At 42.6% G+C, this 72,089-nt stretch overlaps 3 protein-coding genes across 3 annotated transcripts in view; 2 read left to right on the forward strand and 1 right to left on the reverse strand.

Annotated features, from left to right (window-relative positions):
- The window catches only part of TMEM169 (transmembrane protein 169), a 4,399-nt gene extending 2,976 nt beyond the window's left edge, over nucleotides 1–1,423 (reverse strand). Inside the window, exon 1 of the mRNA XM_027122035.1 lies at nucleotides 594–1,423. Coding sequence (XP_026977836.1) covers nucleotides 594–864 — 271 coding nt within the window. The 5' untranslated portion in view covers nucleotides 865–1,423. The remainder of the gene's footprint in view (nucleotides 1–593) is intronic.
- Nucleotides 1,424–11,699: 10,276 nt separating this feature from the next.
- Nucleotides 11,700–41,105, forward strand: PECR (peroxisomal trans-2-enoyl-CoA reductase; the record flags this gene model as incomplete). Its single annotated transcript, XM_027115787.1, is given in 8 exon segments — nucleotides 11,700–11,799; nucleotides 19,157–19,290; nucleotides 21,392–21,675; nucleotides 28,758–28,854; nucleotides 31,323–31,364; nucleotides 31,366–31,423; nucleotides 38,087–38,245; nucleotides 40,914–41,105. Coding segments are annotated over 8 exon segments (960 nt in total), but the record flags the coding sequence as incomplete, so codon positions are not given.
- Nucleotides 41,106–63,276: 22,171 nt separating this feature from the next.
- MREG (melanoregulin) overlaps nucleotides 63,277–72,089 on the forward strand; it is a 65,942-nt gene continuing 57,129 nt past the window's right edge. Inside the window, exon 1 of the mRNA XM_027122048.1 lies at nucleotides 63,277–63,761. Within this exon, the coding sequence (XP_026977849.1) occupies nucleotides 63,664–63,761 (98 nt within the window). The 5' untranslated portion in view covers nucleotides 63,277–63,663. The remainder of the gene's footprint in view (nucleotides 63,762–72,089) is intronic.

A 72,089-nucleotide genomic window follows, 5' to 3' on the forward strand; every position in this document is an offset into this window, starting at 1 on the left:
ACAAACATTCTTATACATGCTTCCTTACGCACATGGGCATGAGGTAGATACTGAGAATTTCTTGGACATAGGCTATGCATATTTTGAATTTTAAATTTAATAGATATTGACAAATTTCCCTGAAGCGGATTCCTCTTCCACATGAGGTATTCGAGAATATATCCATTTCCACACATTGATGTTATCATGTTTTACCCAATTTTTGGCCATCCTACATGTGAAGGATTACTATAACTCGTTGTTATAATTCGCATTTTCCTGATTATTATGAAAGTCAAATATTAGTTTCTTTATCTTACATGTATTAAATAGTTAGCATGGTTGTCTTGTATTACTATTTTTTGTGTATAAATCGGTCTCTTCCATTACACAAGGAGTTCCAAAAGGGCAGAGATCTCTTCTGTATCACCTAGAAGAGAACATAATAAATGCTCAACAAATACTATCGATTTGTTGAATGAAGACTGCAACACTGCGAGAAGAAATGTATCAATAAGAAGTACGTCAGTGAGCAAATGCCTGTCTGTCTTCTGGAGGATCCTCATTTGGTTTCCTTCCTGTGGCTTTAAGTAGGTGGCCCCAGAGAGACTTACCATCATCCACAGGATAGTCTAGGAAATCATCTCCCTCCTCCTCTTTAGGCTGATCTCCACCTTCTAATTCCCCAGGCTCCTCATCCAGTTTCTCACTCTCTGACCGGTAGATGATAATAGATTCTGGGCGGGACTCTTTCTTCTTCTTTTTCCTGCGACCCAGTGTGGATTCCCCATCAAGGGCCAGGGCAGCTGCCATGGCTTTCCTCAGAGAGCCCTGGTGGGGGCTTGGGAGCTGGCCCTGGCCTTCCACTGGTGCTGGCTCTTCCATCCTAGTCTTCAAATCTAGCTATTCCTTGTAAAGAGTCCAATTTGCTTGAGCAAACTCACGATCCACACATCACAGAGCTTCTTCCAGGATGGGGCTATGCAAAGACGTTCCAACGATGAGTTGCACTTGAAAGAGAGGAAAGCAAAATCATCAACAGGGAATGAACAGGGTGAGACGGAGAGGGGTTTAGGAAGTGGTCCTCAACTGGGCAGGAGCCTTTGCCCCCTTTATTTCTCATAAAAGTTTATTTGGGGAGTGCTATGGAAATACTTTTACAGGAATGAATCATTGTTAATAAAATATTATTTGTGTTGCCATATTTTGTGTTGCATATATTGTGTAAAACTCATCAATCTAGCTGGGGGATGCCAAGTATAAGGAAGTTGGGTGAGGAAGCCTTACAGACAGATTAAGGACCATTCTTCCTCTCACCATAGATGGGGATTGCTATGGCGGGCACCAGCACTCCAGGCTTCTGGCTATTGGGTCAGCCATTACAACTATACTCAAATGGTTGAACGCAACTTTGAACAAGCCATCCAACAATGGCACAACTCCACTAACCATGCCTTCTCTGATATTCTATAAAGACACTTGTCTCCTGGTTTCTTGTTGGCCTAAGATCCCAGAATGTCTGGGATCTGTACTATCACCTTCTGGGAGACCAGTGGAAAGAATGCACACTTTTCACGCAACACTTTTCTCCTCTTTTGTTCTCCAGGTAAAAAGAGGTGGGAGAGAAGAGAGTCTATACAACATCTTTTAAGGAAGAAGCTGATCGGTCTGTGTTTTTGGTACATGGAGCCATTAAGAGGAACGGAATGTTTTGAGTGCTATTGCTAAAGAGGTGCCACTTAGCAAATACCCACCAGTCGCATTTAAACAGGTAGCTGCGGGACTTCCCTGGTGGTGTAGTGGTTAAGAATGTGCCTGCCAGTGCAGGGGACGTGGGTTTGATTCCTGGTCTGGGAAGATCCCACATGCCACGGAGCAACTAAGCCCGTGCACCACAACTACTGAAGCCTGTGAGCCTAGAGCCTGTGCTCCACAACATGAGAAGCCACCGCAATGAGAAGCCTACGCACTGCAGCAAAGAGTAGCCCCCACTTGCCGCAACTAGTGAAAGCCCACGCATAGCAACGAAGATCCAACACAGCCAAAAAAACAGGTAGCTGCTTGTCTGCTTCTTTTAAAAAAATGTTATTATATTATGGAACGTTTCAAACATGTAAAATGAGAACATTTTTATTAGGGAAAGTGGCAAACATTTATAAAAGCAAAGAGAATAATTCGAATGAATCGTTACTGTACCTCTCACCCAATTTCAACAATAATCAAAATATTAGTAGCCAATTTTGTTTTATCTCCTCATATTATTTAAAAGCAAATGTCAGGGCTTCCCTGGTGGCGCAGTGGTTGAGAGTCCCCTACAGGTTCGTGCCCAGGTTCGGGAAGATCCCACATGCCGCGGAGCGGCTGGGCCCGTGAGCCATGGCTGCTGAGCCTGCGTGTCCGGAGCCTGTGTTCCGCAACGGGAGAGGCCACAAGTGAGAGGCCCGCGTACCACAAAAAAAAAAAAAAAAAAAAAAAAAAGCAAATGTCAGATATCATTTCATTTCATCTGTATCTCTTTCAGCATGTACCTCCTACATATAAGAACTCTCTTTTTAAAAAAAGATTATCACCATACCATTATCGCACCTAATTATTTAAACGATTCTTTAATATCATTAAATATCTGGTCAGTTCAAATTTCCCTGTTTAAAACTTTAAATTCTATTTTCTTGAATTAGGATTCAAATAAGATCTATGCAATGGAAACAGATCGCACACCTCTGTCTATAGCAGCGCTGTCCAATAGAACTTTCTGCCATTGCACCTGAAATGAGTCTAGTGCAACTGAGGAAATGATTTTTATTTTTATTATTATTATTTTTTTGGACACGCTGAGCAGTTTGTTGGATCTCAGTTCCCCGACCAGGGATTGAACCTGGGCCCTCGGCAGTGAAAGTATGGAGTCCTAACCACTGGACCTCCAGGGAATTCCCCAGGAAATGCATCTTAAATTTTATTGAATTCTAACCAATTTAAATTTAAATAGCCACATGTGGCTACTGGCTACTATATTGGACAGAACAGGTCCATATGTTCCCCAACCAATTTTTTTTTCCTTTTCCTTTCTATTTATTTGTTAAAGAAAGGTCATTTACCTTGCAGATTCTCATAGCCTAGATCTTGAGGATTGCAACCCCCATAGTATGTTCCTCTGAACCACATATTTCCTATAAATTGGTAGCTAAATAAAGAGGCTTACTCAGATTTGGGTTAGAATTTTTTTTGGTTAGTTGGTTGTTTTGGCAAGATGTTATAGATGGTGTTTTGTATTTCCATCAGAAGGTAGCTAATATCTGCTTGACTCCGTGAAATTAGTAGCCATTGACAACCAGCGGCCAGACCCATTCGTTCATTAGGTGTTACAAAAATGATGACATTCTATTTCTCTCATTTCTTCTTTATTTATTAGCCAGAATACTCTCATGGGCCATTTTTTTTTTTTAAATTATTTATTTATTTATGGCTGTGTTGGGTCTTCGTTGACGCCCACAGTCTTTCTCTAGTTGCAGAGAGTGGGGGCTACTCTTCACTGCAGTGCGTGGGCTTCTCATTGCAGTGGCTTCTCTTGTTGCGGAGCACGGGCTCTAGGCGCGCACGTTCAGTAGTTGTGGCGCACGGGATTAGTTGCTTCGCGGCATGTGGGATCTTCCCGGACCAGGGATCGAACCCATGTCCCCTGCATTGGCAGGCAGATTCTTATCCAGTGCGCTACCAGGGAAGTCCCTCATATGCTTTTAACAAACCCAGTTTTAAACTTAGTGGAGGAGGCAAGTGGCGCCATTGTTATATAACATTATTGTCAATTATACTGTTAAATACCTTTCTTTAATGAGAACAGTGGCAGCTTCTACTGATATGAACAGTTTCTGAATTATTTACCAAACAAATGTCCTTATTTCCAAATAACTGTATTTATAATTGAGAATTGTAGTAGACTGTAAGTAGACTCTACTCACAGTTCTGTTGCCCCAGGCACCTGGAGACTGTTTAGTCTCAGTAACTCCAGGGTGCCAGCTTTTTGTTACTTTTGTTCCCAATTCTCAAATCTTCATTTTGTTTCAGTGCTCTCTGAGTACTTCCTTTCTTTCAAGGCCACATGCACACTCTTTCGTGTCTCTGTATCCCAAACAATAAAACTTCTCCTCTTATTTGTATTAAATGGCCCCAACGTTTAGTGGACTGGCCCAGTCAGGGCAGGGTGGGGAATGAGGATTATGAAACAGACAAAAATCTAACTAGGCGCTAAATGCCACTCAATTTGAAGCAAATTCCATGTCTTAATATGATGCACCTTCTGTATTACCAGGTACCAAGACTGACTCTATCACATTTCTTTAAATGCCAAAACTCCCCAAAGTCTGAGCAACCTTCTCAGCAGGTAGCTCTCCTCCATTGTCCAAGTATCACCTAAATACTTCTCCTTCATCCTTTAATTGTTAATTTTCTTTCCTGTTTCCCCACTGGATGGAAGGTGGGTACTGGGTCTTATCACCTTTGTATCTTGGGCACATAGCCCAGTGACTGAAACAAATGAGGTGCTCAGCGACAGAATTGAAAACGCCCACAGGTGGAATTAAGGTTTCACTAAATCTTCACAGCCTGACTTTGCCTGTTTGAACAAAATAAGTACCATTACCTTCACATTCTTATGCATGGAGCTTGTTGGACTATGAAATTCATTTGGTGACGTCTCTAAGAGCACATGATGTTCTAAAAATGGGAAGATCCAGAATACAGGAGCTTTCTGTGATAAAGTAGGTTCTAATGTCCTCACTTGACATTATTAAGCTCTTCCATGTTAAATAAAGAAGTGAGAGAACTGGATTTAAGCCTAACTTGCACAATTCCTAACAGAACAAGCACTATTTTGCAGTGAGGACATCTGGACTTAATAATAGTAATACCTAGGGCTTCCCTGGTGGCGCAGTGGTTGAGAGTCCGCCTGCTGATGCAGGGGACACGGGTTCGTGCCCCGGTCCGGGAGGATCCCACGTGCTGCGGAGCGGCTGGGCCCGTGAGCCATGGCTGCTGGGCCTGCGCGTCTGGAGCCTGTGCTCCGCAGCGGGAGAGGCCACAACAGTGAGAGGCCCACGTACCGCAAAAAAAAAAAAATAAAAAAAATAGTAATACCTAAAACTTACTGGATGTTGACTGTGTGCTAGGTGCTGTTCTAAGTGCTTTTCAATAATCATTATTGTGTAATTCTCACAGCAAACCAAGGAAGGAGGTACTATTATTATCCCCATGCAGAGGAGTAATTTGCTCAAGGTTACATAGTAATGGTGCTGTGACTCACACTCAGCTTTGCTAATTTCAGAGCCCATGTTTTATTTACCATGCTTTGCTGCCTGCCAACATTTACCCCAGATTTTATACTTAAACCTCTAGGGCTGTCTTTGATGAATCCATCTCCTATATTAAGGATATATTCCTATGTCCCTATTACTAATCAGTCTCTAAGTCCTGCCACTCATTCCTATGGAATCTCTTTGGTAATGTGTTCATTTCAACTTCTACTACCACCATATGCTAGAATACAGCCCCTACACTACTTCCTCCACGTAAGTTCCTCTGCCTTCCATTTCAGAATTCTTCCTCTACCGTTTTAAACGGTGATTAATGACACAAGATATTTTTATTTTGTCCAGTAATCATCACTATCTTGCCATTTCTGACTAAAATATATCTCAAGGGTCTGCCTGGTGTTTGAGGCTCTCCATAGTCATGCTCCATCCTAGGGTTCCACAGCAGTTTTCCCATTCCCCATAATATGACTAGTTGACACATTTACTTATGTCGGTTCCTTCACCTTCTTCACTCTTCTCCACCTCTTTCAAGCCTGGCTCAAGAGACTCACTCACTCATGTTCCCTTCTGTGACCACCCCAGCCTACATGTCTCTCCCCGACCCCAATCCTGTTGTTGTAGGAGGGAGGTGAGAATGACATGAGTGTTCGAGCGTCCAATGCCTGGTATGAGTTGATGCTTCATAGATGTTAGTTTCCAATCCCTTTCTTCTGCCTTCTCCTACTCTGTATTCCAGTAGTATTTGTCATCTGTACCACACTCTCTTAGTGCTTAATTATGCAGCATTTCATATCATCTTGAACCGATTATGAATGGCTTCATGATTTTTCATTCATCTCCCCACTGAAGATTATAAAATTTTAGAAGTCAGGAACTGTCTTACACTTCTTTACCTCTAATGGGAAGACCCCAGGGCTGGACATGTAGCAGATACTCAGTACGTACTTGTTGACCCGGTAAGGCAAAGGGGAAGGGAAAATGCCTATTTGTAAATATGATGTGAACAAGGGTTAAGAGAGGAAGGCTTAATTATTTTCCTCATTTCTGTACACTTTATTATGCTGTTAGCATTTGAGCTGAGAAGCAGGTTTTGAACATTTCTCCTTTCTTTTACATATCATAAGAGAGAGGGTAGGAAGAAAATTTCTCTAGTTTCCAAGGTTTTAGTCAATAGAATTAAGAGAAGACACAGAACTCTGCTCTTTTTCCTGGAAGGTAGGCTTCGCCCATCCTCCACCTCCACCCCCAGTCCAAAGATTATTAACGAATGTGATACTGCAGACTGTTAACCTCAATCCACCATTAGCTCTGACTCCTCAGTCATTCTGGGGGGGAAAAATAGGTTTTAAAGTATATACTCAGACTCTGGAACTTACGCATAAAATAACTGGTTTTAAGCCACCCTTGAAGAAAACTCTCCAGATAATTCTTAAATGCATCCACCACTTTTCGCCATCTTCATTGCTACCACTCTGGTCTAAGAGGCCATCATCTCTTACTAAGGTTCTAAAAATGCTCCATATCTTCTGGCTTCTACTCTTGCTGTCTTCAAATCAATTCTCCACTTAGCAGTTAGAAAGATCTTTTGAAAACATACATAAAATCAGGCCGTTTTCTGCTTAAAATCCTCCAGTGACTTCCCATTGGTATAAAATGAAATCCAAACTTTTCATGTGGCCTAAGGACTTGTGTGATCTGGCCTCTCCCTGTCCTGCCATCCTAGGCTATACCATCTCCCTCATGTATAACTCCAATGCTTCAATCACACTAGCTGCCTATGTACTCCTCTAGAGTTTTATTAAAAGAAAACCAACAGCTCTTAAGCAGTCAGTGAACACCCCCAAACTCACAACACCACAAAATGAACTTACCTACCCAGGTGTAGTGCCTTGGTAGAGCTGAGTCATCAGCAGAAAGTCTGGTCATTACGCTCATCCTGTCACTTGGTCACTAACTCCCACTCCCACCTCCACAGTGGTGGCTCACTTTTGCTTCAGGGACCTCTCATCATCAGGCATGATTTCCCTGGAGTCTGTTCATGATTCTCTGTTCCTAGGTGGTCACTGAAGCACACCTGATCCAGGGCCTTCTCCAAACCCACCCAGATACTCAGCAGAACTTGTGGGCTTGGTAGGTGGAGAAGCCAGGGAGTTTTGAAGCCTCTGCTCTTAGATTAATTGCAGGGAAGCAAGTAACATATATGGATGAAGTGTGGCTGGAAAAAGCTAATAAATGGCAATGACACCAAGCCTTAGCAACTGGACACAGGGAATGGTGGGGGCTGTGGTAAACATAAAGCTCACTCAGGTCTCATCTGAAATAGCAAGTTACTGTTCTCTTCTCTTCTTCCCACCAAGCCAACTGCTTTCATAGAGAAATTCAGGTCCATTTGGTATGGGTTGCCTGAAATTTCATGAGAAAGTTCCTGATTTTAATTACTGCAATTAGTCCAAATTTAAATAAATTACCACGTGGACAAACAACCAAAACAAATCACAGATAGGCTGCCATTCTGCTGTCTCTGGCTTATAATGCTTCCAAATTAGGGTGCCCTGCTCCACTGGTTTAACTAAGTACAATTAGGAATTGACTTTTCACACCTTCACTGCTATTAACACATCTTCCTCTTCCAAGGCACCTGAACCGGGGCTAAGTGGGTAAAGTATCATCATTTTCAAGTTCATTTACGACTACTACAGTGAGCTGTGCCTTGCTCCAGCCCTGCTGTTCTTGCAGTTCTTTTCTGACTTGTGTATCTGTCACTCAGAGGGCTACATATCACCTGTCTGGGGTGGCCAAACTCCCCCGTTAGCATCTTGGTTTGCCACCATTAGAGGTGCTAGGCCAACCAGGAAATAAAATGTTTGCCATTTTACCACTGAAAATTACTATTAGCCACTCCCAGAGAGACCGTCTCACCAATGTAAAGATGAAAGGAAATTTGGTTCAGACCAGTATCGAGTGATTGGAACGATGATGGGACGGCAGCTTAGAAGTCGCAGCTTCCAGCCCGTTGCTGTGGTTGACTGTGAGCACAGTCAGGCTGCAGCCTTTTCCTCTGTGGTCCTGTGAGCAGCATTTCTCTTGTCTCCTGGTCCTGAAAGGCTCCCACACTGAGGCTGGTTCATCATCTCAGGAGCATCTGACTGTCTACAGAGGAAATATTTCCCAATAGTGAAGGTAGCTGGGTATAAGGAGCTTGAGCAGTTTTAGTGTAAGGGCGGTTAGATCTGATCTTTATTGTCTGATCTTTTGTTTATTTATTGTCCTACCTCTCATGGCACACATACTCCTTCCACCCCCAACTACCAACATGTGTACATCCCAGAACATAAACTCTACCAAGGCAGGGACACCTAACCGTCTTGTCCACTGTACCGTAACCCCCATGTCTAGAATAGACACGTGCTCAATAAATACTGGCTGAATATTGTGAACTGGTTAAGAATCTTACTTATATAAGTTGGCTCAGGCAACTTTACATCAAGGCAGGCGGGGCTAGATACGCCTCACTGATATTCCTTCAGCACCGAGATTCTGTCTCAATGTTGAGAATCCCACAGGCCCCTGTCAGTCTGAGCCAGCAGCTGCTTCGTGAAGGGGAGAAAATGAAGTTACTAGGCAGATGGGGTGGGGGAGGGGTGGAAGATGGGTGAGAAGCAAGAGCATCTCAGAAGATGAATGGAGGGAGTGCTAAGGGGTATGACAGAGTGGGAATGTGGCAAGATCATAGCCATGGTGATGCCTTTTTCCCCAGGACAAAGGGGGCAGGGATGCAGAGTGCCAGGTAGCATTTGATTTGGCCAAAGGGACAGTCATTGCAGCAGGGCACGGATGCCCTGAGAAGAGAGGGCTCAACCAAGAGTGAGAGCTAAAATCTGGAAACAAAGAGCCTTCGAAAGGCGGAACTACTCCTGTGCCTCCAGGCCTTTCGGGGTTAGCAGACATTCAAACCCTGACTGAGGTCAGAGGCAGGGGCAGAGAGGACACGCCTTTTTCTTTTTAACAAAACATCTCTTGAAGAGACTCCATATCTCCCTTAATCACAGGCTGTCTTTGGATTGTGAAAATGAGCTTTCTGACTGCTCATAGCTTCCCTGAGGCTGAGGAATGGCTCCTTGCCATCCTCAGCAAGCAAAACTGGCTTGAAGCCAGTCCAGTCACCTTTTCACTGGAGGACTGCAGAATCCCTCTCTGAAGCCACTCAGCCACCACACAGAGGCTGCAGTACAGCTGGGCCCATGTTGACCCGCCCTGGCAGAGTTCCATAAATCCCCAAGTCCAGACCAGGTCACAAATCACATTTAATTAGATCTTCAATAAAAGTACCTTTGAAAGAAATTTAAATTGTTCCTTCCTCCCAAGAAAGAAAGCCTGGAATTTTTCGGAATAAGAAACCTCTTAGAACTGAGTTAGTAGAAGTGACTCCTTGATAAACTATCCAGCAAATGAGAAATGGAAGAGATAGCTTCCCTTCTTTAAGCAGTGTTGATTGGAATCTGTCAGCAACAAAGACAGAGGGGGAGTTGTTTCTCAGAGGAGGTCAGAGGAGGGCAGGGGGATGGAGGAACAGGGAGGAAGTGATGTTTGATTCCACTCTCAACCAGATCCATTTCCAATTCACTCTAACTCAGTGGTGGACCCAACAAAAGAATGATGGCATTTGTTTGTTTTTACATTATTTTAATACCTTGCTGGGGAAAATACAGTACTCTTGTTAGGGGAACCACTGACTGAAACCACCCACCCTGGCCAGGCCCAAGAGTAACCACTTGCATGAGTTATCTTAAACAGGAGGTCCTGGTAAGGAACGCGGAACTAACAAGCTGCCGCCAACTGGAAGAATTCAGGAAAGGTCAAAACGAGAGAGGAGACATCAGTCCACATGTCCTACCAACCTCCCAGATTCCTTCTCGCTGGAATCCATCTTGGCTGAGTGATGTGGAAGCCACCAGGAAGGACCCTGAGTCAGAATGATTGGCCAGGGACAACCTGGAAACTAACCCCATCACCGTAAAACCCTGAGACTGCGAGCCACGTGGTAGAGCAGTCCTCCTGGATTCCCTTACCCTACTGGTCTCCGCCCGGGCGCCCCTTCCCGATAAAATCTCTTGCTTTGTCAGCACATGTGTCTCCTCCAACAATTCTTTTCCAAGTGTTAGACAAGAGCCCACTTTCAGGCCCTGGAAAGGGTCCCCCTTCCTGCAACACTCTGACAACAGACTTAGAAACATGATCCTGCCTGGATTGTTAAGACTACAGTACCTGACATATTCCCTAGATTTGTCAAGTTCTCAGGCAAAGTCTCCCCAGGCTAGTCCAGGTGTAATCCCACTCTGGTGGGTTGACAGCAGGAAGCAAGATGGACAATTTGAATAATAAATCACTGTTAATGGGCAGCAAAACACGGATGAGAAATTTCCCCCATCCTCAGGAGGCTCGCTCCCCTGCATGAGGAATGAACTAGAGGGTAGGATCTCAAACACACACCTACATATGCATTCTTGCAGGAAGCATACACCCTTCGAGGAAAGATCTTTTGGACTCGTCAATTTATGCAGCCCAGCAGAAATGTATCAAATCTCAAATCTGGTAAAGTTTCCTTCTTCCCTTCATTCCTCAGTGAGGAGAGGGAGATGAGGTGGAGGTGGGCTTGAGTTTTTTCTAAAAATCATTTATTATCTTGGTTCTCTGGATAACTACAATTGTATTTCCCCCCTCCCCCCCTCATTCCCATCCCTTCCGGAGGATGAAGCCGGATTTCTCCGCCCTCAGCTAAGGTTGCCCCTTTCCTTCCCAGCCAGCTGCACACAGCAGCTGGAGCCAGAGCATCGCTGGACTTCCAATGCGGGCGGGCGCAGCAAGGAAGGAGGCAATACGGGAGGCTCCCGAGCTGCAGCCTCTCTTTACCCAGATGCACTGGAGATTTAATTTTAATTAACCGTGAGAGCTATAGCACTGAGGATTGAATTTTTCAAAATAGAGCACAATCCCGCTTTTTGTCTTCCTTCCTTTCCCAAAAGCATCGAAATAACACACACACACACACACTCACACACACACACACACACACACACACACACACGAGGAACAAAGAATCTCACCTACACGTGCCGGGGAGATAGGCAGGCGGACAGTTTGAACGGTAAGGACGTCGCCTTGGGGGAGCGGTTCTGCGCTGGGAGAATAGAGAGCCCCTGAGGCGGCCGCGCGGGGTGGGGCGGGGCTATGGAGAGGGGCGGGGCGACGCGAGGCAGCGCGAGTGGACTGGACGGGGCGGGGCGGGACGGGACGGGGCGGGGCCCGGGCGGTCACGTCGGCGTGAGCCCCATGTCCGGCATATTTATAAGGCGGCGTGGGTGCATTGACTTAACCTGGCCTACGCTTCATCACTCAAATGTCCCGTGGCCGTGAGTTTGCCTGGCAGCAGGCTTGATGCAGCACCAAGTGGCCATCGTCACCGGCGGGGGTACGGGCATCGGAAAGGCCATGGCGACCGAGCTCCTGCATCTAGGTGCGTGAGCAGGCCTCTGGGCTAGGTTACTCAGAGCGAGAGAGCCTTAGAAGCTGGCGGAACCTGGGGTCGGGAGCCAGGGGGCCAGAGGCGGGCTTAGGAGAGCGTGAAGTTGCAAAGCAAAGGAAGTGTAGCTGTGGGTGGAATTTAAACCGCGAGGGAGAGTGGAGAGAGGAGAGTTCTAAGAAAAGTTGTGGAGAAGCGGTGGATGATGAACCACTATTTGTAAACTAAAGGGAAAATTTAGAGCCAAAGATACTGTGTCCGAGGTGGGGATTAAGGAGACGTGTGGAATCATGCTATGGAACTAATTATGGATGTGAATTTAAAATTAATTCTTTCTAGGGAATTCCCTGGCGATCTAGTGGTTAGGACTCAGGGCTTTCCTGCCGGTGGGCCTGGGCTGGATCCCTGGGCGGGGAACTAAGATCCCACAAGCCGTGCTGCTGGGCCAAATAAATAAATAAATTCTATTTATTGCCTAATGAATGATTAGGAAACATGGGAAGACTTCATTTAACTGGAAAAGGTAAAAGTCTCCCATCATATAATCTTCTCGAATCTCTTGTAATAGTTACCTTAACTTGGGTGAAGGGAGGACTTGATAAGCAATAAACAAGGAAAGAAACCACAAAAGGGAAAATAGATAAATATGAAGATGTATATCCTCATTGAATTAAAAAATATATGTGAATAAAGTTTGAAGGAACATGAAGAAAAACATTTACAATGTACAACAAATTTATTATATAAAGAGATCTCATAAATAAATAAGGAAAAGATCTAACAACTGATAGAAAGATAGGCTTCTGATATGGGCCAAGCATTTTAAATCAAGAACTAAAAAAAAGCAGTAAGTATATGAAAAAATAGTCAACTTTTTTGGCAATGAAATGCAAAATATAGCAATAAAAAGATGCCACTGGTTTTTTAACAGAATTTTAAAACATTGGGGAAAATGAAAGTGTTGATGAGGAAGTGAGAAGGCAGGCAAGAATGTAAATTATTACAAGCTTTCTAGAGGTCAGTTTGGGAAAAAAAATCCAAAAGTATTAACAGTATTTGTGCTGTATGACCTAGTAATTCCTCTCTCAGGAATTTACTCTTCGGAAATAATCAGGGACAAGCACGGATTTGTGTACAAGAATGTAGTGTTGAATAGTGAAACATGATAAGGGAAAAGACTAAATCAGTAACAATGAAATATGCTGCTATTTAAATATCTTGCTATTGAAGATTTTGTTGTCAAATGCATACCATATAATTGAAAAAAATCAGGATTCTAAACAAAATATAGCATTCCAATTTAATTGTTAATGAAAAATATATATGCAGAAGAAGACTGAAAAGAAGTTTGTAATATTGTTATCAGCAACTACTTTTTCTGGAAATGATTTGAATGATGAGTGGTTAAACTGTACTCATTTTTCAAATTTTTTTAATGAACATGTAAGTTGTCTTTGCTTACCATTGTGTTTCTCATGCCCGGCACAGCATATGAACTTAAAAAAAGTATGTTGAAAAAAAGGAAAAAATACATCTTAATAAGAAAAAAAAAGAAAATTAGCATTTCTTAATCTGACCCTAGTGTAGCTTCATCACCATTACTACCCACTTTACTTCCAACACCAAAACTCTAACCCTGTTCAGGAAAATCCATTAGAAAAGTAGAATCGGTTATCATTTTCTGTGAAGGTCAGATACCAGGCTTCACAGCAGACTGGTCAGATCCTGGTTCAATCTTCCAATGTACTTTAAAAAAAAGTAATGTATTGGAAATGCATTTCCTTCAGTGAAAGAGTATACAACTAATTTTTACTCTGACTTGCTCGGCTTTCTTTTTTTATTCCAGGATTAATGGCTGTTTCCTGAAAATTGTTATAGAAACCTAAATTGGGCAAATAAAATAAAATGTTAGCCAATTCAGTTTCCAGTGAGAAGGCTCCCATTTTTTGGTGTGAATTACAAGTTGGATTTTGAGGCATGCTTTTTAAAAATAAATTTATTTATTTTATTTATTTATTTTTGGCTGCGTTGGGTCTTCGTTAATGCGCGCAGGCTTTCTCTAGTGGTGGCGAGTGGGGGCTACTCTTTGCGCGCTGCAGTGCGTGGTCTTCTCACTGGGTGGCTTCTCTTGTTGTGGAGCATGGGCTCTAGGCATGTGGGCTTAAGTAGTTGTGGCGCGCGGGCTCAGTAGTTGTGGCTCGCGGGCTCTAGAGTGCAGGCTCCGTACCTGTGATGCACAGGCTTAGTTGCTCTGCGGCATGTGGGATATTCCCAGACCAGGGCTCGAACCCGTGCCCCCTGCCTTGGCAGGCGGATTCTTAACCACTGCGCCACCAGGGAAGTCCGAGACATGCTTTTTTGTTTGTTTGTTTTGTTTTTGTTTTTGCTGTACATGGGCCTCTCACTGTTGCGGCCTCTCCCGTTGCGGAGCACAGGCTCCGGACGCGCAGACTCAGCGGCCGTGGCTCATGGGCCCAGCCGCTCCGCGGCATGTTGGATCTTTCCGAACCGGGGCACGAACCTGTGTCCCCTGCATCGGCAGGCGGACTCTCAACCACTGCGCCAGCAGGGAAACCCTCGAGGCATGTTTTTTAAAGTGATGATTGTGTTGTCTTTCACATCCAAATGATTTTGTCCCTTTTCTGAGAGGATGCTGAAAGCCCTAGCTCACAAGGGCAGGATGTAGGGAACAGAATTGAAACCCTCTTCCTCTATTTGACAGATGCTCTTAGACCAGAGGAGTCCTGATTCCATCAAAGAATATTGAACCTAAGACCATTCACATTGAATTCAAGCTAAATCCTTGTCTCTGTCCTCAAGTTAGTCATTCTCTTTCTGTTGACAGTGGGTGAAATGAAAGTAGGAATTGCAAGTGGAAATTGTGAGGCAAGACAGCACTCTTTCTTGCTCTGGTGACTAGGCTCTTATCAACACCAGGGACCTAAAAGGCGCTTACATGTAGCACTCTGAGTTGAAGATTGAAAGGAATCAGTATCAGCCCAAGCAGAAAAGCAATATATTTGGCTACAAATGCCTCTGATGTGGAAATAACTCATTATTTGCTAGTTACTTCTGTACCTTGTTCTAAGTAAGTTTATCAAGCTTTCTGAATTTCTCTAGCAACTCATATAAACAGCAAAAAAAGTCCATCTAAATCATTTAGCGTAAGGGTGAGGAGAAGGATATCGTCTAATAATTTTCTAGTTTATTATAAAATAAGAGCATTGCAATAAATTCAGGTAGTATGGAAGTATATAAAAGAAAAAAATGAGCTTTCCCATTCTGCCCATCTCCTAAATCCCGTTCCTGGTGATTTTCTATGAGTCACCCACATGCACACATATACACTTGTGTGTATTTTGTTATTTACAAAACTGTGACTGTAGTATTCTTACTGTTCTGTAATTTTTTCTTTCCATGCTAGTGCATATAGTAGTACTTCATTCTTCTCAAAGTTATATAGTATTCTATTGTATGGATATGTAACAACTTATTTAACCATTCCTTTAATGGAAATTTAGGTTTCTAGTTCTACCCAGCACTGCAGCATTCCGCCTTGTAATACTTTTGCCCCCTGGTTCAAGTTTATATAGCAGTTAAAATAAATAGCCTTTTAAAGTTGTGTCCCAGTATAGCTCTGCTAATATTAGATAACTTTCCTGAAGCCTTCAGGGTTCAGATAGTAATTAGTGATAATTTAGTAAACTTCTAATTCGATAATTCCTGTGAATAATCCTATTTATATTTTCATTATATCTCTTATTTGAGGCCTTGGACAAAGTCAGGCATTAATCACCTTAGTATTCTTGAGGATTTTTTTTTTTTAATGAGGCTTAACTTCTTAATGTGGATTCAGGAAGAGTTGTAGATGTCAGATTTCCATGCCTTGTCAGCCTGTGCTCTGCTCTGGGAACTAGAGCAGTTAATGCCCATCTTTAAGGCAAAAAGATCAGAGAAAAGAAGGTGATGGGCAGAGGCAGTGGCTAATCCAGGGGAACTTGTTTCTCCTTTCCGTTCTGTTATTGAGATTAGCTATTCCTCCTAATTCAGGGAAACCTGGCTGAGCGTTGGACCTGGGCTAGAAATGTGTATTTCAATTCTTTCCCCACCTGGGAGTAGAAGCTTCCTCCTGGAAACAGAAGAAGAAAGGAATAACGGTTCTCCTAACAGTATAATATATGCTTTGTTGAAAATTATACATCAATTTTTAAAAATAAATTTATTTATTTATTTTTGGCTGCGTTTGGTCTTCGTTGCTGCGCACTTCTCTGGTTGTGGCGAGGGGGCTACTCTTCGTTGAGGTGCATGGGCTCCTCATTGCGGTGGCTTCTCTTGTGCGGAGCACAGGCTCTAGGCACGTGGGCCTCAGTAGTTGTGGCATGCCAGTTCAGTAGTTGTGGCTGACGGACTCTAGAGCTCAGGCTCAGTAGTTGTGGCACATGGGCTTAGTTGCTCCATGGCATGTGGAATCTTCCCAGACCAGGGCTTGAACCTGTGTCCCCTGCATTGGCAGGTGGAGTCTTAACCACTGCACCACCAGGAAAGTCCTATACATCAATTTTGATAAGTTGAATTCTATTTTAAAGTTAGTCTTGTCTTGCAAGGAATTCATGGTGAATCTTTTTAATATTTGCTTTATAAAGCTCTCAGATTGCCTATCAGAATTTCCAAAAGTTGTCTGCATTTGTAACTCACTAAATTATAACCTAATCTTGAAAAATAGTTTTTTAAAGTGCCTTATTTTAACATGCAGAAGCTACCTCATCACGTACAACTAGAAAGGTTGTGGTCAAACAGAGAGCCATTTTACTCTTTACCTTTCTAAGTGTCATTTATTCCATACATGAATATTGAATGTGGACTGTTTGTGAGTGTAATAATTACACTGACAGGGTCCCAGTCCTCCAGGAGATGATAGTGAGTCGGGGGAGACTTAATTATCATACAATACTGGTTTAAATGCTGTATTAGAGTGAGGTCAGGGATATGGGAGCATGTAGAAGGAGCTGCCAATCTGGGCTCAGTGAGGGAGAGGAAGGAGGGTCGTCAACATAGTTGTGATTATCAATATAGTTCGCTTTAAATCTGCCATATACATCTGGGCTTCCCAGAGGTGGTGAGGCTCTTCCCTCTCTGTTTCAAGGCTGTCTTGGCACGTATTTCTGCTTTTTATATTTGTACATGAAAAGAAGGAAGCATTCTCTAGGATAAACTAACATGTGAGGCAACAATGAGCAATAAGGTTCAGCATTACTTAGTAAGATAAATGAATAGTCCAGTGTCTCATAGCTTAATATTTTTACTTAAGGAAAGCACTGGTGGAGTGTCAGCATTCCCAGGGGTAGCTCTTCCTTTTATAACTCCATTTACGCACAATTCTAATTTCACTTTCAGTGTGACCAATTTTTATTTGTTGCACTTTCATCTTTGTTGGCCAGTCTCTCCTTCAGTCATTGGTTTTTGTAAAATGTCACATGGGTTTATCATTGGGAGACAAGGAGGCAACACAACTGCATTCTTTGCCGTCTGTACACGAATTGAAGAACAGATGCACAGTGGCCAATCACTTACAGACAGTGAAAGAAGTGAAACAATTAGTCACTGACAGTGACGTGCATCTGTTATTCGCATGCTGGTCTGTGGATTTGTACTGGTGGTACAGTTTATATTTTATGCAATTACTCACAGTTAATCTGCCATGGTAACTGGAATCTGAACAGTGTTGTTGGGGGTCTGGTGTTATTTAAACTAAGGTAACTGAAATTAGTGTGTATTAGAGCCGAGCAAAACAAGGACTGCGGATACTTCTACTTCACCCTTCCTGGACATTGTGTAACAATTAAATGCTCATACATTTTATTTCTACATATGTTATAAAGCCTACAATACACTGGTATCATTTTTACTTTAAACAATCACTACCTTTTAGAGAGATTGAATAGAAATAAGAAAAGACTTCATATTTACTTTATTTACTCACATAATTACCATTTCCAGTTCTCTTTCTTCTTTTGTAGATTTAGATTTTCATCTGGTATCATTGTCCTTCTGTTTGAAGACCTTCCTTTAATCTTTTTGTAGTGCAAGTCTACTTTAATGAATTCTTCTGGATATCATATGTGTGAATAAGTCTTTAATTTGCCATTACTTTTTTTTTTTTTTTTGCTGTACGCGAGCCTCTCACTGTTGTGGCCTCTCCCGTTGCGGAGCACAGGCTCTGGATGCGCAGGCTCAATGGCCGTGGCTCACAGGCCCAGCCGCCCCGCAGTATGTGGGATCTTCCTGGACCGGGGCACGAACCCACGTTCCCTGCATCGGCAGGCAGACTCTCAACCACTGAGCCACCAGGGAAGCCCTGCCATTACTTTTGAAAGCTATTTTCACTGGGTAAGAGTTCTAGGTTCCAAAACTCCCACCGCCACCCACATCTCCAGTACTTTCAAGATATTCCACTATCTTCTGGCTTGCATTGTTTCTGAAAAGAAGTGTTCTGTCTTCCTTGTCTTTTTTGTGTTCTTTTCCTCTGACTGCTTTTAATATTTTCCTCTTTATCATTGGTTTATTTAATTATGTCATCAGTGCCATTCCTGGACCTGTTTTTATTAATTTGCTTTTCTCCTCATTCTGGGTTGTATTTCCCTGCTCCTTTGTATGCCTTGTGGCTTTTTGTTGGATGCCAGACATTTGAATTTTACCTTGTTGCAGGCTAGTTTTTTTTGTATTCTTATAAATATTGCTGAACTTTGTTCTGTGATGCAATTAAGTTACTTGGAAACAGTTTGAAAATTTTTAGAGCTTGGGAACAATCTTTCCCCAGCCTCAGATTGTTTCCTTACTCGTATGTACTGATCAGTGCTCAGCTGAAGATCTGAGGGAACTCTACGGATCTCTGGAGTTCTCCCCCTGTGTACCTCCTTTCTCTCTGTGCCCTGTGTAATCTAGCTGTCTTGGCCTCCCTGGACTCCCAACTTCATCTCTTCTACCCAGGAGACTGCTGGGCTCTGAATGGGTTCCTCCTCCCTATGTTGCAGCCTGAAGACTCTCTCTAGGCAGCAATCTGGAATAATAATAGGGCTCACATTGTTTGTGTTCACTCTCTGGGATCACTAGCCTGTGCTACTTGATATCCAGTGCCTGGAAATCATTATTGCGTATATTTTGTTCAGTTTTTTAGTTGTTTTGGGCTGGAGGGTAAGTTCAGTTCCTATTACTCCATCTTGACCATATGCAGGAGTCCTAATTCATCTGTTTTTACAAGAACACATGAAACATTTTCTAAACATTATTACTTTCAGAACTTGGACAACCAGTGAAAACATATTTAGTTGTTCTTTGGCTGTTGTCTCCTCAGGGTTTAATGTGGTCATTGCATCCCGTGAGTCTGATAGATTAAAATCTGCCGCAGATGAACTGAAGGCCTGTCTGCCTCCTACCAGCCAGGCTCAAGTCACTCCCATAAAATGCAACATCTGTAATGACAAGGAGGTAAAGCAAATCTATCTTTGTTTTTTTTAATTTTATTGTAGTATAGTTGATTTACGACGTTGTGTTTAATTTCTGCTGTCAGCAAAGTGACAGTTATACAGATATATATTCTTTTTCATTTTCTTTTCCATTACGGTTTATCACAGGATATTGAATATAGTTCCCTGTGCTATACAGTAGGACCTTGTTGTTTATCCATTCTATATGTAATAGCTTGCATCTGCTAATCCCAAACTCCCAATCCTTCCCTCCCCCTTGGCAGCTACAAATCTGTTCTCTATATCTGTGAGTCTGTTTTTGTTTCATAGATATATTGATTTGTGTTTTATTTTAGATTCCACATATATGTGATGTCATATGGTATTTGTCTTTCTCTTTCTTAGTTCACTTAGTATGATAATCTCTAGATCCATCCATGTTGCTGCAAATGGCATTATTTCATTCTTTTTTTTTTTTTTTTTTTTGCGGTATGCGGGCCTCTCACTGTTGTGGCCTCTCCCATTGCAGAGCACAGGCTCCGTACGCGCAGGCTCAGCGGCCATGGCTCACGGGCCCAGCTGCTCCACGGCATGTGGGATCTTCCCGGACCGGGGCATGAACCCGTGTCCCCTGCATCAGCAGGCGGACTCTCAACCACTGTGCCACCAGGGAAGCCCCTATTTCATTCTTTTTAATGGCTGAGTATTATTCCATTGTGTGTGTGTGTGTGTGTGTGTGTATCACGTCTTTATCCATTCATCTGTTGATGGATATTCAGGTTGTTTCAGTGTCTTGCTATTGTAATACTGTTGCTTTGAACATTGGGGTGCATGTATCTTTTCAAATTATAGTTTTGTCTGGGTATATGGCCAGCAGTGCAGGAGTGGGATTTCTGGATCATAGGGCAACTCTAGTTTTAGTTTTTTGAGGAATGCAAATCTATCTTACTTATTCATTCATTTTAATTTATAGTAGTTGTCCCTAAACCTGACTGTGCTTTAAGTTTTCCCATAGTAGCTATCTTAGATGAGGTTCACTAGAAGCAGAGCCTGTGAAGGAGATTCTTGAGCTAATGATCTATATTGAGTGAGTGGCCTCTGGCGAAAGAGAGGAAGGGAAGAAATGTAGGGAAGCTAAGCAAGGACAGTTTCATCTGGAGACTACCTTTTGTGCCTTTTGCCCTTTAACTCATTTTGTAATGTCTGTTTCATCACTATCCATTATTCTGTGTTGGTAGCTTACAAATTAAAACAATGGAGGGGTGATCCAGGTCCTTGGATAAATCTTGTCATTAAAATTCCAAATTTAGCTTTATGATCTGTGGGTTTCGGATACTGGTAAATTATTCACTGATATAGGATTTTCAGGTTTATTCATTGTGACTACCTCTCCGTTTACTGTGGTTCTCAGAGTTACTATTCACTGTGAGACACTGCAAGCTCTGCTACTCTACTAAAGCAGGCAATAAAGTCCAAGTAGCAAGTTAGGTTATTAACCAGTTCACTTTTAACATTTTATTTATTTATTTATTGAAGTGCAGTTGATGTACAATTTATATGTTACAGGTGTATAATATAGTGATTCACAATTTTTAAAAGTTATACTCCATTTATAGTTATCATAAAATATTTGCCATATTCCCCATGTTGTATAATATATTCTTGTAGCTTATTTTATACCTCATAGTTTGTACTTCTTAATCTCCTACCCTTCACTGCCCCTCCCTTCTTCCCTCTCCACATTGGTAACCACTAGTTTGGGCTCTATGTCTGTGAATCTGCTTATTTTTTGTTATATTCACTAATTCATTGTATTTTTTAGATTCCACATATAAGTGCTATCATACAGTATTTGTCTTTCTCTGTCTGTAACCAGTTCACTTTATTTATTTATTTATTTTTGTGGTACGCGGGCCTCTCATTGTTGTGGCCTCTCCCGTTGCGGAGCACAGGCTCCGGATGCGCAGGCTCAGCGGCCACGGCTCACGGGCCCAGCCGCTCCGCGGCACGTGGGATCTTCCCGGACCGGGGCACGAACCCGTGTCCCCTGCATCGGCAGGCGGACTCTCAACCACTGCGCCACCAGGGAAGCCCACCAGTTCACTTTTAATGTTTTTCTTTAGGCGAATAATTTGGTCAAAGCCACCTTAGACTTTTATGGTCAGGTCAGTTTCTTGGTAAACAATGGAGGAGGCCAGTTCTTCTCTCCTTCTGAACACATCAGTTCAAAGGGGTGGAATGCTGTGATTGAAACCAACCTGATGGGCACCTTCTACATGTGCGAAGCAGGCAAGTGTGATCCATCATCCAGGAAGTCCAAGTGCCTTTATGTAAAGGTCATAGAGGATCCTGAAAGAGCAATTGTTATGGGCTCAGAAGCTCCATGTCATAAACACTTACTGCCCTGATTTAACTTACATACAACATAGCAATGCAAATTGCTGCATTTCTGGATAGTAATTCGGCAACATTTATAAAATACAAATATTGTTTGATCTGTCACTTTTATTTCTAGGAAGTTATCATGTAAAAATTATTCAGAATTTGTGCAAAGATATTGCTACAAAGTGCTTCATAACATAAAGGAAGACTCCACACTTATTTTGGTTTTAAGAAATGAATCTGTTAAATCTATTACAAGGACCTATTAATTAATTCAGTGAAATCTTCAGGGAGAATACAAGTCCACATTTTTTATGACCAATAATTAGCACACATGCATAGTCTTTAGATTAAAGCTTATGTTTCATAGGTGGTAATACTCAACCCTGAAGTTGGGTAACTGAAGAGTTCCCTTACAAACTATCCAAGACATTTTTATGCTGAAATGTGGAACGAGTATAATTCTGAACCACAGGGTTGTCACCCTAACATGGGTTAGGCTTTATATTCTTTTCTTTTTTTTTTGCGGTACGCGGCCCTCTCACTATTGTGGCCTCTCCCGCTGTGGAGCACAGGCTCTGGACGCGCAGGCTCAATGGCCATGGCTCACGGGCCCAGCCGCTCCGCGGCATGTGGGATCTTCCCAGACTGGGGCACGAACCCATGTCCCCTGCATCAGCAGGTGGACTCTCAACCAGTGCGCCACCAGGGAAGCCCCATGGCTTTATATTCTTAGTATCTCTAAATCAAAGGTCTTACAGACACTTCCAGCCTCATCTTTATTCAACTGGTCGTATACAGTTCTGTATTAATTGTGATACAGGATGAGCTGCTGAAGTGTAGAGATCCATAAAAAAGAGGAGCTTGAATAAGATAGTTGACTTCTCCCTCACATAAAAACTCAAGGTATATAGTCCAGGGATAGTATGGTAGTTCCATAATCATTAGGGAATAAGGATCCTACTTCTTGCTTTACTATCTTTGACATATGGTTTCCATCCCATGGTCCAAAATGGCTGCTCCAGTTCCTGTCATTGTAACTGCATTCCAGACAGTAGGAATGAGGAAAAATGTAATACTCACTCTTTCTTTTTAATAGCACCATCTGGAAGTGGCACCATTACATTCACTGACATTTATCATCAGCTAGGACTCAGTTAAACGATCATACCTACCTATAAGGGATACTGGGAAATAGAATCTTTAGGTGAGTAGCTATGTGCCTAAGTACAAATTCAATTTCTATGTAAGAAGAGGAGAATGAGTGTTAGGAGGTAGCTTGTAGTCTCTAACCCACCCTTCATAGCTCAGCACTTCAACACCTTCCAGCACTCAAGTCAACAGTCTCTTACCAACCTGAGGTTCCTTGCCAACAGCCATTAATTAGAAATCTGCAGAGTCTAGATTCAGTTACGATTTTTATTAGCCAGAATTGAATTAAAGAATACAGGGCCTCTAGTTTTTGTTTTGTTTTGTTTTACTTTAAACAATGGGACTTAGCTTTTGGTTTTGAAAACAAGGAATATGAAACATACATTTTTCTGTACCATAATAATAACAGTGAAAAACTGAAAACCATTTAAATATCCTAGCGTAAAATATTAGTTGAGTGAAGTTTTATACATCTACAGGAAAGAGTACTATGCAGCCACTAAAAATATAGGTATAAAAATATACTTCTCAATATGAAAAGATATTCCCAGACATCGAGTGAAAAGCAGGTTATAAAACATTCTATCCAGCATGATCACATTTCTGCAAAAAACAGTATATACTTATATATGGCTGTATATGAATAGACATAATTCTGAAGGAGTTTATACCAAAATACTGACATATTATCTCTGGGAGGTAAAATTACATATTATTTTCATCTTTTTGCATATTTGCTTTTTCTAGTTTTTCTAAAATGAACATGTATTTTTTAGGTAATTAAAATGATTTAAGTCATGACTGCCCTGAAGTTCCAGGTTTTTCAACTTGTACTCTTTGACACAATATGCTATTGTTAAAGACTTGTGGGAACATCCACATATAAATTACTGGTGAATTTAGACTTTCCTATAGCCTTTAATTATTCATTTTACTAATATAGGAATTTCTTTCTCCCAGTTTATTTTTGGAAACCTCTTGAATGTGTGAAAAAGTTAAAGAAATAATACAATGAACTCCTATTAGGCATACCTCGTTTTATTATGTTTTGCTTTGTTGCACATCGAGCAAGTCTGCCAGCACTGTTTTTCTAACAACATTTGCTTACTTTGTGTCTCTGTGTCATATTTAGGTAATTATCGCAATATTTCAAATTTTTATTATATTTGTTATGATGATTTGTGGTCAGTGATCTTTGATGTTACTATTGCAAAAAGATTACGACTTGCTGAAACTCAAATGATGGTTAGCACTTTTTAGCAATAAAATATTTTAAAATTAAGGTTGTACATTATTTTTTTATACATAATGCTATCGCACATTTAATAGACTATAGTTTAGTGTAAACATAATTTTTATATGCACTGGGAAACAAAAAAATTTTCTTAATTCACTGTATTGCGATATTGCTGTATTGTGGTGGTCTGGAACTGAACCTGCCGAAATCTCCAAGCTGTGTCTGTATACCTTTCATTCAGATTCACCAAGTGCTAACATTTTGCTTCATTTGCATTCTCTCTCTGTGTCTTTCCCCCCTCTCTTCCTCCCTCCCATCTCTGGAGCTCGTTTAGGCAGTGCTCTGAATCCCCTCTCCTCACGCACCCCGAAACAATTGTCTTCTTGCCTCTTCGGCAGGTGCAGATTTTTCCAGACTCCCTCCCGGCCAGCTGTGGCGCACTAGCCCCTTCAGGCTGTGTTCACGCCGCCAACCCCAGTCCTCTCCCTGCGCTCCGACCTCCCTCCGAAGCCCTAGCCTCAGCTCCCAGCCCCCGCCCGTCCCGGTGCGCGAGCAGACAAGCCTCTCGGGCTGGTGAGTGCTGGTAGGCACAGGTCCTCTGTGCGGGAATCTCTCCGCTTTGCCCGCCGAACCCCTGTGGCTGTGCTCTCCTCTGCGGCCCCGAAGCTACCCACCTCCGCCGCCCGCAGTCTCCGCCCGCGAAGGGGCTCCTAGTGTGTGGAAACCTTTCCTCCTTCACAGCTCCCTCCCACTGGTGCAGGTCCCGTCCCTATTCTTTTGTGTCTGTTTTTTCTTTTTTCTTTTGCCCTACCCAGGTACATGGGGAGTTTCTTGCCTTTTGGGAAGTCTGAGGTCTTCTGCCAGCATTCAGTAGGTGTTCTGTAGGAGTTGTTCCACATGTAGATGTATTTCTGATGTATTTGTGGGGAGGAAGGTGATCTCTACGTCTTACTTCTCCGCCATCTTGAAGGTCCCCCCCTCCCCGAAAGTCCCACTTCTATGTTTTTTAGCTGATACTGTTCCATAAAAAGACTTTTAGTTACACCACAACCATCACTTCTCCCTATATATGTTATTACTATTAACTTTTTTAGTATACCACTATGGAATCAAGGATTTCTTTTCAAATTCATTGTTTCAAATGCACACATTGTCTCACATTTAATAGAAATTTGTGTTTCTATGTTTCGCTATTACAAATAATTCTGTGATGAATAACATTGTAAATATTTGTTTCATATTTGTGGAGGTATATATTTAGGGTATATCCGGGAAGTTGGACCGCTGGGTGAAGAGTAAATGCATCCTGTTAGGCATTTGCAAGTTTCTTTGTTTTTCGGCTGCGCTGCGTGACATGTGGGATCTTAGTTCCCCAACCAGGGATGGAACCCATGCCCCCTGCACTGGGAGTGTGGAGTCTTAACCACTGGACTGCTGGGGAGGTCCCTGCAAGTTTCTTTGCATTTTGCACTCCATCGTCAATGAATGAGAATGCCTGTTCCTCACAGCCTCACCAAAAATGTGTCTTGTCAATTTCTGGACAACTCTGATGGGCAAGAAATGATATCCCAGTGCAGCATCTTTTCATTTGTTGAAAGGCTACCTGTATATCTCTTGTGTGTGTGTGTTTGAATTGTGTTGCTGTCTTTGCACGTGTTTCTCTGGGGTTCTGATCATTTTCTGACATTGTCAGTGTCGTCTAAGAATAGTCCAGTTTCCATTACAATCTGTGCGGAGGAGCTTAGACTGACCTGCTGATCTTTTGGGTCATTGTCAATAATTACAAGGGCAAGAGATGGGCCAAAAAGCAACTCATATCTCCCATGGAGAGAGAATTCATGGCCCAAATGCCTATCAGTGAGTGAATGAATAAACAGATCATGGTATATATGTATAATGTGCTACTCAGAAATGAAAAGGAGTGAACTGTTGATTCATGCAGCAATGTGGATAAATCTGAAAATAATTATTCTGAGTGAAAGAAGCCAGATAGAAAAGAGCATGTATGTATGATTTCATTTATATGTTTAAGTCCTAGAAGCATTGAAAAAAAATTGTTAGTGCTAGATTCACTGAGAGTTAGATATTATTCTGCCTCCTATTCATAACTTACAGGAAGAAAATGAAGCAGTGTGACAGCCTTTAGGGTGGTTTATCACTCATAATCTCTTCCTTCACACAGTGTAAGACATTTCAAATCATATCTGATACACAAATAAGGCCTTAGTATTTCAGAAGATTTTCTCAGTGAAAGAATGGCTGTGAGACGTTATTCAGATGGCAAAATGAAGTCTCATGGAACTCCTAGTCTAGATAAATGCCCTTCCTTCTCTTCTGGGCTTTTGCTTCAGAAAAGTGGCTGGAACAATGCCTCATGCGACATAGTCACCATCCTGCCGCTGAATCGTCCACCATCTGTTCTGTTTTGATGGGGGTCACTTTTTTCTCCTGGAAGGGGAGTTTTTACAGACCTCGTGGTCCATTCAGGCATCTCATCCACCTGGACCTCCCAGTAATGCTAGCCGGAATCAAATCCTTCAGAACCCAGGACTACTGGATAAGCCGTAAATCTCTCTGGATAAACTCTCTGCTTTTTCCTCACAAATGTCCCCAATTTTTTTTTAATCCTCAGAGACAGAGAGATTAGGATGTGCTGTTTCAAGATCCAGAGTAACTTTCAGTTTCTGTGTAATTCTCTGCAGTGCCAAATACTGCAGAGGAAGGCCGTCTCCTTCCTTCCTTATGGAACGAACAGAGAGCTGGGTGCTTCAGGCTTTCACACCTGTCATGGGTGGTCTCGACATCTGGCAGCACTTTCCCTTCTGACATCACACTCTTCTCTGCCAACTTCTTTAGTAGATCTTTGAGTGTGGAGATGTAGTCTGAAAATGTTATTGTGTCTGCATTGAGTTTGTATTAAATGTCCTTCTCGGCTAACCTTGAGAACTGTGTAGGGGAGGATAAATAATTTTCCCTCTGCCCTTCTGAGCTCTTAGCTGAGACTCCTGTAATAAAAGACAGATGAACAGGAGAAAAACAAATGGAAGTTTATTCACACGTATACCTCATGTATACATGGGAGGTACCCAGGGAAAAATGAGCAACTGCCTGTCGTGGCTTCCAATTCAGGATTAAGTACTATCTTAATAGGGAAAGGGGAGAGGGGATATAGGCCTCTTGGGGTGGGGAGTATATGATTTTTAGGAAAGATGAATGGGTCCTTTGAAGAACGGATGAGAGGTATGAGAGTTGGTGACAAAGTTTGTCCGCATGTGGTGTCGACATCTAGTCTCCCGTCATGTGACAACAGTCAGCCTTCCCTGGTTGATGAGACTCCCAGGGAGGGGATTTATGGCACTGCGTTCCTTTTAGCCGATGAGGGGGGTTCAGAGAAAGCCTCTCTCTGCATTTGCTGTGTTTCAAGTGCCCACAGCTGAAAATAATCAATATATCATCGCAGTAGCACATTCGGGTGGCATCCCACTCCGTTCAACGGCCTCTCGCTCACATTCAACAAACTGGTCCAGGTGCTCAAATTCAGAGAGTAATTTCTGTCTCTGATTTTCCAACTCCCTCTCTCTCCCCCTCCCTCCATCCCCCCCCACCCCAATCCTAGTAGTTTTCTTTCTTGGGTGGCTGTTTCTGAACACCTGCCACTTTCTTCTTCAGGGGCTCTAGGTCACTGCTGAGCCTTTTCCTATGATGAGAGGCAGGACCTCATATGGTGGCCCTGGTGGTCAGGGGATGAGTGCAAGGGGACAAACACCTCTAGGTTCTCCTCACAGAAACTTGCCCAAACTCGACTATGTTTCCTGCATATGCTCATCTGTTCTGCCCCCGCCTCTTGCTCCTGGTGATGTGAAGCTGTGTGTTCACCGTCGTGTCATCCTGTCCAGCTGGGCATTACTCCAGAAGGGCCCCTGCTAGCATTGGTGGCAAGCAAGGAAACCTGTCCTATAAATCCACCCGGGACTGTTGGATGCAGAGTGGCGCAAGTGGTGGCCACGTTTGATGGTGATGAGGTTGCCCAGGTAATTCTGGCAGATGGAGCGGTTGGTTTCTGCCTGGAGTCCTGCCAGGGCTTTTGCAGCCAACATGGGGACTGAGGGGGACTTTCTTCAGGAACGTGGGGCTATGGAGGTACTCTCTAGTGAGGAGTGGGTACACCCCCAGATCTCACATACTTGGTTCTGAGGACCTTTTAATTAGAAATTCTAAGCCATAGTATGTCTATACCTTTTTGCACCATATGGATACAGACCTAAGTATTTGAACCTCTTCTCTGGAAACATACTAAAATTAATTTAAATTTTTTTATGTCTAGAAATTCTGTTGATACTATTGCTAGCCTGAAGTATGAATTTCATATCCCTTATTATCTAAAATTGATTAAAAAAATAACCACACTTGTAACCCTCAAAATTACCAGTTTGTTTTCTTCCGTAATTAGAAGTTCTTCAAAATATTCCTCTTATGCACATGATGGTTTGGGGGATCTTATGTGGGCCTTGACTTACGTGAGATTTGTTTGACTATCAGATAGTTGTGGTTTTGCTTTAATATTGAAGGACCTGGTTCTTTCTTATGGTTCAGACAGGGACTCATAACAAGAACATTGTTGTGGGACTCTGACAGGTCATTGGTACACCTATCAATTTAGTTAAGGGAGACATACTCAACAGAAGCTGATTGTCATGTTTGTATTTTGTCTTTTAAAGGCATAGTGGAGCTGCCAGAGAAGGTGTTTACAACTTCACCAAATCCTTAGTGGTGGAATGGGCCAGCAGTGGAATAAGGATCAATTGTGTTGCCCCTGTAGGTAAATGTTCAATATGAAAGCTGTTGACAAATTGTGTTCTTCTGATTCCATTTGTGTTGTTGATAGAGGTATTTGTTAATATGCATGTACACTAGAAAAGATTGGCTTTTAAAAATAGATAAAACCAGAAAGAAGTATTCTTTGATTTACAACCAGATTGTCAAGGTTAAGTTAAGCCAATGATTCTCACTCCTGGCTGTGTATTAGAATCATCTGTGAAATAAAAAAATAGTGGTATATAAGCTTGACTCCAAACTATGGAATCCAGGTGTTGGTATTTTTTTAAGCTGATTCAATTGCACAGAGAAGGAAATTCAAGTTCACCGTGAAGGGTGAGAATCGCTGCCTTAAAGAATGAATTTTTCTAGATTATCTTGTTATTTCTTGGTATATCATTAATGCTTTATTAGGAGAGAGAGAAACTTAAAGTCAAAGTTCTAGGAAGGAATTTCCAGTTGAAGATCAACTATAAGTCAAGGGGAAATTTCTCTGAAACATAATGTAAATGATAGGGAGGGCTTCCCTGGTGGTGCAGTGGTTGAGAGTCCGCCTGCCAATGCAGGGGATACGGGTTCGTGCCCCAGTCCGGGAAGAGCCCACATGCCGTGGAGCAGCTGGGCCCGTGAGCCATGGCCGCTGAGCCTGCGCATCCGGAGCCTGTGCTCCGCAACGGGAGAGGCCACAGCAGTGAGAGGCCCGTGTACCGCAAAAAAAAAAAAAAAAAAAAATGATAGAGAAAAAAATAACAGTTTGTTCAGCTTTAAACACTGTCATATTATGTGAAGTAAGACATACCTTAAGCTTCCTTGGGGATTACATATTGGCCATGTACTCCAAGAGAGATAATAAATGAAACATCTCACACATCCTGCAAAACTCAGCTCAAATTCATTTCTCTGTGATGATTCCTGGTCATTGCTAAGATAGTAATCATCCCTCAATCTGAAACTCTGTAATATCTGGGGGGTATTACCTATGATCTATCTATATAGTATTCATAGATATTGTTATCTATGCTGCTCAGTGGGAACTAAGCATGAACTGACTTGTAGATGTTAGAGAAATCTCATCTCTAACAAATGCAGGTTCCTAGCCAGAAACTTCACATACCTTCAATGCTTTGGGGCTGACATTACCTTATCTACCTTACTCTCAAATATTTATAGAGTAAATTAGATATAGTTCCATTCTGAATGTTGATACTTCGGAATACTGGCCTCCAAATGTGTATTTCTTGATAACCTTTAATGATGTGTTTGTGTTATAAGCACAATACTAAAGTCAGGTTTGTCCTCCACAGATGTTTTTAGGTTTAATGTCTAAACCTTAATACTACTGGAAGATTCCATCCTCTTTATTTATTTATTTTTAAAATTTATTTATTTATTTATTTATTTTTGGCTTCGTTGTGTCTTTGTTGCTGCGTGCGGGCTTTCTCTAGTGGTGGCGAGCAGTGGTTACTCTTCATTGCAGTGCGCGGGCTTCTCATTGTGGTGGCTTCTCTTGTTGCAGAACACCAGCTCTAGGTGTGCGGGCTTCATTGGTTGTGGCTTGCGGGCTCAGTAGTTGTGGCTTGCGGGCTCTAGAGCTCAGGCTCAGTAGTTGTGGTGCACAGGCTTAGTTGCTCTGCGGCATGTGGGATCTTCCCAGACCAGGGATCAAACCCGTTTCCCCTGCATTGGCAGGCGGATTCTTAACCATTGTGCCACTAGGGAAGTCCCAATTCTATCCTCTTAAATAAAAGGTTACAAATTGTTTAATTGGAAACCGGTATATTACCCCAGTATTGTTTGGAGTAATTAATACTGCCAAGTTTCTACATCTTACTCTCATCCCTCCTGTTTCCTCCCCTTCTAATAACCTCTGCTGTATATAATTATAAGCCAGTAATAAATAGCTTTATCCTGTGTTAAACAGTTTTTGAGTAATTTTTTTGGCTTTATAAACCATTGAAAGCTACTGAAAGCTGAATAAGAGAATTCTTAAACAATTAAAATTTATTTGTATTGGATTTAAATTTTTTATTTGTGATTTTTCTCTAGGTAAGAAGCCATGAAAATATTGCATTTTCTAAGTCCTGTTTAACCATAGGCCAGTTTTCCATTGTAAAACATAGAAGCCTTAGTGGGAGGTAAAATAGACTCCCCTGACCCATTGTTCCCAGTTAAGGGCTTCTCTGATCTACTCGTATGATTATGCTTTCAGAAACCAAGTCTTTTATGAAAAAATCTCGAGCTTGGCTGGTTATTATGCGAGGGGAGGTCACAAAGTGAGCATTCAGATAATCCTTTTGAGTAGTGGTTGACTACTTCTTTGACCATTTTGAGAAAAATTAATATTAGAAATGTTAACTTGTGTATTAAACTTAAACAACTTGGTATTGGATGACAGACTGCCTTGTTGTCTTTACAATTAAAATTTAATTTTATGTACTTTATTTTTTCCTGTTTTATTTTAAACATAGGGAATCATTTATTCCCAGACTACTTTTAACAACCATGGTCATTTGGCAAAAGACTTATTTGAAGGGTACTTTTCAGAAAATCCCAGCTAAAAGACTGGGAGGTGATGAGGAGGAGGAGGTGATGTATATATCTAAGGAGGAGGTGGTGATATATCTAACATTGAGGAGGTGATGTATATATCTAACATTGGTTGGAGTTACTTTGTTTTATACTTTGGAGACTGGTAATATTTTGGTGTCCTTTTTAAATAGTCTGGTTGGCTAATAGAGAAGATTGCTCCCATGCTATGAAGCCATTTCCACTGTTCCTTCTGGCTCCCAGGAATCCTATCCTGATGGTGCTTTGAATACTCACAGTAGCATTTATTCAGGAGTGAATTCAGTGTGGATTAAGAGCAGCATGTTTTTATTGTTTCATTGTACTTTTCAGCTACTTTGTTTTATCACGTGGCATTTATGATACACAGAAACGTAAGCAAGTCAGACAATTATGACAAAATGAAGTTCCATACACGATTTCTGTAAGGTGGCCAGTTTTAAGTATGTAAAAATCAATAGCTTTCTTAAATGCCAGCAAGATCAGTCTTAAATTGTAATTTTTTTTAAAAAAAGGAGATCTTTTCCACAATAATAATAAAAACGAAAATACCCGGAGTAAACTTAACTCTAAATTAAAAAGTGTTTATTACTGAAGAACAGAAAAAAAAGACCAGAATAAACACAGACATGTTACATTCCTCAATGGAGAGGCTCAATTTGACTAAAAACAAGTTTCCTTAAATCAGTGTATACATTTAATATATTTTTGGAATTAATATACTGATTCTAAAGTTTGTCTTGAAAAATATTTATGCCAAAACTGCCAAAAATGTTTTGAAAAAGAATAATGAGGGGATATGACCCTCCTGCTACCAAAACATACTATAAAACTATACTTATTTACCACATCGGGGGCTGGTACTAGAAGAGGTTAAAATTAGTGGAATAGAATGGACTCTCGTATCAGTACCATATATATACGGGGAGTTTATAGGAAAAGTAGCATTTCAAATCTGCAAGGAAAGGATAGACCATTCAGCAAAAGTCTTGCAGCAATTGGCTGTTCCTTTAGAAATAGAGCCCCCTATCTCATATCACACGCAAAATGATTTTCAGATATATTTAAGTGCTAAATATAAAAGCAAAGCCATAAAACTCTTAGAGGAAAATGTGTTCTAATTCCTAGAGCTAGCTTTCATTATCAGTTTGATGTATATCTTTCCAAAATTTTACTGTGCATGCTCAAAAATATTTTTATTTACAGACTTTTTTACGGAAGTGGGATTCTACATATGTTTTCTGCCACTCACTATGGATGTAGCATAGTATATTTAATTAGACTCTATTGTTGCACATTGCGATTCTATTTATATTTTTTATACTTCAGTAATTCTGCAGTGAACATCCTTCAATGTAGTCATGCACTCTTGGGTGAGGAGGTAACTTTCTAGAAGCGGAATTCCTGAACTAAAATTGACTTGTATATTAAATTTTAGAAGATACTGTTAAATCCAACATTTGATGAGCGATTTTGAGGAAGGTGCTTGGATTTTTATCCTGAAAACTGAGAGTGATTTTTAAAGACTTTTAATCAAGGGAATGATCTAACTAAATTGTTGTTTTGGAGAGAACACTCCTTCTATTTTATGAACTATATTGCCTATATTTACTGTATTAAAAATTGAAATTGAGAAATTTAAGAAATATTTATGAATTCATTTAAAATCATCTTAATAAAGGCATTACATGCTATGAATAATATTTTTACTGAAAAATAGCTACATTTTAAAATACAAAAGCAAACTTTGTTTTGCATTTGTTTTACACTTTTTACAAATGGCTTAATAGAAAACAGCTGGACTCACATCTGCTTCTGCATTCAGTCTGTTGCAATATGTTGTTTTGGTTAAAGCATGTGAAGCAAATCTGGCTTTGTGCCAGTTGGAGAAGGGAGGAGTATTTCAATAGCCTTTTTGGGTAATTGTGGATATTCTTCTTTGATACTCAACAAGTGGCAATTTCTTTTTTTTTTTTTTTGCGGTACGCGGGCCTCTCACTGTTGTGGCCTCTCTCGTTGCGGAGCACAGGCTCCGGACGCGCAGGCTCAGCAGCTATGGCTCACGGGCCCAGCTGCCCCGCGGCATGTGGGATCCTCCCGGACCGGGGCACGAACCCGTGTCCCCTGCATCGGCAGGCAGACTTTCAACCACTGCGCCACCAGGGAAGCCCCAAGTGGCAGTTTCTTAAAGATTAATTGCAATGTGGAATCTGAAACCATGTCAGTGAACTTTTTTACTCTGTTACATTAAAATTCCTTGGTATTCCTTGCACTTTTACTGGGTCTTTCACCCATAGATGATTTTGTAACATCAGACATTGGTCTTTTGGAAAATATGGGTTCACTGAATTACAGACATCTTCTAAATGTTGACACACAATTCATGATACAGTATCAAAAGTTCACATTTGTTAATATCACCACCAATCTTCTGAAAAATCTTTAAGTACTAGAAAACTGTCAGACTCACAGTGACATGTACAACTTTTCCAAAATTCTAGGTTTCACGTGAAAGCTCAAATCTTGTCATTGACAAAGACTGTCAGTTGTTTTCAGCTGCTTGAAGTGGCAGTCTCGGTTCATTTTTTGAAAAAAATGTCTGCCAAATACCCAAGTGTGAATAACTGTAGCTTGTTAGTCATTCTTTCAAGTAAAAAATGATGTTTTGTGAAAAAAGTGACTAGTTCGGTTCGTAGCTCAAGCACACGTTCTTTTCCCTGAGACAACCTTTATCCTTCCATGTGCAGCACAGGAGCTGAAGGTGTGATTCTCACCTCGTCACACAGGATATTAAAAAGACGTGTACTCAGTAGTTGAGATTAATATGATTAATAATTTTCAGTGCTCATCGAGGACATCTGAAAGTGAAAGAGACTTCCTCCCACCGGGAGTGCTTGCTGGTGACGTATATCATGACTGCTAGTATAATGATCACCACTTCACGTTCGTGCTGAGGCTGCAGCCATTTTTCCCATCACGGCTTTGGCACCATTAGGACAAATGTCAACACAGTGAAAAAGATAGATAAGGACTCAGTATGGTTATGAAAACAGTTTTGACCTCGCAAATCCCCTGAAAAGGTCTTAGGTATGCCCAGGGTTTTGCCAACCGTGCTGTGACTAACGTAGGTAATGCCTTCAAAAAGTTTGCTTGTAAGGGGAAGAAGAGGTGATGAATTGCCATGAGTTGCAGAATAAGGAGAGCGTTTCAGCTTCTGCTTGACAGGGTCCTAGCATCCCTAAGTCGTGTTTCCAAGCTACTGTGATTGCCCCAGCTAATCACTAATGCCCTTTTTGGGGGCAGAACTTTCACAACAGGCTATTGGTGAACTGCTTATCAGTGAGTTGTCTTCTTTTCAGACAGTTCCTGGGACTGAGTCAGGAGGGTCAGTGTAGCTGTAGTTTTAAAAGGAACTGCCAGGGCTTCTGCGGCGCCCGCAACGTCTCTTAGAAGGGAGCGCAGCACTTGGCAGGCCCTTCAGATGGCTTATACTTACCCTGTACACTCATTTTACAAATTAAGAAATCAAGAGCCAGTGAGGTTCAGTAATTTGCCTAAGGCCATACTCAGGTCATGGTACTAGGATTCAAACCCAAGTCTACTTATTATTGCAGCCCTATTTACAATAGCCAGGACATGGAAACAACTTAAATGTCCAATGACAGATGAATGGATAAAGAAGATGTGGTACATATATACAATAGAATATCACTCAGACATAAAAAGGAACGAAATTGGGTCATTTGTAGAGACGTGGATGGACCTAGAGTCTGTCACACTGAGTGAAGTAAGTCAGAAAGAGAAAAACAAATATTGTATGTTAACGCATATATGTGGAATCTAGAAAAACGGTACAGATGAACCCTATTTGCAGGGCAGGAATAGAGACATAGATGTAGAGAACGGACATGTGGACACGGGGGTGGGGGGAAGAGGAGGGTGGGACGAATTGGGAGATTAGAATTGATGTATGTATACTACCAAGCATGAAATAGATAGCTAGCGGGAACATGCTATAAAGCACAGGAAGCTCAGCTTGGTGCTCTGTGACGACCTAGATGGGTGAGATTGGGGTGGGGGGGGTGGGAGGGAGGTCCAAGAGGGAGGGGATATAGGTATACATACAGCTGATTCACTTCATTGTACAGCAAAAATGAACAGCAATTGTAAAGCAATTATACTCCAATAAAAATAAATAATAAAATAAAATCCCTGTGATCTTTAATAAACAGAGCTGAAAGTAAACAGATAACTGAGCTAAAAGAGGTGTTACCCACATAGATGACGTGGATACAAGTTGCTAGGCTCCTGTAGTGTTTATTGATTGATAACATGCCCGATTTAGTACTTCAAGTTCATCTGTCAAATGGATTCCATTAAAATGAAAGTTAGGAAGAATCTATCTGAAGGTATTATAATAGTGCTCCATTTGGTAATTATAAAAATTTTTTTAGTTCATTTTACCTGCATGTTGAGTTCCAAAAGTAAATCAGGTGTCATGAATATTTATGTCTTTTATTAATACCTCACAGGTAGTTTCAGTCCAATTCAGTATTATTTAATGGTGCCTAGTCTGTTGGCAAAACACTGTATTGAGAGCTAGGCAATGAAAAATCCCTTTATTTGAGGGGGAGAGGTGCAAAAAGATTCTTTCCCTCTGTCAGCATTTATTAAGTAGTTATTTTATGCTAAACACTGCCAAAGGATGGAGCCACTGCTCAATATTGAAACAAAACTCAGCACAAAACCACATTTATTGCTGGTCAGCCACAGTCTCTTGGAGTAGACTCTTGAGGCTTTTTATTCCCCCTCCCTTGGGGGGAAGTATGGTTTTAGAGATTTGCAGACTTCTAGAAGCCATGGTTACTTGGGTGAGAGGGTTGTTGTTTGGCTGACACTCAGAAAGGAGCTTATTGGACTGAGTCTTCCGGATTGGCTAACTTGCAGAGTCCAAGAGCTCTCACTGATTGGTTGACTAACAAAACGTGTTCTCAGGGCCAGTTGTCATTGATTGATTACACAGGGTAAAACTAGTTCTGATGGCCACCTGTGACTAGGCCCCATCAGCCCTTCCCCAGGAATATGGGAACTTATAAATTATTAATTCTATACTAACTGTGTCCAATAGAAATGTGCTAATAGTCACATATGTAATGTTAAACTTCATAATAGCCACATTAGGACAAAGTTTAAAAAGAAGTGAAATTAGTTTTAGAAATATATTTTATTTAACCCAATATATCTAAAGCATTATCATTTTAACATGTAATCATTATAAAAATTATTTATGAGGTTATTTTACATTCTTCTTTCCATACCAGGTCTTCAAAATGTGATGTGTGGTTTTACACGTACAGCACATCTCAATTCAGACGAGCGGTATGGAAATGCTTTGGTTGTGTCATGTGGCTAGTGGCCTCCATTTTCGACAGTGCCGTCCTATAATAGCTGCTGGGGATACAGGGATGGAGAGAAGGCTATGCTTCCCTCCAGGGTCTCAGAGTCTCAGAGAGGCAGGGCCATGTAAACAAACATGCCATAGTGCTCTGTGCAGGCCCAGGACTGGGATGAGGCAAGCAAGGTACAAACACAATATTTAAGGACCCACTTGCTCTCAGGGTTGCATAGGTGCAGGGTCTGCCCCCAGGGTGAGCACCTCCTTAACTGCTGCACCCTTGACCCCCAAACACCTCGTTAGCCTCACCCTAGTCCCAGGGCAACCTGATCAAATGGCAGATTCTGGGGCCCTAACTCTAGAGCTTCCAATTCAGGCAATCTCAAGTAGGGTCTTGGAATCTGGAGTTTCAGTAAGCACCTCTAGGGATTCTAATGCAGGGGTTTAAGATCACCCTTTGAGAAACTCTGCCTGTGCCAGCAGCCTCATGTGAGAGTTCCTTTACATCCAGTGAAATAATTTCTGTCTTTCTCTTTGGTTTTGGAAGTAGATGTTGCTAAACTCATCAATTACTTATCTGCACTTTTCGGGGCTGCAGTGGGATTCTCAGGTCCCTCTGGTAGAAAGCTCTGAGTTGCTGGGCTTTGGGCCTAAAAGGACCATGGACTAAACAAACTAGAAAGCCAGTTTATTGTTATACAGACACAATGACTATTTCAGCGAGAAAACTGTAAAAGGCATGTGGTGCTGTTGAAAACAATGAGGATTGTGGGGGCTTCCCTGGTGGCGCAGTGGTTGAGAGTCCGCCTGCCGATGCAGGGGACACGGGTTCGTGCCCCGGTCCAGGAAGATCCCACATGCCGCGGAGCAGCTGGGCCCATGAGCCATGGCCGCTGAGCCTGCGCGTCCGGAGCCTGTGCTCCGCAATGGGAGAGCCCACAACAGTGAGAGGCCCGCGTACCGCAAAAACAAAAGCAAAAACAATGAGGAATGTGCAAAGAACTGAATTATTTGAGATGGGAGAGAGCAGACACTGAGCACTGCGTTCACTTTTGGCTACTTCACATTGTGTAGTTCATTTGACTCTGTCCAAGGCTCTTTTTATCTTGCCTTCACCCTAGTTATGTACCTAATTTTAATGATGCTCAAATAGAAAAAGGCGTCTGTCTATGCACCTTCAGGTTATAGCACACACAGACTGGCATTCTTGGCTGTAGGATTCAAGATACAGACCTGTAACTTCGGATGCGTTTACTCGGGAATGTGAAACAGCCCCAAATGAGGAGTATCTGATGTTTCGTATACATGTGTGTTCTTCCGTCTCCACCTTGGTGTGCTTCCTGCTGTCTCCTGCAGCTTCCTTTATCACCGGACACTTGGTGGATGTGGATGGGGGCCAGTCTCTGTACACACACTCATTTGAGATACCAGGTGAGCAGTTGAGAAATGAGTAGTCACTCACTTTACACCTTCTTCTGTTCAGGTTTTCAAAAGTTCTTTAGGTACTTAAGAGATAAGCTTTTATTTTTTCTTGTAGAACATCAAAAATGTACAAAATATTTATAGTCATCATATGATTTTTTTTTTTTGCGGTACGCGGGCCTCTCACTGCTGCGGCCTCTCCCGCTGCGGAGCACAGGCTCTGGACGTGCAGGCTCAGCGGCCATGGCTCACGGGCCCAGGTGCTCCGCAGCATGTGGGATCCTCCCGGACCGAGGCACGAACCCACGTTCCCTGCATCGGCAGGCAGACCCTCAACCACTGCACCACCAGGGAAGCCCATCATATGATTTTTAAAGGCAGTGTTCCTAGTCCAGAAAATATCTGAATATATTATAGCACACAGCTTTACATATTAAAAAAGTTGTTTGTGTGTGCATAGGCTGGTAAATTTTAACCTTGAAAAATACTCTCAATATGAGTATATATGTAAAGGAAGAGATAGAACGGAGGCAAGAAGGTGTCATACTTTTGAGAGTGAACTTCTCTTTGTTTCTCCAGTAAGTGGCTTGTGTATCTGAGCGGAAGAATCAGACCTGTTAGGTGGGGAGGGATGATATGGTGCTATTTCATACTATCTTTGCGTTATAGATTGAATGAAACCATATGAATTTGCCGTGTTCATTCATTTTTGATGTACAAAACAGCAGTTTTATAAGACGCATCCAAATGTAGATATTACACACAAATATCTGTGTGTGTCTGTTTATCTTATGGCTGGACCATAGAACTTGGGGGTTGGAAGGGTCCTAAAAAATCTGTCCAGCATCCTGATTCAACAAATGACAAGACACATCCATGGATTCAAGGCATGTCCAAGCTAATCACTCCCAAAATGTGGAAAAGAATATGAAATTCAAATGTGTTTGAACTGTTGCTAAAGATATTTGATTAAATGGCTGCTAGTGAATTAAAATGTGGTTGATGTAACGTATGTGTACTTGAATTTAACATCAGGGACCTACTCTTTTCAACCTACTCTTTTATGTGCTAATAGTCTTATCAAGGGTTCAGACCTTCTTTGCATTAATCACTGATTAGTTTGGATCTGTAATATTACTTATTATTTTCCCCTCCCGTATATTTCTTTACTAATAGCACCAGTGTGGTGACGTGCATAAGATACTGTGGCTTTAAGGATCTCATTTGGAAACACAGAAATGCCTACATGGTTATACAGTATTGTTTTCTGATAGTATTTAATGTAGCAAGGGTGGGGGGACAATCTTTCCACTTCCCTCACCAGTGGAGTTGAGTCAGTATTTGTTAAAGTGAGGTACATCGTTTTTCCTTTTTAAAGAAGAAAAAAAAAACTCGAGGTGAGTGCTTCTCCAGGCCTCCAGTGAAATGGTTTTCTTTTGTAATTCTAACACAGTTTTTTCATCAGTACAAAAAACAGGTTTTAAGTTTTTGAAGAAAGCAGCCACACCCATCTTTTAAGAATATACTCCCCCCAGATAATGAGCAGGCATAGTCAGCCTTTCCTTCTAAAGTTTTCTGCAAGATTGCCAGGCCTGCAGTGAGAATGCCTGGGATGGAAGCTTGGCTATACCCTTATTAGCTGATGTTCTTGGGAAAATTCATTTCTGGAAGCCTTCATGTTCTTTTCTATAAAGTGAGGTCCCTTATAGTATTCATTTCATCAGCTGTTGGGAAGATTAGATTAGTTAATGCATGTTTAAAGTCCTGTGTCAGATAGGATGCTTTTAGCTACAACTCAAACTGGCTTAAGCAATGAAGGAATTTGTTGTCTCAAATAACAGGTGAGACTTGACTCTGCAGCTCAGTGATCTCATCAAGGGCGTTTTTTTCCTTTTCCCTCTGTTTTTGCTGCTATGATGTTGGCCATATTGTAAGATGGACTCTCCTGGTAGCAGGATGGCTGCCTGCTGCACCTGCAGCTACAGGCTTCTTTGTTCACATCCACCTGGACAGAGACAGAGGGGAGGGAATGACTTTGTCTCAGCATTTCTAACCAAATTCTGAGACTCCCTCTGCTTGGGACCAGCTTATGCAAGTGTCCATCCTCAACCAGTAACTCCAGCCAGGGGAACCGAGTGCACTTATGACTTAGATCAGTCAGTGATCTGAGTAGGGTCACTTCTCCAGAACCTCATGGTTTTCTAAATGGAAACTGAGGCTGTTGGAGAGAGGAGATGGGAGACTGGCTGCTGGGGGTGTGGGCAGCTCTAAGTGTCTGGTACAAAGTAAGCATGTTTTAGAAGATGTTATTATTAAGGACGTAAGATTGATTGAATGTCTACATTATGTCCAGCACTGTACATAGGAATCACATTAACTCTCAACTTTAACAGATAGATGTTGTTATCCCCTTTAATAGATGAGGAAACTGAGGCACAGGAAGAGTAACTTCTCCAAATCTGTAGAAGTAACTTCTACAAAAGCTACTAAGTGGCGGAGATGGGATTCAAATTGAGGTTTTTTTCAAAACCTTTGCCATTCGTCCCAGTAATTTCTTTTTTCTTGCTGAGAAAAGGGGTGAACCAGGGAAAATGACAAAATGGTTTGGTGGAAACTAAGAGGACTAATGAGGTTAATAGATTTGCGTCTGACCCGAGGTTTTCCACTTACTTAACAGATCATGACAACTGGCCCCAGGGAGTAGGGGACCTTTCTTTTGTCAAAAGGATTAAAGAGTCTTCTAAGCAAAGAGGCAAGCTCTAGGCTAAGGAAACATGGAAGTGTCCTTTGTCCCCAAATACCTTAACATCTCAACAATGCACTTCTATACTTTACAGGAACATATAATCTGTATGGAAAACTTACATTCTGATTTTTTAATGTTATCAATTACATCTATGCAAAAACTATTCCTGAAATAAATGCATTTTTAAGTCCCAACCAATGCCCTTTAGCTTGTGATCAAAAAAATTTTTAGGAATGGAAGTTAACATACTTTATGATTATACTTTTTATTTCTAAGAATGGTATTTGAAAAGTGAAATATTTCAATTTAATGGTAGGGGTATCATGATCTCCCAAAAGGATATAATATTTAATTGTAAAGGTAGGCAGTAAATCTAAATTGTGGCATCATTATGATTTTTACAACAGAAATATACAAAGAATCATTTTTGGTGGCAGATATAATACTTTTGGATCAGTAAAGCTTTATGTAATTATTGCTGTGTGGTTTGTTCATGAAGCCAATTTTGTGTAAACCCTCTTAATTAAAAAGAAAAATAAAGTCATAAGTAGTATTTTTTGCAGTGCTTGATATGTGTCTTGATTTCTTAGCCAAAGATTCCTCTTTCTCCATGTTTCTCCTTTTTACGCAAAAAAAATTTTTTATTTAAAATTTATGCAGTTGTATTAGGGTTCTGCTTTCTTCCTTCAGTTTATCCTTTCTGGCAATCAGTCCCGATTTATGACGTGCCACCTACAAACTATGTATGTTCATTTCTCCTCTTAATCAAACCTCTTTAAAGAGACTTATTCCCTCTTGAAGTGAAGCAGTTTCTTTATCAGTAACAGTCAGTTCAAAGTATATGATTGACCAAGCTCTGGGGTGGGGGGCCCAGAATCTGTAATTTTTGCAGCATCCCAAGCAGGTCTGGGACTAGGATGAGGCCAATGAGCTGCCTTGGGCCCCATGTAAGGAGGTGCTCACTCTCAGAAGTGAACAAGTGCAAGGCCACCCTTGAGAGTGAGCCCATGTTCACTTAAACGTTGTCCTCATTCTGTGAATGTGGAAAGATCAGAAATCTTCCTTTCCTCCTAGACTACATTTTAACAGTAGCCTTCTGGAGATGATAACATCACAGCTTCTAAGAATTACAAGCCACAGCTTCTAAGAATTACAAGCTTCTAAGAATTACAACCTGTGGCCCCGGCACAGGTTGGTGCGGAAGATGGAAGAAGCAGGGCTTGCTTTTCAAATTGCTTCGTGTTGGTGACTGCTGACAACCCCTTATATCTCCATAGGTTGACATTTGCTTATTTCTGTTTAAGACATGGAGGCTGCCCTACGTAGCACTAAACTCAGCTCCAGCTCCTTATTAGATCTTCTTGTTCGACTGTCACTGTACAGCTGATCATTATCTGTGCTCTAGAAATATAAGTCTGCTCTCCAGGATTTCTGTGTGTGTCATAATAATGTCTTGTCAATAATGTTCTTCTGCTACTACACTTGGTAAATTTTGCTGTAGATTGGATGTTCCTGAATAGCCTTACTCATTCACTCAGCTAATAGTTTGGAGCCCCTCCTATGTGCTCAGCATTATGGTGGGAGTCGGGTGTTCAGTAGTGAAAAAAAATACGCACAGAAATTTAAAATTCCCAAATAATCTTTTTTGTTTTATTTATTTATTTTTATTGAAGTATAGTTGATTTACAATGTTGTGTTCGTTTCAGGTATACAGCAAAGCAATTCAGTTTCATACACACACACACACACACACACACACACACACACACACACATATCCTTTTTCAGATTCTTTTTCCACTATAGGTTATTATAAGATATTGAATATATACTAGTGTGTATCTGTTAATTCCAGACTCCTAATTTATCCCCGCCTTTCCCCTTTGGTAACCATAAATTTGTTTTCTGTGTCTCTTTCTGTTTTGTAAATAGGTTCATTTGTATCATTTTTTAAGATTCTACATGTAAGTGATGTCATATGATATTTGTCTTTCTCTGTCTGACTTATTTCATTTAGTATGATAATCTCTAGGTCCGTCCATGTTGCTGCAAATGGCATTATTTCATTCTTTTTTATGGCTGAGGAGTATTCTGTTGTATATATGTACCACATCTTCTTTATCCATTCATCTATTGATGGACATTTAGGTTGCTTCCATGTCTTGGCTATTGTAAATAGTGCTGCTATAAACATTGGGGTATATGTATCTTTTCGAATTAGAGTCTTCATCTTTTCCAGATATATGTCCAGGTGTGGGATTGCTGAATCATATGGCAGCTCTCTTTTTAGTTGTTTTAAAGAACCTCCATACTATTTTCCATAGTGGCTACACCAATTTACATTTCCACTAGCAGGATAGGAGGATTCCCTTTCTCCTCTCCAGCATAGAATTCTTCATTATTTTAGGTGCTACAGAGGATAAGGTCATGGTACTAAAGGCATATAACAGGAAGAAAAAGACATCTTGAGAAAAACAAAAGCAATTCTATAATCATGTTAAAAGAGGTTGTTGATAAGGTGACCTTTGTCACCTCCTTCCACACACACTGCTCTTTTGGTTCGTGGCTTGTGTTCGTTCAGGTCCTCAGAGAAGAAGATGCCAGGGAAGAGTAAGATGTGCTTGAGACTTCTGGGGAATGTGCCCGTGGAGCGTAAAGGGCAGGGAGCCTGAGAAGGCATCCACAGCCTTCAGACTGTGATGGAGTCTGAGACTTGTAAAAGAAGGAGGAAGAGGGCTTCCCTGGTGGCGCAGTGGTTGAAAGTCCGCCTGCCGATGCAGGGGACACGGGTTCGTGCCCCGGTCCGGGAAGATCCCACATGCCGCGGAGCGGCTGGGCCCGTGAGCCATGGCCGCGGAGCCTGCGCGTCCGGAGCCTGTGCTCCGCAACGGGAGACGCCACAACAGTGAGAGGCCCGCGTACCGCAAAAAAAAAAAAAAAAAAAAAAAAAGGAGGAAGAGAGGAATGGGCAGGAAACACCTTGGACTGTAGCCACGGTTGCCACACGTGCGCGAACACAGTCACAGTGGGGCAAAAGGGTATCAGGAGGCATTCAGTGGGTCACCTGGTTCCCTGTCCCTCCCTGTCCCCACTGTAGAAGAGCAGCTCTGACTCCTTCTGCTGGTGATGGCAACTCCTTTTCTCACCAGCTGGTACCTGGTCACAGGGAGTCTAAAGTGCCCTAGAATCAGACACAGTTTAGTTTAATGGAACCTTGCTGTGTCCCTTGACAAGAGTTGCCCCTTTGGGACAAGGACCTCCAACGCCGCAGAGCCCAGAATTGCAGGGACGGGGAGGACAGAGTCCCATGGTGGATCTTAGGGAGCGATGGCAAGTAGAGCCACTCCCTCTTCCACTCCTCGGTTCCCAGCGTGTTCCCAAAGCCAATGGGGACACGTGTCCTGAAGAACAGTTCTCCATCCTTTCAGATGGTGGGTGGCTCCTCAGCTGTGCCTTGGCTGTTGTAGTCCTCTGTGAGGCTGGCTGCTTCTGTGGGGTGTGACACAATCAATGGTTCCATGATCCACTCTGATCACCTGGTTGGATGCTGGGGCACAGGATTCCACACCTGTGGATCCCATAAGCTCCTAGATAGCAGTGATGTCTGAGTTCCTGTGAACAGGAAAGGCAAACTCTTACCTGGAATGGTATCTATCACTTCTCTCACTGTAAGGTGTGACACAGATACTATCAATCATTTGAACAGGGAAAGTTTAGTATAAAGAATTATTAACTCTAACAGGGGATTGGCTAGTAGGAAGTAAAGAGAACTTTAAAGGATACAGGAATAGTAGACAGAAGGAGTAGCTATACAGGGCTGATAGAGAATTGCCCATCCACGCACCCCTCCACCCAAGGGCTGAGGGAGGGCATGGCTGTGGTTCACTGGATGGCAGAGAAGTCACTCGTCATCTGTGGTGCTCTGCTGGTGGAATTTGCTAGAAATCTGCCCTCTAGGGTGCCGGGGGGCAGCTGCTGCAGCTGCTGGCCAAGGTGCACTGCTGCCTGGGGGCTGCCAGGTGGCGGGCAGTACAGGAGTCAAGAAGCAAAACCCTTTTCCTCCCGCGTCTCTCCATCGCCCTCTACTGACAAAGCTTTGGTGCTAGCTGGCAAAGGAGGAGCTACGTAAAGGGCCTGGATCCATTTTCAAGGAGCAGAGAAGCAATACATCCATAACTGGCTCACGTGTCGACTTGCCGTCCAGCAGCGCTTGTTCACCACGAGGAATGTGCCATCTCGGTGCTCAGCGTTGGTCTCTGTGCGGACAGATTGGACATTCAGAGGCAGCACTAACTATATGGGCCTTGGGTAATTGGGGTTACATGCTGGATTTCTGCTTTCCTCCATCCCTGAGCCCATGGTGCCAGTTCTGCGGTGGCCGATGAGGAAGCCCGAGCAACACTGACGGGCTGAGTCTTCTTTTCTGCTTGGTTGTTCTGTGCCTCTTCCATGGTGGATGCCTTCTGGGGAGCATTACTGTGTGAGACAGAAATAAACACGTTGTGCCCACTCCTCTGTGTTTATCCATATGTCTCTACCTCAGACCCCCTGGTTTCCAATCTTTCAGTCCTTTTCCTTCCAGGTTCTTGGCCAAAGAACCAGACCTTGGGCCACTGTGCAGGAATCTGTACATTCTCACCTTGGGCTTCCTTTTTTCCAGTGTGGATACCAGCTGCACTACCTGCAGACTGCCTCTGAGAAAGATTTTTCCCACTCCACTGTCTTACAGGGCCACCCCTGAATGTGGCTATAATGAAGTTCTGACAATGGTGAAGGAGAGAGGGAAGGAAGGAGGCCTGGGTAGGAAGAGTCTCAGGCTGCCGCACAGTCGGAGGAAGGGTCCACCAGGCTGACGCATCCGCTGCCCAAGTTTTGGGGCCAAAGTCACCCATTGGTCTCTCAGGAATGGGTGTGAATTAACAGCTTAGCTGTGCTCAGTCTAGGTGGGAGCAGCCCAAGGGCAAATGCAGTGGTGGATCCACCGGTGCCACAGCTAGAGCTGTCAGTCAGCTCTGTTCCCCATGGCAGGAGATGTAAACAGTGCATTTTCATGGCTGCCACGGGGCTAGATGCTGTACCTGTGAAAGTTACCATTGGCCACATTTGTTTTGGGTTTTTTTTTTTGAATTTTTGAATTTTATTTTATTTTTTTATACAGCAGGTTCTTATTAGTCACCAATTTTATACACATCAGTGTATACATGTCAATCCCAATCGCCCAGTTCATCACACCACCAACCCCACCCCCCCACGGCTTTCCCCCCTTGGTGTCCATACGTTTGTTCTCTACATCTGTGTCTCTATTTCTGCCCTGCAAACCAGTTCATCTGTATCATTTTTCTAGGTTCCACATATATGCGTTAATATGCGATATTTGTTTTTCTCTCTCTGACTTACTTTACTCTGTATGACAGTCTCTAGATTCATCCATGCCTCTACAAATGACCCAATTTCGTTCCTTTTTATGGCTGAGTAATATTCCATTGTATATATGTACCACATCTTCTTTATCCATTCGTCTGTCGATGGGCATTTAGGTTGCTTCCATGACCTGGCTATTGTAAATAGTGCTGCAATGAACATTGGGGTGTATGTGTCTTTTTGAATTATGGTTTTCTCTGGGTATATGCCCAGTAGTGGGATTGCTGGATCATATGGTAATTCTATTTTTAGTTTTTTAAGGAACCTCCATACTGTTCTCCACAGTGGCTGTATCAATTTACATTCCCACCAACAGTGCAAGAGGGTTCCCTTTTCTCCACACCCTCTCCAGCATTTGTTGTTTGTAGATTTTCTGATGATGCCCATTCTAACTGGTGTAGTTTTGATTTGCATTTCTCTAATAATTAGTGACGTTGTGCAGCTTTTCATATGCTTCTTGGCCATCTGTATGTCTTCTTTGGAGAAATGTCTATTTAGGTCTTCTGCCCATTTTTGGATTGGGTTGTTTGTTTCTTTAATATTGAGCTACATGAGCTGTTTATATATTTTGGAGATTAATCCTTTGTCTGTTGATTCGTTTGCAAATATTTTCTCCCATTCTGAGGATTGTCTTTTCGTCTTGTTTATGCAGAGCTCTTGGTGAGCTCTCTCTTTCCATGAGTAATAGATTTTAGGGTCTGCTGGAGTCCCAACTGCCTGGGTTCAAATCCCAGCTTCTACCACTTACTTGCTCTTGTGACAGCTTTGAGACAATTGAGGAATTTGAATATGGATTGGGTATTAGTAGGTAATGTCAGAGAATTACTGGTCATTTTGTTAGATGTGCTAATGGCATGGCAGTTACATTTTTCTAAAATACCTTTACCCATTAGGGAAGAAATGTTGGTATTGGGATTTGCCTTAAAATACTCCAGTTTAGAAAAAAATGGTGGTGGTGGGGGGAAGCAGGTGAAACCACATTGGAAGCGTGGTAGTAATTGTTTAAGCAAGGTGGCAGATACATTATATGTTATATGGCTAATCCTACTGTGCTCTCTACCTTTGGATAAGTTTAGAAATTCCCAAAATAAAAAATTATAAAATAAAAATGGTCTCATTAATTACTTGGGTAGAGGGTAACATGGACAAGAGTTAGTCAGTTATAAATAAAGGTTATTTGGGAGAAACAGGAAGGAATTTGCACTGGACAGCCAGTGGTTATGGGAGTACACAGGTGTGGCAGAGGGCGTGGAAGCTCAGATTCAATATGGAATATGTATTTAGTGGTACAAAGCCATTGCTTCTTAAACTGAATTCTGCCCTGCAGACCCTGGACATAACCCACATGCCCCTGGCCAGCCTCCCACACTGGCTTAGTCAATATTACCAATTAGTCAGCTCCAGCACAAGTCAGTTGAGTAAACATGGAGGCTTGCCAGAGATGGACTCTAGTCCAGTTATTCTGGTAGCGTTGATGTACTTGAGTTCATGTATCGAATGAGAAGATGATATCCAATTGGTAAATGTGGAACAACTCAAACAAATCAGCAAAGTAAAAACAATATTCGTGCTTTCACGTGCATGTTTTGATCACTCAGTTTCTTCTTTCATCTGTCCTGACTGAAGCACAAATTTATTTAGAGTTTATAGTTCTAAGTGTGACTCAACAGAGTCACCTTCTTTCAAATGCTAATAATCATCATGGACTTAAATAGCAAAGATTTTTAAAAAGTCATTTCTATGGGTGATTCAGAGTAGATGTAATTCAGAATTCCTTACCCTGTAATTTTAATGTTCTGAAGTCAGAGCTGTATATCAAAGCTTGTTTTCTTAGATTTCTTCAGCTTCTTGTTTTCAGATGAACCAAGAGGAATAGTCTGTTTCTTCCGGGAGGAAGATTCACCTGTGAGGCATTGAGTCTGGATTTGGTGTTAGTGGGATTGACTGTGGAGGGGAGGAAGAAGAGATGGAGCAATGTTCTCCTGTATTGTTGGGATGGAGATTAGGGGACCCGGAGGGTGGGTGCCTTTATCTGATTCTTTTTAATTAGTTCTTACTATTTTACTTGGAGGAATGAAACTACAGAGATTTCAGTGGAATACAGAAGAGCAGATTTTGATGAGCTAGCAAAGTGTGTGTGTCTGTGAGTGTGTGTGTGTGTGTGTGTGGGTGTGGGTGTGGGTGTGGGTGTGTGGGTGTGGGAATGGGCCTTGTAGTTGGCTTATGAGCTCATATTGGAGAGTAGAAATACAATGCCCACAAAGTTAAACTATAGAATCAGTACGTGATAGATAATAATAGGTAGCATTTATTGAGGTAGTACTATATGCCAGACACAGCCAAGCACCTTCCATGCATGATCTTATTTTTAACCTTACGAAAACCACATGAGGTAGATTTCATCAGTACCAGTGTTTTACAATGAGGAAACTGGTACAAACAGATCAAGTAACTTGTTTAAGATCTCAGTTAGCAAATGGCAGAAGTGGGATTTGAACTAAAGGAGTTTAGTTTTAGAGACTGTGCCCAATGCAGTATACTGAGAAAGACCAGAACCAAGACATCAAGAAATAATTTAAAAAAAAAACTTTAATGGAACTATTCGAACACACGTTAAAGTAAAGAGAATAATATAATAATATCCACTGCCCAGCTTTAACGATGATCTATATTTTTCCAAATCTGTCTTTCTCCCCTACTTGAGATTTAAGTATTTTAGGGTAGATTCCAAATGTCCTGCCATTTCACAGAAAGTTAATTTTAATCTGACTGAAAATATTAATGCGAACAGAAAAACATACATCACTGTCAAAAGTGGGAGAGTGATCCACCGTGGTAGTGTAAGAAGACCCCATGTGGCCACCAACAGTAGTGCCCACCTACCACTAGCCATAAGGCACATGCCCCATCCAAGGGCTACAAATGTTCACTTTGCTTGGCATATACATCCCTCTTTTGCAGAAAGATGCATCAGACTCTCAGTGCTAAATTCATTAAACCATCTATCTCCCTTTCCTCCAAAACCATGTCCAAAAATAAATTCAAAATTTTGATTTTCTGGGCAGCTTTGCTAAAGGGAGCTAATGGCCTGCTCTGGCCCATAGGAATTTTCAGCCAGCTTGGGAGTTTAATTAATTAATTAATTTTATTTTTGGCTGCGTTGGGTCTTCGTTGCTGTACGTGGGCTTTCTCTAGTTGCAGCAAGCAGGGGCTACTCTTTGTTGCAGTGTGCGGGCTTTTCATTGTGGTGGCTTCTCTTGTTGTGGAGCATGGGCTCTAGGCATGCAGGCTTCAGTAGTTGCAGCATGCAGGCTCAGTAGTTGTGGCTCGCAGGCCCTAGAGTGCACAGGTTTCAGTAGTTGTGGCACACGGGCTTAGTTGCTCCACGGAATGTGGGATCTTCCTGGACCATGGATGGAACCCATGTCCCCTGCATTGGCAGGCAGATTCCCAACCACTATACCACCAGGGAAGTCCCGTGCTTGAGAGTTTTATGTAAGTCTAGACAACATCCTTCAATTTCTGGTGAGTTTGTGAACATAATTCGGCATCCTTGAATTCTGAGAACTTTGGACAGCTGGATAACAAGTTTGAGTTTCTACACCTGCAAACAGGTTTGAGGTACTAGACCTGGAGCGCCAGCCTCTTGGCAGTGGGAATTGTTTATTACACTTCCTGCCTGGTTTTAATCATTTGCCTTGGCTGCCCTAACTTAGCAGCCTCAGTCCTTCTTTATATCACCTTCCATGATGCTATACAAATTCAAATTTTCAAAATTCAAGTATATTTGAGAAAATATCCAGAATATATGAAGATCAAGCAGAATTAAATTAATACACTGTAACTGGGAAAACATCAAGATATGACACATTTAAATCCTGCCTGGAAAGATCAAGTGGAAACTTTGCTGTTGATTTGTATATATTTTTGGACTGTCTAAGTTTTTTGGAGTCAATTTCTAAAAGACAACTTTGGTTTACAAACATAACACACTTCAAATGTAGTTTATTTCAATTTAAAGCACATGTTTTATATCATACTTACATGAAACTTTAGCTTGTTAGTTTTAGTGCAGAAATACAAATTCTTGTATGGAATTCAAAATGCCATGTCTCAAATTTAAAATTTTTAGTCTGGAGTAACTACTGAAGAGAAAAAAAGAAAATTGCATTCTTGAAAATTCAGATAAACATTAAAATTTTAAATTTCATTATATAATAGGTTTTAAATATGTTTTGAAATTCAGAAAGTATTTTATACAGAAACTTCAAATTTGGAATGCTTTAGAAAAACAATGAAATTTATAAATGGTTCTTTTATCAGAGAGGATGGGGGAGAGGATAATTGATTTGACTCTCACTTGCCTAGAACATGGACTTTTGCTGTTAGGCGTATTTTTTTAATGTATGTATCTATGTATGTATGTATGTCTGCGTTGGGTCTTCACTGCTGCGCGTGGGCTTCTCTAGTTGTGGTGAGCGGGGGCTACTCTTCGTTGCGGTGTGTGGGCTTCTCATTGCAGTGGCTTCTCTTGTTGGGAGCATGGGCTCTAGGCGCGCAGGCTTCAGTAGTTGTGGCACTCAGGCTCCAGTAGTTGTGGCTCATGGGCTCTAGAGCGCAGGCTTAGTTGCTCCACGGCATGTAGGATCTTCCCAGACCAGGGCTCAAACCCGTGTCCCCTGAATTGACAGGCGGATTCTTAACCACTGCGCCGCCAGGGAAGTCCCTGTTAGGCATATTTTAAATCGACACTTGAAGGTCCTGGTATCTTAACTGTTTCATGGCTTTTGGACTGTTCCTTTTACTTCAAAGTTAAATTTCTCTTATGAATTTCAGACTATGCTGGGTAATAGTGGTGGAGTGGTCGTAGGGGTAAGGGGAGTTATTTGTTTAAATATAGCTTAATTCACATAACGTTTAGCTTCAAACAAATATATTTACACTGTTACTCTGTCTTTCTTGTCACCAAATACCAGACACATTAAAGCAAAGTATTCAGATGCAGTTCTTCATGTTTTTACCAGTAAAAGATGAATGTTTTTCATCAAGTATTTAAAAAAATTGTTTGTTTGAAGTGTGCCTTTCCAAATCATTTTGGAGATTCTGAAATATCTGAACATTATTTTTATTTCAAAAAATTTTTAAGGCTGTATTAATCACAATACTCCAAACTCCTTTTGTAGGAAAATATCCTTTAGTTGTAAACAGAAATTACTTGCCCCGTTTAAATCAGTTGCTTATAGTTAGACATAATTTTGTATCTATTCAGTATCTACTTGAGTAGGATGCTTGACTTTAAATACAGAGTTTTACCTGACTTGCCTTATGTAATCTAAATTTACTCTGAGGACAGAGTTACAATGTTTTGATAATATCCAGTTACTCAAAAGCGGGAGGCTCCTACAGTAGAGGGTTAATTTTTTTTCTTTCTTTTTTTTTTTTTTTTTTTCAATCCCAACCAGGGATTGAACCCGGGCCCTGGGCAGTGAAAGCACAGAGTCCTAACCATTTAATATAACAGACTGCCTCCAAAGAAGATGATTTTTTTAAAAACTCATTTTAAAAAACTGAGGTGAAATTGACGTAACATAAAATTAACCACTTTTAAATGAACGATTCAGTGGCATTTAGTATATCACAGTGCTCTGCAACCACCATCTCTATCCAGTTCCAAAATATTCCCAAAGGGAAACTCTGTATTTAGTAATCAGTTGCTCCTCATTTCTCCTCCCTGCAGCCCTGGCAACAACCAGGTGGAATTCTATCCCTATGGATTTACCCACTCGGGATATGTCATGTAAATGGAATCATACAACATGTGACCTTCTTCACCTACCGTAAGTTTTTGAGGTTCATCCACATTGCAGCATGTATTTTTAATCAATTTAATATAGGTGGCATTGCCTCCACTGTTGGACAGAATTCTCTGAGCCTTGATTTCTAGAATGTTCCCTCCTAAGAGCAGAAGGATTTTGTGATAATGCCTGGAGGACTTAACATATTTTACCACAGTAAAATAAAGGAAGGAAAAACATAAAGTTCAGCCTATCTTATTTTAAAGTAATCTGATAAAAGAATTCCTGCATTTCCAGAGGAAGGAAATTCTGAGCTCGTGGAACAACCACAGGGATGCATTTAGGTCTAGGGGCTGCTGGGCAGTGGATGCTATGACGTGCCACGCAGCTCCTCCCTCAGGAGGAGAGGAGTTACTGGGCCGGCTACTAGAAGTGCTGCCAGCAGACAGCCCTCATCTGTCAGCCCCCTGCTGGACAGCCTCAGCTGAAGAGAGCTGCCCTAGCCAAGGTCATGTTCCCTTCCCAGGTGGCCCTCATCCAGAGGTTGATTATCGTGGGAGTAGAAAGGCTCAGCCCTCTCTTACCAACCCAAACCGCTCAGCCATGAAGTTCCCCTAGGGCTGGCTGAAGCCCAGCCCTGTTCCCTTTTCTTCCCTTTCCTTCCACAGGTGTTGATTCCATGAGCGCTTCCCCCTAGGCCTCCTGTAAGCCACGAGTGCCCCCTAGTAGGCTTCCTGCAAGCCGTAAGTGCTCCCCTGTAGACCTCCTATACCTGTGAGTACTCCCCACTAGGCCTCCTATAACCTGTGAGTACTCCCCACTAGGCCTCCTGTAAGCCACAAATAATTCCTGCTAACCTTCTGTAAGCTCACTCCATCTCAGAATCTGCTTCCCTGGAAACCCAATGCATGATTCCAGATTTCTTTTTTCTTTTTCTTTTTTTTTTTGCGGTACGCGGCCTCTCACTGTTGTGGCCTCTCCTGCTGCGGAGCACAGGCTCCGGACGCGCAGGCTCAGCGGCCATGGCTCACGGGCCCAGCCGCTCCGCAGCATGTGGGATCCTCCCGGACCGGGGCACGAACCCGTGTCCGCTGCATCGGCAGGCGGACTCTCAACCACTGTGCCACCAGGGAAGCCCAAAACGCTTCCATTTTAATCATTTATTTAAATTACTCCTTTTAGATGAGTCAGGAAATATATGTAATAGCCTCTGCTCTTTTCCATGGTTTTCAAGCTAATAAATCAAGTAGCAATGCTTAATGAGATCAAATGAAAGAGTTAGACAGTAATTGTGCAGTTTGGCTTATGCTAGTCAAGAGAAGGGAGGGCTTACTGCTCAATTTAGCAGCGCCCTGACAGGTTTAGAGTTCAGCCTCGAGCCTGTTTAAACCTCCAATTTGAGTATTGCAGTGGCCCTTTAAGATCTCAGTCTGCACAGGCTTTGTTGCTGCAGCAACTTTCCCTGTGTTGAGTGAAAGAAAGCTTTCTAACCTATGTCAGATCCTTAGTCCCATCTCCGAAGAAACTGCACTTCATTTACAACGGAAGCCCATGAGATGGCAGCATGGAGAATTACAGGAGGGTTTATAGGGGAAGATTTACCTGGTCCTTTTACATTTGTAGAACTCGCATGGAAAATTTCCAGGGTTTTGACCTGTTTCTGCATCCCTGTGAGTGTTATGGAGAAAGAAGTACTATAAATGAGTGGGAAACTAAAAACCCATTGGCATAATTCTTGTTGTCTATTAACATTCGTATTGGTAGGATCTGGGTGTAAGTTGGGACAAACCTTTAGGGGCCTTTCATAGCAAATATGAACGGTGGTAATGTTTTCTCCATTATTAGAGTTTTTTATGCATGTCTTTTATTTTAAAACTTTGTGTCACCTTGTGTACAGCAGATGCTTAATAAATGTTTATGAAGGTGAGTTTAATTGAATTAGGAATAAATGTGGCATGATTAATGGGTCTGGGTTTATGTTTAATTTAGTTAGGTAGAATGTAGAGAGACTTTGGAGAATGCAGAATTCTTGGGATTGTAGGGGGAGGTAGTTTTCCAGAGGTGGGAAAAGGTCCGATTCCATATCACATCTGAAGATGTGAGAATTGAGGCTGTTCTGGGCATCTGAAAAGTGTTTGTTGTAGCAGGATAGTTAGCTATGACAGTAGAGTTAGATAAACGTATAGTTAGATGTGGGAATATTGTCAGAGGGAGCAGTATAATTAGCTATGGGAGTATAGGCAGGCATGGCAGGATAGTTAGCTATGGGGGTATAGTTAGTAAAGGTATGACAGGATAGTTAGTTATGGGAGTATAGCTAACTCCCATAGGAGGTTCCAGAAGAGGTTGAGCACAGTGCTATGTTTATAAAGTTGACACCCAATAAGTATTGCTAAGTTGAATAATTTTAGGTGGTCACAATTAGCTGTGTAACGTGATGGGTTAGAAGCTGACTAAAGTACATATGTTTTATTAACAACAATGATTATAGCTAGCATTTACAGGGTGCCTGCTTCCCATTTTTCATGAAACTGTATGAAGTGCTTTATGTGATTATCTCACCTAATCCTGACTGCAGCCACAGAGGGGGCAGTATGATAGCAGAGCTCCTGCTCTCAACAGCCTTGCCACCGGTTCTCAAACGTGGTATGTGTATTGGTTTGCTGGGGCTGCCATAACAAATACCATACTGGTGGCTTAAACAACAGAAATATATTTTCTCATAGTTCTGGAAGCTAGAAGTCCGAGATCAAGGTGTCAGCAGGGTTGATTTTATTCTGAGGTTGGCTCATAGATGGCTGTCTTCTCCCTTTGTCTTCATATGGTCTTCAGTCTGTGTCTGTGTCCTAATCTCGTATTCTTATAAGGAGACCAATCATGTTGGATAAATGCCCTCATTTAACCTTAATTACCTCTTTATAGGCCCTATCTTCAAGTACAGCCACATTCTGAGGTACTAGAGGTTAGGACTTCAACAAAGGAATTTTGGAGCAGACATAATTCAGTCTATAACAGTGTGCTTCAGAATTCCCAAGCCTTGGGAGCAGGGCCAGGACTAGGGTGAGGGAAGTGAGGGGCTAGGGTGGAACTCTGAAGGACCTGCTTGCTCTCAGTGTTGCACAGGTGCAGGGTTGACCCCAGAGTGAGCACCCCCTTGACTGCTGCACCCCAAGCACCTCATTAGCTGCACCTTAGTCCCAGCCCTGCTTGGCAGCCTGATCAAATAGCAGATTCTGGGGCCCCAACCCCAGAGCTTACAATTCAGATGATCTCAACTAGGGTCTAGGAGTCTGGAGTTTCAGTAAGCACCCCTAGGGATTCTAATGCAGGAGTTTAAGATCACCCTTTGAGAAACTCTGCCTGTGCCACAGCCTCATGTGAGAGTTCCTCTACAGCCAGTAAAGTAATTTCTGTTTTTCTCTTTGGTTTTGGGAGTAGAATTGCTGAACTCATCACTTGCCCATCTGCATTTTCAGGGACTGCAGTGGGATACTGAAGTCCCTCTGGCAGACAGCTCCTGTGCTCTGAGTTTCTGTGCATTGGACCTGATGGAACCACGGAGTGGCTCTTCTTTGTGCAGCCCTTTCTGTCCATTCTGTATGGCACACACAACCGTGCTTGGACCAGAGCATCAGCAGCTGCCGCTGCTGAGTGTAGTTGGCATATGTTGCTTTTCCTTGCCAGCATCCATTCTCTTTTTTCGTCGCTCCATCTGATTTTCCTTAGGAAGCTCTCCCACTCTTAGTACAATTGGCTTCCTTTTTCTGTCTCCCCCGTTCCTCTTCACTTGAGCACTGCAGGAGTGTACATGAGACTCAGTAGGTGTATTTCTCCCTTTGAAAATTCAGGCCAATTAAAGTTGGGCCCAGGCCTGCTGATCAACTGGGAAGGAGCTGTTCTCTTTCTGCTGAGATTATCAGCAGAAAAGATGGTGAAATCCAGGGCTACCAGGGGCCTGTGAGTGTCACCAACTCAGACCCAGAGAAGATAAGAGAGTGTCTTAGTCTGTTAGGGCTACTGTAACGAGCATTCTATAGACTGGATGGCTTTTAAACAACAGCAATTTATTTCTTACAGTTCTAGAGGCTGGGAAGGCCAAGATCAAGGCACCAGTAGATTCAATGTCTGGCGAGGGCCTGCTTCCTGATTCATACACAGCTATCTTCTCACTGTGTCCTCAAATGGCAGAAGGGGTGAGGGAGCTCTCTGGGGCCTCCTTTATAAGGGCACTAATCATATTCATGCGGGCTCCATCCTCATGACCTAATCATCTCCCAAAGGCCTCACCTTCAAATTCCATCACATTGGGGATTAGGTTTCAACATATGAGTCTGGGAGAGGCACAAACATTCCATCTCTAGCAGAGACCAACCCTTATTGAGTGCCTGGATCCATTTATGTTTAAAGCTAGCATCACTTCCTGAATTTTCCAGATACTTGAGCCAGTAAATTTCCTTTTATACTTAAACTAGTCTGAGTGATGTTTTTGTCATTCACAATTAGTTGCTGATTAATACCCAGAGGGTTATCACAGAGGTCACAAAGATCTAGACAAAAAAGGAGTTGACACACAGCAGGGTTAGATTCCCTTCATGTTGGGACTATAAGAATCCAGTTTTCAGGAACTTCCCTGGTGGTCCAGTGGTAAAGAATCTGCCTTACAATGTAGGGGATGTGGGTTCCATCCCTGGTCAGGGAACTGGGATCCCACATGCCGCGAGGGGTAACTAAGCCCGCGCGCCACAAATACTGAGCTCGCACGCCTCAACTAGAGAGCCCGTGTGCTGCAAACTACAGAGCCCACGCACCCTGGAGCCCGCGCGCCACGACTACAGAGCCATGTGCTCTGAAGCCTGCGTGCCACAACTAGAGAGAAGCCCACGTGCCGCAGCAAAAGATCCTGAAAGATCTTGCATACTTCAACGAAGATCCCGCGTGCTGCAACTAAGACCTGATGCAGACAAAAATAAATAAAGTAAATAAGTAAATAATAAATAAATCTTAAGAAAAAAAGAATCCAGTTTTCTTGAAGAGCCTCTCCATATGCTTTATACCTGTTCTAGCTTACTTTATGTGTTTTTATTCTCTCCAAGGGCATCCTTTGAAAAGGTTAGACATTCCTGAGTATGAAGTTATTTAGTAAATTTTGAGGACGCAAGATGTTTGTTGCTTAAAACTAAAGAAGGAACAAGAACTGATCACTAAGGTTTTCTCAGAGTATACATTTGGGAGGAGGGAAGGAAGTGAAATTGACCAGCAAACTATACCAAATAAAAATAGTTTGAAAATTTAGAAAGTATTTTGCATTATGGGAAACCACAGAGTGATAAAACTGAAGGATTTGCAGATGGCAGACAATATCTGTTTCTCTTCAGGAAGAAGCCAAGTAGAGAAATAGAAATAAAAATCTCACCTGATTAAATCAAACTGGATTGTTGTGCTTGGCTTGAGAGCGAACTCTTCTTTCATAATTCTCTCTCCCTCTCTCTCTCTCTGTCTCTCTCTTTCCCTCTCTCTCTTTCTCTCTCCCTCCCTCCCTCTCTCTTTCTCTTTCCCTCTCTCTCTCCCTCCCTCTCTCTCTCTCCCTCCCTCTCTCTCTCCCTCTCCCCCTACCCCGCCCCATCACAAGTACCCTTTTCTTGCCTTGTAAGCTCCCGCAGTGGGACTGTATGGGTTTAGTTCTGAAAGCAACAGAATCTGATTCTTGTTTACTCAAGCAAAAAAAGAAAAAAAAATGTACTGATCAAGTTATGGAGTAACCCACAGAATGACGGGAAAACTAAATAGCTAGACAAACTAGATTTTGGAAAATACAGGAACAGGAAAGCTCCAGGTATAAAAACGCCCATTGCTGTTGGACCTCCTCTTCAAGATGCTGTCCCCAGAATAACTCATATCTCAACTCAAGCCATTTTCCATCTTTGGGTCCTTGCCCTTAAGTTGCAAATTTCAGGAAGAGTATCTGGGCTGGCGCATCTTGGTCACCTGCCATCCCTTGTTGGGGGTCAGGGGCTGAGGGATGGGGGGAGTGCCTTCATTGTCTGCCCAACTCGTGGAATTGGAGGGGGGTGTTCCTCAAAGGAGAACAAAGAGCTGTTACCAAAAGGAGGGCTGAGGCATACTACAGAGGCAGAAATAAGAGACCAACGGGGACTCTTGGCGGGCTTTTACATTGGTGACATCCAGTCGTGTCTCTGGACCTTTCTGGAGTCCCCTAAGAGGCATGTGGGCTGGCCATCTTGGGCCCCTTGGGGAGAGTGATAATGCTGGCCTTGGCTTGGGGTGCTGGCTTGTTTCAGAAGATGTCCTTTTTCTCTCAGGAAGACAACGGTTTTTAACTCTCTACTGGATTTGGGCAGCTCATTAATAGACTTCAGAAATTGGCATAATGCAAACTCTGCATTCACTAGCTCTTTTTCTGTTTTCATACACATATTTATTCAACACATTTATTAAGTGTCTACCGTGTGCCTGCACTGTTCTAAAAGTTGTGATACAGTGTATCTTTCTATCTAGTAAGTCTCTTTGATAGGTCTGTACTATTTTAGATGCTGGAATATTGCAAAGAACCAAGTCCCCGTCTTCATGAATGGAATCTACATTCTGGTTCACCATTGTATCCTAGTACTGGGCTCTGTAAATACATGTTGAATGAATAATTGAATGACACCAGCTTGTGCTATGTTGCTGCAAGCATAGCTTTTCTGTGGAATGCACTAATGATGTGGTGTTGGAACTTAAGAATTTTGATTTTCTAGTTTTTCCCGTCCTGTGTATGCCTCTTCCTCCAATGCTCAGAAGTCATCAGTAAGTCCTCAAAGAAAGAGGACTTCAAACTGTACTACTTGTTTTCAAAGCAAACTGTAGAGTTTTCCCTGCCACGGAGAAACCTGAAACTATAGACTGGCAGTTCTGCCTTGTAAACAGACAGCTAATGGGTCTATGAGTCACCAGTTGCCTCAGGGGACTGCCCGCTCCCCTGACATCGGGTGCCCAAGGGCTCTTGGTAAATGCCAGATGTTGCTGCCAGTGGTGGGTGGTGTTGGCGTCAACTCAGGCTGTAGGAACAATCTAGCATCACTCTAAAAAAAGGAAAGCTTGCTGCTGTCTTGCTAATGAAGTCTGAAACGGGAGATGGGGGTGCCAGAATATGGTCTCAGATACCTGCAAGCTAAAGCTGCGGGGTTTGGTAGCGCTGTCGTTCCTTAAGTTTCCAAAAAACAGAAATCATGAAGGTATTTAACTTCTGGGAAGATGAATACTTTGAAAACACACATAATAATCCTTAGAAAACTAATAAATAGAATACTTACATCAGTTAAAAAGAATGAGGTAGTATTATGTGTACTAATAAGGCTAGATCTCCAAGACATATTATTAAGTGGAGAAAGCCTGCAGGTAGATAAATGCGTACCTTGTACATTAAAACCAACTTCACTACCAAAAATGACAACATAGGGATTCTCCTGGCAGTCCAGTGGTTAAGACTCCGCGCTTCCACTGCAGGGGGCGCTGGTTCAATCCCTGGTCAGGGAAATAAGATCCTGCATGCCGTGCGGCGCAGCCAGAAAAAAAATGACAACATACACAATGATGCTATGTATACATCACGGGGCACATATGTGTATGTGTGTCCAGAAGAAGGTTTGTAGCATACTGAAAAAGGTTTGTAGCATACGTTTGTAGCATACGGTTACCCTGAGGAGGCTAGAAAGGAGACAGGACTGTGATCAGAGGGAACCTTAATTGTAATATTTCAATTTTTTAGAGGAATGTTTCATTTATAAGTTTTAACACTTAACATTAATTTTAAAAGAAAATATTCATAAGTCGTTAGAGCAGGCAAACACTACATGTGGTCCTTAGCAAAGCAGAGCGTTAACCTCCTGAGCAAGTTGGTTATATAGACGTGGTTCTGTGGCTTTCCAGAAATATCCTGTATGAAACCCACCACGTGAAAGATGCCCACACATCGCAGAGGTACAAACGTGAAGAGAAATACTGTCATATGTAAGCCAAGTAGTACTGGAACTGACATTTGCTCAACAGGCCTATACTATTTGGATTTAGTCAACTGTGTTGAATTCTGCTATTTCTATAGTACTTTATGGCTTTCAAATGATCTCATTCGAGTCTCACAACTTTCTAGTCGGTAGGGCTCGACTCATCATCTCCATTTCACAAATTAGAAAACTGAGGTTCAGAAAAATTAAGTGACTTGTCTAAGATCAAGGTTAGTAAAGGGGCAGAGTACCTGTATTTTCCAGGAGCTGAATGCCTTCTCTAATTTCTCCATTCTCAACAAATCCAACTCCAATAGTTAACAGAAGCCGTCAGACCCTAGCTTTCATCTTCTTGCTGGCAGCCCCCTTGGCCCACTTTCTACTTGAACCTAGGTAGGTGAACTCAAATCCAAAATCCAACTTCAGAACATAGTACATAGTACTCCATCCTGACACAGTTGCAAATGATAAATGACGCGGTGCTGGGCTTGATACCACAGCCCTGTGCTGCCTCGTGACAGCTGGTACTCTGTCATGTCCTCTCAACTTTTCATCATGGGTCCATATCCTGTCTCCCCAGCTAAGTCAGAGCCCTCGGGGACCTTCTCTTATCCTTCCTTAACTCTCAGTAGGCAGCCTCTCAATGAATATGTACTTGATAAGTTCCTTCAGCCTCATAATGTAGCCAGAACAGGATAAGCTTACGTGTTGTAACACACTTTTTTTTTTTTGCGGCACGCGGGCCTCTCACTGTTGCAGCCTCTCCCGTTGCGGAGCGCAGGCTCTGGACGCGCAGGCTCAGCGGCCATGGCTCACGGGCCCAGCCGCTCCGCGGCATGTGGGATCCTCCCGGACTGGGGCACGAACCCGCGTCCCCTGCATCAGCGGGCGGACTCTCAACCACTGCGCCACCAGGGAAGCCCTGTAACACACTTTTAAATGAACACACTGCCCGTGAGAATTGACACTTCTGAAAATAAACTCTTGCTCTCCCTCCTCAGCCCTCCAAGCCTGCCTATCCCACGTCCTTTATCACAATCAATCAGTGACAGTTCGACTTTCACAGCTTGTAAGCCCCAACCCTTGGACTCCCTCCTCTCTTTCTTTTATACTTTACTTCCAATCTGTTACAAGCCTCGTTGGCTCTGTCTTCAAATTCCATTCAGAGTCCAGCCATTTCTGCCCACCTCTAACTGCTTCCTCCCTGGTCCAAATCATGGTCATCTGGGTCATTAGAATGGCCTCCATTTGCCTCTCCCTAAAACAGCCCTTGACACCCAGTTTCTTCTCAAGACAGCAACCAGTGGATCCTGTGGCCATCTAGGTCGACCACTTCTCTCCCTCTACTCGAAAACCTCCAAAGGTTTGCTCAGCTCACATGGAACAAAGTCCAGAGTCCTTGCCATGTCCCCAAAGGCCCCACATTCTATCATCTCCTATTACTCTTCCTCCTGGCCTATTCCTCTCTAGGGCCCCTGGAATCCCTGCTCTTTCTCAGGCACCCTACTGTTGATTCTCTCTTCTCTGGGGTTTTGCACACGGCTTTCACTCTCCCTGAAATGCTCTTCCCCTTGAAATCAGGGCTAGCTTGCTCATCTTTTTTTTTTTTTTTTTTTGTAGTATGCGGGCCTCTCACTGTTGTGGCCTCTCGCCTTGCGGAGCACAGGCTCCGGACGCGCAGGCTCAGTGGCCATGGCTCACGGGCCCAGCCGCTCCGTGGCATGTGGGATCTTCCCGGACCAGGGCACATACCCGTGTCCCCTGCATCGGCAGGCGAACTCTCAACCACTGCGCCACCAGGGAAGCCCTGCTCATCATCTTCAAGTCTTTTCTTAAGTGTCACCATATAGGGAGGTCTTCCCTGATCACCCCATTTAAAACTGCAGCCACCACCCCTCTCCCCAGCACACACGCATACACACACACACACACACACACACACACACACACACACACACACAACTTCCTGGCACTTCTTATCCCCTTCCCTGCCTTATTTTTCTCCATAGTACATACCACTTTCTAACGCACTCAATAATGTATTGTTTCATTTGTGGAACTTCCCTACTAGGATGTTTGCTCCAAGAAAGTATGGATTTTTGTTTCTTTTGTTCATTGCTGTATTCCCAGAGCCTAGAACATGCCTGGCACATAACAGATGCTCAGTAAATATTTGTTGAATCAATAAGACTGACAAAGATGAAAATTCCATAGTATTGGTGGGGATTTAGGGAAACATCCTTTCATATGTTGCCGGTCAGAGTGTAAATTGGAATTACCTCTTTGGAGGGCAATTTGGCAAGATCCATCAAAATTTAAAAAGGCACCTTACCTATGACCCAGAAAGTCAGCTGCCAAGTATTTATTCAAGGGATACACATATCCAAACACACAGTGAGAGGATATTCACTGCAGCATTATTTTAATATCAAAAGGCTGGAATGAACTTAAATGTCCATTCATAAGGATCTGGTTAAAATAACATAAGGGCATCAACTACATAAATGCAACTACATAAATGCATAAATGCAAAGAACGATAGAGGAAGTTATACATGTAGTGGGTGGAACAGTCTCCATGGTAAAAGGAGTGAAGCAAGTCAGGGACAGAAATATGTGGAGTATGCCACTGTTGGGGTAAAAAGGGAGAGGACTATGGGTGCCTATACTTACAAGTGTGCAGAAGGGTAAGTAAATACACACACACACACACACATAAATAGCTCTGGAAAGTCGCAAAATACTGATGATAGAGGTTGCCTTTTTTGAGGGAATTATTCAAGGACTGGGAGACTTGAAAACGATTTTAAAAAGTTCGTTGTGAATATAGTACTTAAAAAAACTCACTTCTGTAATGCATCAACCCTATTCTTTCGCTAACTTTTACTCTTTGTGGGACTGACATGTTAAAAATTTGCCCTAACCTCCGCTTTGAAGGCAAGGGTGGGGCTGGGAAGGAGGACCTTTTATTTCCTCGGGGAGCGAGGCCAATAAAACGTATAAATAGAGCCAGCCCAACCTCGTGCTCAGTGACTCGAGGGCTTGCCCCGCCTTCCCTCAGCCCCGTCCCCCACGGTGCCCTCGGATTTTGCCGTCTGGCGGCTGGAGTCCCTGCTTCCTCTTTAGAGGGCAGCAGCGAAGCGTCTCGGGAACGCATGCGCCCCAATTTGCGCCCGGGGAATTAAAGCGAGAGAAGAAAAGCCCCAACAAAACCCGCGCCCTAAACAAAACCCAAGTGGAGGAAAGCGCGCGGCCCTGCAGCCCCGGGACCGTGAAGGCGCCTCCCGCCTTGCCCGCGTCCCCGGCCGCAGCGTGATGCGCACGGACCGGCCCGCGACGCCCCGGCCGCCACTGTCCCCGCACCTGGACGCCGGTCCGGTGGCCGCGCCGCAGCCGCGCTCGCTCGCCGCCGCCGCCGCGGCTTCCTCGGAGTCGTCCGGCGCCGGCGGGGCACCTCGCTCTCCATGGGGCTGAGGGCCTGGCTGAGGACCGTGTGCTGCTGCTGCTGCCCGTGCGGGTGCCTGGAGGAGCCCGCCGTGCCCGAGAAGGAGCCCCTGGTCAGGTGGGTGCGCGCCCCGGCCGCGATCTGGAGCTCCCTGACCGTTGCCGGGCGCCGCGGAGTGCGGATACTCGTGTGCTCGTCAGAGCTGGGGACGTGCGCTTGCTTTAAGGTCACACTGAGGCGCAGACTAAGCCCCTGGGTTCCTTACAGGAGATCCTGCTCCTTGGGTTTGTTCCTCGGGTAAAATATTTGCCTGAAAGCACAGATCCTCGGAGGCACCTGAGACCCAAGTTGGAAGCCTGTGGAAAACTGCAAGAATTCGGGTTGCAGTGACCCCGCAGAGAAGTAGGGGAGAGAAGTTTGCATAGGGGTCCGATTAAATACAACTGTGACTGCCTATTTCTGTTTCAGTGAAATGGGCAACTGTGAATTTCTGTTTCACCCAGGAAAAAAGTTGGATACGTTGTCATTCAATTTTATTACTGAAAGAAGACGATCGCAGTGACTGAGTGCAAGGCAATACTTTTCACATTAAAAAAAAGTACATATTTTTCTCAAGGGACAGCTTATTCACTGGGACGTTGATTCATTACAGATTAAGCTATGAAGTGTGAGGACATTTAATGCACATTAGCGATGTGCTAAGTGGCTTTGTGAAGGCACCATCCAACACAGCTTTGTTCAGGGCGGTGACTGTAAGCAATTATTTTATATCCTGACTCTGATGAAATTAAGGTTTCACTAGGGCATGACTTGGAGGTAGATATGACAGAAACAAAATATTTAAAATGAAATTAGGAAATAGTAGATGAGGCAGAACTCCAGAGTTGGGTAAGCAAACGTGGAAGCCAGTGTTTGTTATGAAGTATGCAACTAGTATGATAAAGCTTTCACAACTTTTTTTTGGCTGTGTTGGGTCTTCAGGGCTTTCTTTAGCTGCCACGAGGCTGCTCTTCGTTGCAGTGCGCAGGCTTCTCATTGCGGTGGCTTCTCTTGTTGCAGAGCACGGGCTCCAGGCACACGGGCTCAGTAGTTGTGGCACACAGGCTTAGTTGCTCCTCGGCATGTGGGATCTTCCTGGACCAGGGCTTGAACCCGTGTCCCCTGCATTGGCAGGTGGATTCTTAATCACTGCGCCACCAGGGAAGTCCCTCACAACTTTTTTAAAAGCATGATTTACCTTTTCTTAACTCTATCGAGTCCAAACATTTTACCTTGATTTTTGAGATCTTACATAACCCCTTCCCTCCTGTCCACTATTATTTTCTGGTACATTACACACTGTACACTCCTTGATTTAATCAGACAGGCATCTTTACTGCTCTAGGAACAATCCAGCCTTCTTATTCCCTCCAAGCTTGCTTCAAGTAGTGACCTTTATTCTTTCTGCCCCTTCCTAAATGCTAGTTCTCAAGGTCTCCTCAAGCAGTCTTCTTTGATTTTTTTTACCCTTATTCATCTTCCTCTCCAATAACATAGGGTTTAGAACTTGCCATCTGCCCCTCACTGTTTAGTGAGCACACATGTATGTAAACATGTCCTGTTTGTATTCTATGTATAAAGTCATACACACAATACCCAATGTTTTTGTTTGCTCTTGCAGTGGTGTTCCCACTTAGATTATTAGATTATTTCAGGCAGGGAGAAACCCAGTAATCTACCATGAGTCTTAAAAGTAGTGGGTAACAATCTGGAATTTCATGCTTGGGTTTTACAGTCAACTTATCAATATTCATAGTAACATGAAATACAGCTCTCAGCTTGGTCTTATTCTCAGAGCCTTGGGTCTTTCCAATATTCTTTCCAGAATTGCTATTTAAGATGATAGTTTTGGTTGTTTTATTTTAAAAAATATTTTTATTTTTATTTTTTTGCGGTACGCGGGCCTCTCACTGTTGTGGCCTCTCCCGTTGCGGAGCACAGGCTCAGGACGCGCAGGCTCAGCGGCCATGGCTCAAGGGCCCAGCCGCTCCGTGGCATGTGGGATCTTCCCCGACTGGGGCACGAACCCGTGTCCCCTGCATTGGCAGGCGGATTCTCAGCCACTGCACCACCAAGGAAGCCCCTACATTTAACTTTTTGAGGAGCTGCCAGGCTATTTTCCATAGTGGCTGGTTTGGAATCTTGATGTGGTGAAATGATATGGTCAGATGGTCTTAACTTTATTTTTTATTAAGAACTTCATTCTTCATTTATAAAAAAGGTTTTGTACAGATATCTACTCCCCCCAGCTAAATCCTTTATTCTATGGTGAAACAGTGGTTTTCAAGTTTTATTTCATATCCCAAGGTAATAGTGCCTGGAAGGGGTGTGGTCAGAGGGAAAACGTTTGCCATTTGTGTGCCTGATCACCTGTAGTCCTTTTCCAAAATGGACCAGGGACTCTTCGTTAGTTCAAGAAAACCAATTTTTAATCTCAGCTCATTTGCCAATCTGACATTGCCACTTGTGTTTTTGACCTTTTTCCTTTTGCTTTTTCTGGAACCTTGTATGTGAAAGAGAATGGTGGTCGCTTGTCTGGTTTGCATCTGTATATTTCGATGTCCCACTAGTTCTTTCTTTGCCCTTTCTCTGGAAGTATGCTGGGGCCTCCCTTGACTAAAAATTCATCCTGATATTGCCATTTTCTTTAGCTGCCGTCCTTTGCAGCAGGTGCAAATGTCTCTAAAGCATAGTCAGCTGTACCCCTACCTCTTTCTTCACCTCCCACTCATCCTGAGATTTCGCTCCTTCCCCTGCATGATTACATGAAAACTGTTCTTTTGAAAGTTTCAAGAGAAAGAAATCTGCTCTTGTTTTCTCGCTGGACACGAGTACCCCTGTGCTGACCATCCTGGCCTTATTTCTCATTTCCTCTTTCCCTGGCCTCTGATTTCACATTCTCTAGTCTCTGTGCCCGTGATCTGTGTAATCATTCTGGTTTCCCTTCTGGTGCCTCTGTTAATGGCATAACTAGCTAGACATCTTGTTAGCTAGACATCTTTTTGTTTTCTCTACTGCTGAAGATTCTACTCGGGTTTTAAGGTACATTTCAGTTGCTCCCTGTATGATGAAGTCTTAGAAGGTCTCTCCAAGCAGTTATGGTGTCTCTTTTCTTTCTTTTTACCCCTCAAGTCACTTACTGCATTCTGCCTGGTACTATTACACTTATAAGTTGGGTGCTGCAACCCCGCCAGACTGGAGGTTCTAATCTAGATTGGGGGGGCATGAATCTTTCCTTAGCATTCGCTATTGTGTTGCACAGTCCCCCACATGGAGTAAGAACTGAATAAATACTTTTGGGTTAATAGAAATTATAATAGCCGTTAATTTATTAATTTCTTCCTATGTGTAAATTTTAAGAAATGTATTTAAAACAAAATGTTATGAAGAATAACAGCATAAGCACCCACATACCCAGCACCACACACCTTAAGAAAACATTGGGCTTCCCTGGTGGCGCAGTGGTTAAGAATCCGCCTGCCAATGCAGGGGACATGGGTTCGAGCCCTGGTCCGGGAAGATCCCACATGCTGTGGAGCAACTAGGCCCGTGAGCCACAACTACTGAGCCTGCACATCTGGAGCCTGTGCTCCTCAACAAGAGAGGCCGTGACAGTGAGAGGCCCGCGCACCGCGATGAAGAGTAGCCCCCGCTCGCTGCAACTAGAGAAAGCCCTCGCACAGAAACAAAGACCCAACACAGCCAAAAATAAATAACTGAATAAATATTTAAAAAAAACATTAACAATAGAGTGGAAGCCCCCCATGTATCCCTTCGTGACTGCACGCTCCCCCCACCCCGTCCCCCGCACAGGTGAGCTCTAAATTGAACCTGTGTTTGGCCTTCTTAACTTTATATAAATGGTGCGTACTGTATGTAGTTGGTTTTTTTTTTTTACATACAATCTGTCATTTAATGTCGCTATGACCAAATGAGATAGGTGTTATTTATCCCCATTTTATAGATAAGGAACTCAGGGCTTAGTATTCAGATAATTAATTCAAAGTCACAACTGATAAGTCGGAGAGGCAGAATTTGAATCCATGTCTGTGTGACTTCAGAGTCCATGCCTTGCATTGCAGAAAATTCAGAAAACTACCAGTGTCCAACATTAACTGATAATATTTATATATTAGACACTGGTGGATATCACTAGCCTTAGCTCCTGCCCATTGTGGCCCCTTTCTCCTGCCCTTCTTCCATGTCCTTCATTAGTATAATTCTTCTACCTAGCTGTAGGAGCAACCTGGCCCTGAGAGCCAAGCCCAGGGGGAGTTCGGAGACCTGAGTCCTCGTCTCATCTATTAACAGGCTGTGGGATTTTGGGGAACTGTCTTAACTTCCTAGAACTTTAATTTCTTCTTCTGTCCAATGGAGAGATCCAACTTTAAGATACAGCCTTGAGGGGCCGTTCCAGGCTTGATGCAGACTCTCATCTCTCTGTGGACTTGTGTCAGCTGAAATTCTATTTGACATGGATTCTAGCTTTGGGTGGCTCCTGGTGTCCTTGGCTTGTGGCAGCACAGCTCCAGTCCTTACCTCCGTCGTCCTCCATGTTTCTGTCCTCTTGGTCTCAAATCTCCTTTTCTCTTCTAAGGATACCAGCCGTTGGATTTAGGGTCCACCCTAAACCCAGGATGATCTCGTATCAAGATGCTTAACTAACTATTGATACATCTGTAAAGCCTCTATTTCCAAATAAGGTCACATTCATAGGAACTGGGGATTAGGACTGAAAGATGTCTTTTGGGGGGACACTAGTCAACCACTGCAGGGTACTTTTGGGAAAATGTTTGAGCTCAAAGCATTGGTTTTTTTGGTTTGTTTGTTTTTTTAATAAATTTATTTATTTATTTATTTAGAATGTATTGGGTCTTCATTTCTGTGTGAGGGCTTTCTCTAGTTGCGGCGAGCGGGGACCACTCTTCATCGCGGTGCGCGGGCCTCTCATTGTCGCGGCCTCTCGTGTTGCGGAACACAGGCTCCAGACGCGCAGGCTCAGTAGCTGTGGCTCACGGGCGCAGTTGCTCCGCGGCATGTGGGATCTTCCCAGACCAGGGCTCGAACCCGTGTCCCCTGCATTGGCAGGCAGATTCTCAACCACTGCGCCACCAGGGAAGCCCACGCATTGGTTTTTATTTCACTTTTATAGCAGAGCTTTCTTCCATCAGTGATGAAAGCATTCTCTTGCCTTGTAAAAATCCACACCTAAGCATGAGTTGTGCCCCTTGAATTTATGTGATTCTGGAGGCGCAGCTGCAGTCATCTTTAAGCAGAGAGATGCCCAAATCCTCTGTCCACTAGAAAGTCTATCACCAGATGCCATACAATATGGACATCAGAGGCCTGGAGAAGTCTAAAATGGAAAGAAATGCAGTGTCAATGTCACTCGCTAAAGCATCTTCCACAAGGCTTACTTGGAACTTTTCAGGGGAGTATAATTCTTACTCTCTGACTTATTGGCTATTAGTAACTGATAAGCATCACGTGTCCAGTTGTTCAAAAGCACAAGAAGAAGGGAAAGAATGAGCAAATCATGGTTGAGTTTTTATTTGTGGCTCTCTCTTCAGCTGCCTAAGTGAACCTAACAATCTTCCAAATCTGTTTTGCTCCCTGCTCTTCTCAATACCCACCTGCAGCTTCCATTCCTAATAACAGAATTTATGCACACATTTGTGGGCAGTGAACGGAGAACAGATGTCAGTGTTTTATTTTTCTCCAGTGCCTGGAATTCCCATTAGGGGAAAAGAAAATAAAACCTCAGTTTTCTCTTGATGGTTGTTTTATGCCCATAAAGAGGGGCTGTTCAGAGGAGGAACTGATCGGGGCCTGTGAGTGTCAGCAACAGAACTGAATTTTCCTGATGATAAAGAAATGGTTCAGTTGGGACTTCCCTGGCGGTCCACTGGTTAAGACTCCGCACTTCCACTGCAGGGGGAGCGGGTTCCATCCCTAGACCCCTGGTCTGGAAACTAAGATCCCACGTGCCGTGCCGTGCAGCCAAAAAAAAAAAAAAAGAAATAGTTCCGCGTGAGTCATACTGCGCCAGCATGTCGAAGAGGGCGAGAGATTGAAGTTGTGATGTGCGCCTTCCCATCAAGCTCTGCTGATCCTTTTATTTTTTTAACAACTTTATTGGAGTATAATTGCTTTACATTGTTGTGTTAGTTGCTGCTGTATAACAAAGTGAATCAGCTATTCGTATACATATATCCCCATATCCCCTCCCTCTTGCATCTCCCTCCCACCTTCCCTATCCCACCCCTCTAGGTGGTCACAAAACACCAAGCAGATCTCCTTGTGCTATGTGGCTGCTTCCCATTCTCTATTTTACATTTAGTAGTGTATATAAGTCCATGCCACTCTCTCACCTCGTCCCAGCTTACCCTTCCCCCTCCCTGTGCCCTCAAGTCCATTCTCTATGTCTGCATCTTTATTCCTGTCCTGCCCCTAGGTTCTTCAGAACCTTTTTTTTTTTTTTTTAGATTCTATATATATGTGTTAGCATACGGTATTTGTTTTTCTCTTTCTGACTTACTTCACTCTGTATGACAGACTCTAGGTCCATCCACCTCACTACAAATAACTCAATTTCGTTTCTTTTTATGCCTGAGGAATATTCCATTGTATATATGTGCCACATCACCTTTATCCGTTCATCTGTCAGTGGACACTTAGGTTGCTTCCATGTCCTGGCTATCGTAAATAGTGCTGCAATGAATATTGTGGTACATGACTCTTTTTGAATTATGGTTTTCTCAGGGTATATGCCCAGTAGTGGGATTGCTGGGTCATATGGTATTTCTATTTTTAGTTTTTTAAGGAACCTCCATACTGTTCTCCACAGTGGCTGTATCAATTTACATTCCCACCAACAGTGCAGGAGGGTTCCCTTTTTTCCACACCGTGTGTGTGTGTTTATCTCTGGGCTTTCTATCCTGTTCCATTCATCTATATTTCTATTTTTTTTTTTTTTAATAAATTTATTTATTTATTTTTGGCTGTGTTAGGTCTAAGTTTCTGTGTGTGGGCTTTCTCTAGTTGCGGCGAGCGGGGGCCACTCTTCATCGCGGTGTGCGGGCCTCTCACTGTCGCAGCCTCTCTTGTTGTGGAGCACAAGCTCCAGACGCACAGGCTCAGTAGTTGTGGCTCACGGGCCTAGTTGCTCCGCGGCATGTGGGATCTTCCCAGACCAGGGCTCGAACCCGTGTCCCCTGCATTGGCAGGCAGATTCTCAACCACTGTGCCACCAGGGAAGCCCTATATTTCTATTTTTGTGCCAGTACCATACTGTCTTGATTACTGTAGCTTTGTATTATAGTCTGAAGTCAGGGAGCCTGATTCCTCAGGCTCTGTTTTTCTTTCTCAAGATTGCTTTGGCTATTTGGGTCTTTTGTGTTTCCATACAAATTGTGAAATTTTTTGTTCTAGTTCTGTGAAAAATGCCATTAATACTTTGATAGGGATTGCATTGAATCTGTAGATTGCTTTGTGTAGTGTAGTCATTTTCACAATGTTAATTCTTCCTATCCAAGAACATGGTATTTCTCTCCATCTGTTTCTGTATCATCTTTAATTTCTTTCATCAGTGTCTCATAGTTGTCTGCATACAGGTCTTTTGTCTCCTTAGGTAGGTTTATTCCTAGGTATTTTATACTTTTTGTTACAAAAATGGTAAATGGGAGTGTTTGCTTAATTTCTCTTTCAGATTTTTCATCATTAGTATATAGGAATGCAAGAGATTTCTGTGCATTAATTTTGTATCCTACTACTTTACCAGATTCATTGATTAACTCTAGTAGTTTTCTGGTAACATCTTTAGGATTCTTTATGTATAGTATCATGTCATCTGCAAACAATGACAGTTTTACTTTTCCGATTTGGATTCCTTTTATTTCTTTTTCGTCTCTGATTGCTGTGGCTAAAACTACCAAGACTATGTTGAATATTAGTGGTGAGAGTGGGCAACCTTTTCTTGTTCCTGATCTTAGTGGAAATGGTTTCAGTTTTTCACCATTATGGATGATGTTGGCTGTGGGTTTGTCATATATGGCCTTTATTATGTTGAGGTAAGCTCCCTCTATGCCTACTTTCTGGAGAGTTTTTTATAAATTGGTGTTGAATTTTGTCAAAAGCTTTTTCTGCATCTGTTGAGATGATCATATGGTTTTTCTCCTTCTATTTGTTAATGTGGTATATCACGTTGATTGATTTTCATATACTGAAGAATCCTTGCATTCCTGGGATAAACCCCACTTGATCATGGTATATGATCCTTTTAATGTGCTGTTGGTTTCTGTTTGCTAGTATTTTGTTGAGGATTTTTGCATCTTCGTTCATCAGTGATATTGGTCTGTAGTTTTCTTTTTTGTGATATCTTTGTCTGGTTTTGGTATCAGGGTGATG

This window comes from Aethalodelphis obliquidens, unplaced genomic scaffold (assembly GCF_003676395.1).
Source record: "Aethalodelphis obliquidens isolate GAN/ISIS:26980383/991018 unplaced genomic scaffold, ASM367639v1 scaffold2, whole genome shotgun sequence".
NCBI lineage: Eukaryota > Metazoa > Chordata > Mammalia > Artiodactyla > Delphinidae > Aethalodelphis > Aethalodelphis obliquidens.